Source organism: Lepisma saccharinum, chromosome 1, assembly GCF_977018435.1.
Source record: "Lepisma saccharinum chromosome 1, izLepSacc3.1, whole genome shotgun sequence".
Classification (NCBI taxonomy): domain Eukaryota; kingdom Metazoa; phylum Arthropoda; class Insecta; order Zygentoma; family Lepismatidae; genus Lepisma; species Lepisma saccharinum.
The window spans coordinates 50,350,619-50,422,707 of record NC_139229.1 but is presented as its reverse complement, the minus strand read 5'-3'; the positions used below and the strand labels follow the sequence as shown (position 1 = coordinate 50,422,707).

Below are 72,089 nucleotides of genomic sequence, written 5' to 3'. Positions count from 1 at the left end.
TAAAGTTCCTGATTAATATTTTATGCGTATTACAATAAGTATTCGTGTGCATAAATTTTCTTTGGTACACTTCGCAACATCTTATTTGACCGCCCTGAAAAATTTCAAAGTCCGAAATTCGTAAATTTGGCAGCATAGCGCTTCAATTTTTTTTCATTCTTTCGCATTCCATAAAGTAAAGATACCCTAAAGCAGTAATAAAATATATGAGTAAACAAAAAAATGTTAAGTAGAAATACGAATGTTGAAAATATTTCAAGATTCGTCGTTCTGAATTTGAAAATAGGAAAATGTATCTGCATTGTGAAACACTGAACAGGTTCTCATCCACCTGGAAAGAATTGCGGTCACATCTGAATGCAAGAAGGCAAATTTATGATGATTTTATGCGAAATGTTTAGTAAAGATACCTTACACAACACCAAACGATTCTGCAAAGTGTGTCTTTTCCTTGGTTCTTGGCGAAAAATGGTTCGAAACTCCGGTACAATGTTGCTTCAACTGAGATTAACGTGTTTTACTGAGCTTTCTCTTAGCAATCTTCTGGAGTGGTTGGTTAGATGACAGCACTTTTGTTTTTTAATGTTTTTGTCAAAATCGAAACATCGTAGGTTCAAATCCCACCCTTTCCTGATTATTTTTTTATTTTTATTTACCGAGTACGAAGTGCTGTAATAACGTAATATAATATTATATGATATTACTGTAAATATTTATGTGATGCATACTCAGTGGCGGTGATTGGGTTCCGAAACTGACGGCGCAACGTGCCAAATCTGGGGAGGGAGGGGCAAGGACAGTATACTTTCCCTTGGTAGATAAGGTTTAGCATAGTGCGGAGGCAACTGTCCCTCCACCCACCCCCCGAATCGTTGCCACTGTGCATGCCTCAAGTAATACTTCTATTAATGTTCCTAATCTTTCAGTGATTGGCAGGATTTTAGGAAATACTTTTCCTTTCATTCAGCTGTTATAAGTTAACACATATTAAGACCTTACATGTCAATTTCTGTATCCGGAAATGCTGGACATAAATCGCATAAATATCAACGGAAATATCCAAGAAACGTAGATAAGCATTCTCGTCCAAAGCCGTTTACTTCCCGAAAAAGATTTTGCAAGGAAGTATGTTTGAACCGATGACCTTCCATTCCATAAGCAAACGATCCCCCTACACCACACAGTTCACGTTATTTTATGCACTCGGTTCGGATCCCACTTTAAACTGTAGGTCCAGTCCCGATTAGCCTTACTATGCATAAAGTTGACTTAAACCACCAAATCAACCAATTCATCTCCTTTCAGAGTGGGCCTTCTATGATACTGTAGTCGGCCAGCATCCGAAAATACAGTTCTGCTTCGCGTATACCCGAGTGTAATTGCATTTTATATTGTGACTAATTTTACTTTAAAACTACAGATTAAAGCGATAATAGTGTCCAGAAAAAGAACCTCAAAGTAGATCTTCACACAAAGTATTTTAATCCTTTGCCAAACATTTCAGTTAAAAATAATATTATGCTTTTCCATTGACCGTATTTTCGATTCATGGTGAATTTGCTAAAAGGAATCTAAATATCTAAGTTTTACTAGTAAATGCATTTAAAATGCACGAAACATCAGGGGAGGAGAAAAATAAACCTCAAAAAATAAGTAAAAATGCAACAAAAACTATTAAAAATACTGACAAATAAACTAAAAGCCAAAAAAGGCCGAAAAATGAAAAAAAAAATGTAAAATAGAAAGTGTTTTCCGGCTCTAACTGAAGGGAAACGGACATGATATCAGGTTTAGCATTGTTTTTAAGGGTCAGAAAAAAAGTTGATTTATCCTCAACTTCCGGACCCTAATTAGTAATTATGACCATTGAAAAAGTTGGAGGTAGCTTACTTAAAATTTTCTTGCTGAGGGATCGTATCGTCCCATATCTCCACTTCATAATCAAGTTCATATTTCGAAAATGACTTGCAGTTTTCCACCACGAAAATATGTTTTTCATACTTTGAAGTTCGTTAGTATCATCTTTCGAGGTTTCCATTGTTTTAATTTCACACATATTTTATATTTCATACGTTCCTCTCTCTTCTCATACAGTCTTTGAAAAAAGCTGAAGTTTCTTGTCAAACGGGGTCTGGTTCAAATGACTCCTTTTCGCTCTCCTGTTCCTACTTTAAACAAACAACAAAATACTTCATAACTAAACGATTGCTTGTTCAAAACACGGAATTTTTACACAATTTACAAAATATGACAAAACGCCAATAGACATGTTCATCATTTTTCCCTTTCAGCGTTTCTCGATTTTATCTGAATTCGTTTTCTCATGAAAATTGCCATGAGGAAATTATAGACTTGATATTATGTGTGAATTGGTTTCTTCAAACTGGTAGCAAATTTTAACATGAGCTATCTGGAGAAGAGGTAGCGTGCTTGATTCTTACGAGGGAGGTCGTAGGTTCGATACTCCACCTAGGCATAATTTTTTCAGGAGTATATCGTTTGGTGTAAAGTTTATCCACCGTGCTAAGAAGTTAACATTGGTCTCTGTATTTCACGAGAGGGAAGGAAATAGTAAGAGAAAGTTATTTCGAGGAAGTCACATGCCACGTGGAATGCGCAGAATCAAGTTACATAGAGCTAAGTCTGTAATGGTGGTTTCGAATATTGCAAAGTTAGTGCGGAAAGTTTGTTATATCTGATACTCGTACTTTCTGTTCAAAGAAGACAAACATTTTAGCAGTGATCAGAACGCTACATTTTAAAAGTAGCTTCGCTACAGCTACAGCTACTCTTCCAAAATGTAGCTTCGCTACAGCTACAACTACATTTTCCAAGAAGTAGCTCGCTACGCTACTCCTGTTCGCTACTCGCTACTTCGCTACTTTTCCGCTACTTTTGCATAAAAGAAATTAACAACCACATGTATATTCCAAAGAAGACCCTAGTATGATAGTTGTACTTACTGGAAAATAGATTCTGTTATTTATTATCATGATTCCCGTCATTCGGTAATTTTGATAGCAGTGTTACTTCAGTTGCTTATTTTCAATATAGTGTTTCAGAATAACGTACCTATAATAACCCACAGCGCTACAGCCCTTTGAAGGGCCTTGGCTTACCTACCGACTGCTGGTCTCCCTCCCACACTGTTCCTCCGTCACCTGTGTTATAGCGTGGACGTACCTATGTAAGCGGCAGATCAATTCAAATTTGATATATGAGTAGTGCAATTACGGTGACACAAAATGAATGATTACAACCATACACAAATAAAATTTGGTAGAATTATTTACACTTATATATCAACATATTATCCTTGAGAATAAATATTCAGTTAAGTCACATAGAGGTTCGAAACCAGTCTCGATTTGCTTATCTGTGCATAAAGTGGACTCCAAATAAAAACTAGGAAAGATGCCTGGAGGATGGGATCCTCCTGCTCCTCCATTCCCCACGTTGCTCATCGTCTTTCATCATTCTTCCTCATTCTTACATTAGCCAAAAGTGGCAGAAAGCGACTCTAGATATGATTGATTGACTTCTTGTTTTAAGTCCACTTTATGCACAGTAAGGCTAATCGGGACTGGACCTACAGTATAAAGTGGGATCCGAACCACTATGTGTCTCCACCGGGTATCGAACCCGGGATCCCTTGTCTGTAGATAAGATAATTACTAAATAAAACATTGATCTTCATTGTCATGATTAGCAAAAGTATCAGAAAATCTAAAGGGAAATATATTGAGAAAACTGATGTGTAAATCCGAGAGTTCTGTTAACATACTGAGCCATTGATTGCTGGCCCTATTGCTATCATTCTAGTGGAAAATGGATCGCTCCTTTTTGCACTGCAAGTTGTGTTTTACACATAATTAATGACATTTTGCTGCCTCTTATACTAGGGATATCCAGAATATATATTCCGGGCTGACGCAAACGAGGAATTTTTTTTCCAGGGGTGCCACAAATGAGACATTTCCACAAAATCTCAAAAAAAGTAGCTGTTAGCTGATATATATTCATATACCTATGTCAGTTAGTTATCTGGATATTAGAATTATTAAGATACTTAAGATACTAATGAAATAAATTACGCGGATACCTATACCGCGATATCAAGATATTTATAATCTACATTATCCGTATTTCCATGTAATAGACTTTGTCTTTATGAACCTCCTGCAAAAGTAAGCATTATTGTCGATTTTTTTAATGCTGTTGCCACATTCAAAATTTACCTCAAAATGCTGAGAAGAAATGTAGCTGTAGCGAAATTTTCGCTACAACTACAGGAATTTTGTAGCTTCGCTACCGCTACAACTACAATTTTAAAAATGTAGCGCCGCTACAGCTACAGCTACAAATTTTGTAGCTAGCTACAGTAGCGCCGCTACAAGTAGCGCGCTACTTTCGACCACTGCATTTTATATACAAAGCAGTGAGGAATTAACGATCATTGAGGTTTTGAACTTTTGGTTTGTCACTCACTATATAAATACTTATGAGTAGTTTCTTATCGAATCGGCCTTCGTCGCAATAACAATTTATTTATGTTAATTAGCGATTTACTATTAGTTTTAGACGCATGGTAAGATGGTGGTGAGGGGATTGAGAACAGTCATTACGAAGGAGCGGACATAAAATTACCAACCTTAGCAATTTGAACTCATTAAACGCTCTCCTTCGTTACAGTACTGCACTACATCACTACTTAACATAACCGTGTATCTTTTTTTAGTGTATCAAAATCAAATAATCAATATTTTAGGTGACAGTGAAGAACAAACAATACATAACTTAAATAACATTACATTTTGCATCCTAAATACATATATGTGATTTGTGAATTAATCATGATGTGTGTGTTAACACAACATATGAACAATAACTAAAAAAGAAAAGTTTTAACTTTAAATCCTGGAAATCTCCAACTTCTAAGGGGAAATATGCGCAGAAGGGACGACCCCCAAGTGTGCTTCGGATTCATTTTTTAAATATTCTAATATCAACGGTATCTGTTCAGCGAACAAAAAAAATAAAAAAGAAAGAGGAGAGGGTGGGATTTGAACCCGCGACCTTTCACGCTTGATGAAAAATAAGGACAGCAGCACGTAACCGACTGCTCTACGTTAACTTAATGACGTTATACCCTTAAAAACATATTGACGTTTATGAAGACTCCCACCTTCCTGTGTTTCAATTACATTTTCTCGACATGTCGTGTAAAATATATGTTTTTGAGAATTGTTCGATATTATGCAAGGTATTGTAAATAAAATGTCGCATAAACTCCTCACAAATTTGCTTCTTTCTGCACAAACTTGATGGCAATTTCCTCCAGGTGGAGAAAAACTCTATTCAGTGTTTCAAACCCCCCAAATTTCAAGTCGAGCAAGCAGAATCGTAAATATCCTTCAAGGTTCTTTTTCCAATTTATTATTTCTGTTTGATTGTGTATTATAATAGCGGTTTATACTTTCTAAGTTCATGGAAAGTGTTTAATTGAAAACCTATCACCGCAGCGTTTCTCGTCTAGTGGAAGGACCTACTCAAAGTTGGCTACTCTCACTTGGAGCCGAAGTGCAATGTTGCTAAGTTTACGAATTCGGGACTTAGAATTCTTTCGGGGCGGTCAAATAAGATGTTGCGAAGTGTACTATCATTCAAGGCATGACCCCGTTATTTATTTCCACCAAACTCAGTCGAAAGTAAGGATTATATTGGTGATTATTAGGGCTAGGATTTTTATGACTTAGCATGGTTTTTTTTTGGTAAGGGTGATGTGTTCCCTAAATATATAGAAATTCATATTGTGAAGAAACTAATTGAATTAAGGTGCTTTTTAAATGCATATTTTGGCATATTTGGCAGTTTCTACGAGATAAAGCGTATTTTGATGGATTTTCGGTCATATTCAGCATATTTTCGCTTTTTCAAGAAATATACAGTCATTTTCCAAGTGGATTCGTTCTTACTCCCATGTTGACTCGTTTTTTTTGACTGCAGCAAAATCTTTTTAATTTTAATTGAAAATTTACAGAAAGTATTCATTGTGCATTTCAACTCATCAGGGCCCATAAAGTGAACCAAAAATAGTATGTATATATGTATGTATATATAGTATATATATGAAAATATTTCAGCATAAGTTAGATATTGATGTTTGAAACAGTCTAGTTATAAGGGCACGTTTTTCAAATTATAGTGCATATTTTGTAAAATTTTAGGTCATTTTTAGGTTATTTTGCATATTTTGGTGATTTTTAGGTCATAAAAATCCTAGCCCTAGTGATTATACAACAAATGAGCAACAAGCAAGTATATTTTCATTATTTAATTTTAGTACATGGTTGCTATGTCATTCGAGGGAGGGGGGGGGGCCTCCGACCCCTGGACCCCTCATACATACGTCCTTGTGTACAATGTACCCTTGTAGACACCCCGTTCCTGCGACAAAAATGTGTCAAAATTTAAGTCCACTCTACGCATAGATATGGCTAATAGAGACTGGACCTACAGTCTAACGTGAAGTCCGAACCACAAATAATGCAGTCAATGGAAACTGTAATCTATCCATTACAAGGCGGGAGCGGTAGCCACTACGCCGTCATATGGAACACTCGTAAAAAAAAAAAAAAAGTCTCATATGAAGTATACATAGTTAATCTCACCTGAATGACGATTGTATATCCCAACTTCAACTCCCGTTCCTATACACTAACATAAAGAATACACTGAGATATCCCTTCCATTGCACACTACACGCAATCACTTTGGAGAGTCAACTAACGATTTTTATCTCGACGCGCCAAATACACATCACAACGCAAACTCGAGGTGATAAAAAGAACTCTCTTGTTGCTAACACACCCACGCATTCACGTAAGGACCTTCGAAATGGCAGGAACTAACGTACATTTCCAAAGCCCAAGCTTGGAAGAGCACGCGCGGACGGAAGGGAAAGCAGAGCATTCTTTCATGCTCAAAGAATGTGCCAGAATCGTAGTTTTGCACCACGCTCCGGCTGCCTTAACCCACGAGCATGCTTTATCGGAGTCATTGGAAAAGTAAAAGGTGCCAAGTCGCCACAAAGATATTAACTGAAATGTGCATTCACTGGAAGAACAAAATTGTTTTCAATTTCTAATGCATCATTCCAGTGCAACGCTTGATTGCTTCGCTAACAGAAGTGGATTCTGCACTGATATACAGTGTATTAGCTTGTCAAGTGGTTGACTGGATCTCGCCACGGAAGTTTCCGGGTTCCAGTCCCGGCTGGGCATGGATGTTCTTTGTAAGGGCCCCTTCATCAATTCATCATTTACCCTCATCGTCGCAATTAGTCAAAAGTGGGAAAAAAAGTCAAATAAAAATAATGCAAGCAGTGGTATATTATATTTTACCCTGTTCAGCTATTTACCGGAGGAGCTTATTACCGGGTTCTGTTCCCGTTGGGAGATCAAAATTTCTGCGTTGATCCAGAATCGTGACGACGATTTAGAAGCTACCTGAAAAGAAGTAGCGGGATCCGATCTCGAAAGTCAGAAACCAGCGGCGATGGGACTGGATGCGCTGACCACGCGTCATCACAAAAGCCCCTTGTAGGCCTTTGCCCTTCGAGGGCTGTTGCGCTACGGAGTTTCATTTTAGTTTAGGGTTAATACATCCTGTTTTACCAGTATATGATTGTTTTGATATTTGACTGACCCTCAGAATATATTCCCGCTCTACCTCCCCAATTATTGTTTTCTTTTCTGACACCGTCACTGAATTGAAACCCGAAACTTCCGGTTCAAAAGGTGACATCGTGACTGAAGTTGAATACTAAAAGTACTAGAACTTTAAAAGGGAATCGGTGTGATACGACAATATTGTCTGTATAGAGCCACCAGACCAATGGAGGTACGTTTAGATATTTCAGATTAGCTTTCATAATTCTCCTTGACACTTGGCAGTACTGGGACGAGTTAACGGAAAACAAGCTTCCCGTTATATAGCCCACCACTGGTTCACGGGGTTCCTTGTACCGGTTCTCCCGATAAGACACAGCCGTCGTATTGGAAACAGCAGTCTCACTCATGGTCACTTGCTGCAAGGGTTGGACCCTTCGATGTGTCGTGCAAGTAATGTTTTAAATGCTATCATTGAATGTAACGACTTTACTGGTCTCAGACAAACTTTTAATTTACCCAATTGTTAATCTTCCATGTTGGGAGATGGTGAAAGTCTTTTAACAAATGTTTTCTTGCTTCCTGAAGAAGTTTTCAGACTAGCCTTCCCTTTTTAATGATTTTTTTGTCTTGTGCAGGTCTCTTTACAACCTTGCACTTGTAATCTTTGTCAAGGGGCTCCCTACACCCCTCATTTAACATTGGCCTCGTCTCGTTCGCTTCACTTTATGACTCCCTTTGTACTCACGCGTCTAGTTGGTCACAAAGTTCAAAACCGAGTCATCTAGTTCGTTGACTGAGTGTTGCGTAGTGTATTTGGTTGATTGAATTGATTGATTGAATTGTTGTTTTAATTTCACTTTATGCACAGAAAGGCTCATCGGGACTGGACCTACAGTTTAAAGTGAAATCCGAACCACTATGTGCCTCCACCGGGAATCGAACCCGGGACTCCTTAATTACAAGACGACGACGCTACAACCGCGCCATCGGAGAGGCCTAGTAGCGTATTTGGTGTCTTCATCGTTTGCACTACGTTCTGAAACGCTGTACAGTGTGGAGCATGATCACGTGGCAATGCACCAATGAAATGAACGATGAAAGCAGCATATAGGCTGAAGTTGAACACCGCTCTTCTTGCGTACAACGTTCACTCGGTTGAACGCCATTTCCTTGCATCAGCCTGACACTGGGATACACCTGCACTACACCTAGTAACAAAAAGTGGAGCGAACTGCTCCTACACTTCGAAGGGTGCTGCAAAATGGCCCTACGTGTCTACGTACCCAAAAATGTTAACTCATCATTCATTCATTCATGCTTTCATTAAACCTCCATTGTTAAGAAATCGGTGAAGCGTTCCGTCGTAGCCAACTCGACGTCCTTCAACCAGAGTACTTGACAAGTAACCCCGCAAGAGGACGCTCCTTCCTTGCTTATCGTGACCACAAAGAATGGCTAACACGTTCTGCTGTGTGAAGGCAAGTGATTTCTCCGTAGTTGATGGTCACTGACGTCACGCACCGATACGCTTCCATGCGGCTAGGAGGAAAAGTCCTTCGATTGCTTTTCCTCTCGTGCTTTCCTTGTTATAAGGAAAGGAGATAAAACAGCAATTTTCTAATTTCAAAGCTCATGATTTTAATGAATTGTATATCTACTAACGAAAGTACATGCAAAGTTCTTTCATTTTGAATCATCATTTGATGTAGGGCACTAACTAGTCCTATGCCGTGCATTGTATTGTGCTATCGCATCTGATAATCTTACACGTTTTCACTTGTAAGAGCATAATTTAGTAGTATCTGAGCCTACTTCGCTACTCTCTTTCGCCGTTTGGAGTGAGTAAGCGTATTCGCGTAGCTATAGAATCGATCACTTTATTGGATTATACAACCCAGCCATTTGCTTATGTTGAGAAAAGCAGTAATTTCCCTAGTCACATTTACACCAAGGGTGTTGCTGCTGACTGGACTACCTTTCCGGTGGACAAGTACTGCTCTAAGAGGCTAAGTTAGGGAGAGTTCTTTCAGAAACTTCTTTAAGTTAGACAAAAGAATTGAGACAAGAATATCCTACATGTTTCAGGAACTTCTTTAGGCTAAGCAAAATAATTGGGGCAAGAATATCCTATTTGTTTAGGAATTTTTACAGGCTAGACAAATGAATTGAGACAAGATCCTACTTCTTTAAGGAACTTATTTAGGCTAGACTGATTGATTGATTTAGTTTATTTTACTTCGCGTTTTGTGCCTCTTGGCTAATTTGCGAAGATGGGGATGAGTGATGAAATTGATGAATGGACATTCACAAACAACCAAGCCTGAGCGCGATTCGAACCCGTGGCCCTTGGCGTCGCAGCGCAATGTGCTAACCACTTTTTTTTTCAATAAAGGAATACCCACCCCTACACGGTGGTATTCATTCCCCTTCATTCACACTTTTCAACTTTTACAGTATTCTCAGTTTATCACGTTTGGACAAACACATATACTCATGCCTTACCATGGACTCCAACCCGAAACCCCTGGCGTTGCAGCGCGCTGTGCTAACCACTCCGCCACGGAGGTCGACACCAATCGGCCACAGGGTCTGGCATTTAGGCTAGACAAAATAATTTAGACAGCAAGGTTCTACATGTTTGAGGAACTTCATTAGACTAAGCTAAAGAATTGAGATAGGAATATCCTACTTGTTTCAGGAACTTCTTTATCCTAGACAAAAGAATTGAGACAAGAAGATCCTACTTGTTTCAGGAGCTCATTTAGGCTAGACAAAAGAATTGAGACGAGAAGATCCTACTTCTTTCAGGAACTTGTTAAAGCTAGGCAAAACAATTGACACAAGAAGATCCTACTTGTTTCAGGAACTTCTTTAGGCTGGACAAAATAATTTAGGCAAGAAGACCATATTTGTTTCAGGAACTTCTTTAGGCTCGACAAAATAATTTAGGCAAGAAGACCCTATTTGTTTCAGGAACTTCTTTAGGCTAGACAAAAGAATTGAGACAAGAAGATCCTACTTGTTTCTGGAACTTCTTTAGGCTAGAGAAAAGAATTGAGACAAGAAGATCCTACTTCTTTCAGGAACTTCTTTAGGCTAGAGAAAAGAATTGAGACAAGAAGATCCTACTTCTTTCAGGAACTTCTTTAGGCTAGAGAAAAGAATTGAAACAAGAAGATCCTACTTGTTTCTGGAACTTCTTTAGGCTAGAGAAAAGAATTGAGACAAGAAGATCCTACTTGTTTCAGGAACTTCTTTAGGCTAGAGAAAAGAATTGAGACAAGAAGATCCTACTTCTTTCAGGAAAAGAATTTCAAGAATTAACTAACTTTATAAAATAAATTTAGATTGTATACACTATATAACATGTACTTTTACAGCACTAGTTCACTTCAACAAATAATTTGTCATTGTGTGTTTTACTATTATATTATGTTATATTATTATTAAAAAATTGCCAAATTGATGTATAGATATATATATGTGCGATGTCAACATGTCTTTTGTAATGTACATGCACCAATGCCCCCAGGGGTATTATCGGTGTGAAAATTGCTCAATAAACTGTAATAAACTTCTTTAGGCTAGAGAAAAGAATTGAGACAAGAAGATCCTACTTCTTTCAGGAACTTCTTTAGGCTAGAGAAAAGAATTGAGACAAGAACATCCTACTTGTTTCAGGAGCTCATTTAGGCTAGACAAAAGAATTGACACAAGAAGATCTTACTTCTTTCAGGAACTTATTTAGGCTAAACAAAATAATTGAGACAAGAAGATCCTACTTCTTTCAGGAACTTGTTAAAGCTAGGTAAAAAAGTTGAAACAAGAAGAGCCTACTTGTTTCTGGAACTTCTTTAGACTAGAGACAAGAAGATCCTACTTGTTTCAGGAGCTCATTTAGGCTAGACAAAAGAATTGACACAAGAAAATCCTACTTCTTTCAGGAACTTATTTAGGCTAAACAAAAGAATTGAAACAAGAAGATCCTACTTCTTTCAGGAACTTCTTAAACCTAGGCAAAAAAATTGACACAAGAAGATCCTACTTGTTTCAGGAACTTATTTAGGCTCGACAAAATAATTTAGGCAAGAAAACCCTATTTTTTTCAGGAACTTCTTTAGGCTAGACAAAAGAATTGAAACAAGAATGTCCTACTTGTTTCAGGAACTTCTTTAGGCTAGAGAAAAGAATTGAGACAAGAAGATCCTACTTGTTTCAGGAGCTTATTTAGGCTAGACAAAAGAATTGAGACAAGAAGATCCTACTTCTTTCAGGAACTTATTTAGGCTAAACAAAAAATTGAGACAAGAAAATCCTACTTGTTTCAGGAACTTGTTAATCTAGGCAAAACAATTGACACAAGAAGATCCTACTTATTTCAGGAACTTCTTTAGGCTCGACAAAATAATTTAGGGAAGAAGACCCTATTTGTTTCAGGAACTTCTTTAGGCAAGACAAAACAATTTAGGCAAGAAAACCCTATTTGTTTCAGGAACTTCTTTAGGCTAGACAAAAGAATTGAAACAAGAATGTCCTACTTGTTTCAGGAACTTCTTTAGGCTAGAGAAAAGAATTGAGACAAGAACATCCTACTTGTTTCAGGAGCTCATTTAGGCTAGACAAAAAATTGAGACAAGAAGATCCTACTTCTTTCAGGAACATATTTAGGCTAAACAAAAGAATTGAGACAAGAAGATCCTACTTCTTTCAGGAACTTCTTAAACCTTGGCAAAAAAATTGACACAAGAAGATCCTACTTGTTTCTGGAAATTCTTTAGGCTAGAGGAAAGAATTGAGACAAGAACATCCTACTTGTTTCAGGAGCTAATTTAGGCTAGACAAAAGAATTGAGACAAGAAGATCCTACTTCTTTCAGGAACTTGTTAAAGCTAGGCAAAAAAATTGACACAAGAAGATCCTACTTGTTTCAGGAACTTCTTTAGGCTCGACAAATTAATTTAGGCGAGAAGACCCTATTTGTTTCAGGAACTTCTTTAGGCTCGACAAAATAATTTAGGCAAGAAGACCCTATTTGTTTCAGGAACTTATTTAGGCTAGACAAAAGAATTGAGACAAGAGGGCCCTACTTCTTTCAAGAACTTATTTAAGCCATACAAAAGAATTGAGACAAGAAGATCCTACTTGTTTCAGGAACTTCTTTAGGCTAGACAAAATAATTGAGACAAGAAATTGCTACTTGCTTCAGAAACTTCTTTAGGCTAGACAAAGAATTCAAGCAAGAAGACCTACTTGTTTCAGGAATTCTTTAGGCTAGACACAAGAAATGAAGCACGAAGATCCTTTTTGTTTTAGGCACTTTTTATTAGGCTAGAGAAAATACATCAGGCAAGAGGATTTGCTTGTTTCAGGAAATTTTTGAGCTTACTCATAAAGGTATTGAAAATTTGACTTCATCTTGGAAAGTATTAGTGGTATTGGCCATTCTAGGGAAAAGAAGAGGACATAGAACTTCTTTTCAGGAAATTTGAATTTGAAGTAACTCTTCGTTACTTGGCGCTCACGTGGTTGCAAAAATAGTATTTTTTTAAGCGTGCCATGCATTCTAGATTTCGAAGCTAATTGATAAAAGTTTAAACACGTTGAAATTCATGCATCTCTATATCTCTATAAGCGCACCGAAAAGGGGCGGGAGATTATGGCGTCAACCCCTCCTAAGTTTTTGAAAATAAAAAAAGGTTAATTATTTTATTCCGATCCATTTTCTCCGCCCATAATGGCATTCAAAATGCTTATTCAGCAACTGAACCCAATTTAAAAACTTTCAAGATAGATAAATTGGAATGTTCAGATCACAAAGCTTGTTTTAAATCAACTTTAGGCTCTGATAAGCTAACCCGCATTGGACCTGCAATTATTTTATATTTCTGTTTTTTTACGTCGCTTTTCTACCTCTTACGGCAATCACCACGATGAGGATGAATGATGAACTGGTGAAATTAATGATGAGGCAAACACAATGAACTTTTGAATAGGTTTCCAACCTGCGCGTTAACACGTTCGCTACCAATAACGCATTTATGCGTTATATGAGATTGTAGGTGTGTGCGTTGACGCACATGTGCATCATTCGTATTTCCTCCTTTGCGCGTCTCTCTTTGCACTGTTGAATCAAATTGCATTATAGTTCCTTTGGTTTCTTACTCACGTATCAAGGCATCGTTTGACAGCAAAGAAATTGTTTTATTTTTCTATTCTTGGTAACATTGTTAGTTTGAAACATTATAATTGTTATTTCGTGTACCAATAGAGATAGAGAATAGACACTGTTCTTTATTGTTCAGAATGTCCAGGAAAAGCAGGACTTTGCATTGAATCTTGTTTTGCTCACAAGCAAATGTATGGGAACTTTCGAAATTTATCATTGGAAGTTTACACGCAAAGCTACAAATGGAACATTGTTTTTATAAGTGATTCTGTCATGTAACATCAATATCTAAAATGTATTGCAATTTTAATATATTATAGCCTGACCCTGTGGCCGAGTGGTTAGCACATCGCGCTGCGACGCCAAGGGACCCGAGGTCGAATCCCGCTCGGGCTTGGTTGTTTGTGAATGTCCATTCATCAATTTCATAATTTCATCACTCATCCCCATCTTCGCAAATTAGCCAAGAGGCACAAAACGCGAAGTAATATAAACTAAATCAATCAATCAATTAATATATTATACTGCGTTATATAATAAATATGTATGTAGGATGTAATAATAATACTATTACATTGTAATGTAATAATTTGTCTTATTAGGGGGATAAAGAAAAATATAATAAATATTATGAAAATATCAAAACTGTGCAAAAGAAAATTTATCTATGTCAATAAACATTACGTATTTGTGAGTCGTGCGGCACAGAGTAACAAAAATTCATACTAATGCCGGCGACGCACATGTACGTGATTGTAAAATTTACATGCAAATTGCAAATTTACAATGTATTTTATGTAAATCAAGCCAATTTATGCTACAAATGAGCAAAATTACATAGCAGCATTAATCGAACCGGAAACACGTTAATTAATTACTGAAATGATAGCAAGAATACAACTAATATTATTCACACGGGAAGAGAACGAGAAAGTACTTGGTCTGGTTTCGTCTCTGTTCCGTTATTATTCCTTGGACTGAACTTCACTCAGTGTGCATTACATTACACAAAGCGACAAGAAAAAGAGCTTTATCATGTATGATCAACTCACCAAAATCAGAGCGTTGAGGTAATCACGACGTCAACATTTAGCTTGTAGAAAACATTGCATTATGACAGTTCTCACTTACAGTTGTGAGTGGAATGCAAGATAACACTCTTGTCTAAACCTGCAACCAAACTGACACAGTTTCAACAATCTTTAAGGGCACGACCTTGAAAACAAGATAGAGATAACGTCCCGACGTGACGTCAGATAGATAGTGAGGAGAAATTAATTCCGAGGAAAGTTATAATTTTGCTTATTGTATCCAATATATTATTATAGCAGTGTTTTACAAGGGTATCTGAACTCGATGATTAAAGAGGTATAATTTTCCTATTTTTGAAGTAATAGCCAATTGCACTAAAAAACACTCATTAATCAATACAAAAAGTACACGAAAGAATAAATTTCTAACAAACGTCTAGATGCATATATATTGGATATCCACTAAAATGAACTTGACTTTAATCGAGTTTCGCTAAAGACAATTTTATAAAGTTTCTTCCAAACAAAATCCTTAAATTATAATCTGACTATCATTCTGTTTTAAAATAGTGTTTCATTTTTTGTGGAATACAACAAATAATGTAATGTATAGCATAACGTATAAAATGTGTCATTTTCAACCTGCAGTTTGAGATTTTCTTTTCAGTTTGTGAGCAACAAATTAACAAAAATAAAAATCAATAAACATAAACAAGAATACCAAGAAATACATGGAAAGTCCACCAGTCATGTGAAGTAATAATGCAAGAAATTAATTAAAATTTGAGTCAAGTACACAAGGCATTGGTACGGAAGTTTCAATCAACGACGAACAAAAAAAAAAAAAAAAAAACAATTTAAACGCATAATTGTTTCATGTGAAGTGCATCAATTACATTTAATGAAATTCATTTTTGTGTGTGTAATCTTCCTTCTCTCTTCTTGCGCAGGTGTGTCGGCTTTTGTGGCGGAGTGGTTCATGCATCGCACTACAACATAAAGTCAACATGGTTCAAATCTTGAGCAAAGGAAAGGTTGTGTTTTCCGTTAACTTTTGTTTTACCTGTTCATTATTCAGTTCATGTTTACTTTGGCTTGGCATAAAAGCAACATAAAATAACGTAAATAGAAAAAAAATCTATGTATGGAGGATGGACGTGCATGCTTTGGGGCTCTCACAGGAGATCGAATCTGTGACCACTTTCATCAAGGGGATGATTTGATTGATTGAGTTGGTGTTTTAAGTCAACTTTATGCACAGTAAGAATTGGTGTTTTAAGTCAACTTTATGCACAGTAAGAATTGGTGTTTTAAGTCAACTTTATGCACAGTAAGAATTGGTGTTTTAAGTCAACTTTATGCATAGTAAGGCTAATCGGGACTAGATCTACAGTTTAAAGTGGGATCCGAACCACTAGATGCCTTCACCGGGTATCGAACCCCTTGATTACAAGGCGACTATTCAGCTACTGGTAGTCCACAGATAAAACATAAGATATTGAATTAAGTTACGTGAAGGACGGTTGTTTTCTTTCTTTTTTCACAGCGCCGCTAGCATAGCATCGTAACACTTCACTCTAACCAATACACCAGAACAAACTGAAAAAGGTTCAAAATCTGTTTTTATTTCTCTCCTTTTATTTCTTTCTTCATCTTGTACAGACACCGGCAATAAAATGGGATATCTAGATCCTGATATAATTGTTTCTCTGCAAGTGTGTTGCCTAACTCAACGGCGGTGGTAAAAGTTGCTATTGTGCGTCTGCTAACGACTTATCGCCGTAGAGTTAGGCAACACACTTAACGCCGTGCAGGGAAGCGAATATTTCAGTATCTGGGTGTACCATTTTCATTGCCGGTTATTGCACATGAGATATATGGGGAGGGAGGGAAGAGGAGAGAAAGGAAGAGAGAAGAACAGATAGAAGGGGTGAAGGGGAAATCAAGAGGAGAGGAGAGAAGAGAGAGAGAGAGAGAGAGAGTGACAGAGTGAGTGAACCGAAATCTCTCTCTCTCTCTTTCCATCATTTCGTCTTTTTACTTTCCTCCCCCTTCTCCTTATCAATCTAACATCTCTGTCTCTCTTTCTTTCTGTAACTTTTTCCTTTTTATTTTCAGCCTCGCCGATGGCGTAGTGGTAACGTCGTCACCTTATAATCAAAGGTTCCCGCGTTCGATTCCCGGTGGAGGCACATAGCCAGTGGTTCAGATACCACTTTAAACTGTAGGTCCAGTCCCTCTTCCTGTGTATAAAGTGGACTTAAAACAACAAATCAATCAATCTTTTTTTCTTTTCAGCTCTTTCACTCTTTCTGAGTCTTTCACCCCTTCCTTCTCTCCTCCCCTTCCCCTCTATCTCTCTGTGTGAGGTTCACAGCTATCAAGCGATATGCACAACGGCAATTCCATTCTGGCTCTGGCTCCCACTTAGCGAATTGGTGCCACTCGGTGTCTGCTATTGATTGGGTCGTCAAAAAGGGAGTGGCAGTCAATCACATAGCAAACGAGGCAAAATGACAAAGTTATTTTATCAGGTCCACGCAGAGACGAGCCAGACTTTCTCCAGCAGTCCCTAATTGCCTCTTCTCCTCTAGGAACGGAATCAATTCATCCGGCAGAGAGACGATTTGGATGCTACCCTGTCAATATATATACCGGCTGGTCCAAAAGTCCCGGAGCGGTCACATATCGTGAGAAATACACACCCTGGGGGTGGTGCGGGGGCAACTGTGAAATTTTAAATGGAAACCCCATTTTGTATTGTAGAATCGGAAAGAGGACTACATTCCGAGTCCAACGAGCTATCAACCATCCTCCTAGCTCAATTAGGAACAAAGATATTGCGATTTTAAAATTAAAAAAAAAAGAAAAAAAAAAAAAAAAAAAAAGGGGGACGTATCTCTGCCCCTAATTGAGATAGAGTGAAAGCGATTGCAGATTCGGAATCTGCACGTCAAGACCTTTCAATGGAGTATATGGAAGGGGGGGCTACGATCACATGCAGATTCCGAATCTGCAGAACCGGAAGTCTTGGTTGTGTGCTGTCGTTGAGAAGGTACGTATATATAGCAGGACGCGTCGTCCGCCTGCTCATGGTGATAGTACCACAGATAATCACGGATCTGTATATTTCCATCCTCAGTAACAAAGGGAGGTTGCTAAATGCATGTTTCTTTATCAATTTAGTGAATAAAAGAAATGTTCAATGTAGTTTAAGGAAGTACAGAGTAGTAACAATTTAATATTTGTTTTCACTTCAGACACGGATGCTCCCCTGAAAACATTCTCCGGCACAGAGGCCGGAAAGTCATGTAACACATACTATTTCCCAATATTACATCCGGATCTCCCCAAAGGCGTCGCTTTTAATCAAGGTGTCTCGGGTTCGAACCCGGTTGTGGCACATTGCTCGGTGGTTCTTAATCACCTTAAGCTGTAAGTCCAAACTTTGTCAATGTTACATCCTACCAATATAGAGGTGGACTAGTGTGCAACATAATAGTTCACATAGACACGTATTCAGGATTTTTCGGAGTAGAATGTAAAGCATCGTGAAAGAAATATAGACAGTGACGGGTCCAAAAAGAGCAGGGGCGAATGCCCCTCAGAAGAGAGGACAAATAAGGACAATAAATACATGCGCTTCCTGAGGGAGCAAGTTTTTTCCTCTCTTATCAATAACCATATTTGTATGAGGGTGATTGCATAAATCAGGGGTGTCCAACTTTTTCTTTTCTATACGGTGCAAGTAATTACTTCAGGCAATTGATCGTGGGCCATATTATATTATACTAACACAGAAGGTAATGACTCATATTAAAGTTAGATGTTTTGTAAGTAGGAAGGTGGGCCACATAAAAACACGTGGCAAACCGAGTGTGGCCCGCGGGCCTTAGTTTGGGTGACCCTGGTGTAAATAATGTGAAAATGACTACACAGAGAGTCTCGAATCATCTATTAAATGACTCCATGGACGCCATGGAAAGGTCGGGATGTCACTTGAAACTGTCCCCTCCCTCCTCGTTGAAAATATCGTTCTGGACCAAATATTACATATTTTGTGTTCATTTTTTTTTAATCGTCTCAATCTCTTCTATGTATTTCAATTTTCCTGTTTTTCCTCTCATTTAACTTGTTATTCTGATTATTGTTTTTTGCAGCTAGTCAATTTAATCTTTCTTACACACTGCTTTGTTCATTTTCTTTCTCTGATTTATCTTTTATCCGTCTTCTACTTCTTCTTTTTTTACATTTCTTCATATTTTTTCTTCAAATTCACATTAAATATTATTTTTTCAAATTCACATTACATATTATTTCTTCATATTCACATTACATATTATTTATTTACATGATAGTATATTATGTTTATTTTATTCTAGTATATTTATTTATTGCTACCCCCCCCCCCATCATTTCTCATTTTTGATACTTTCATGTCCTATGGCTGGATGTTATCGTACAAAGGCTTTTTGATTTGCTAGAAGTTTCTGAATGAAAGCTGGAACTACATCCCATTGATTATTCTTGGTAAAGGAAGATGCTACTGTTTCTTTTAATCACTTGAACTCTTCATGACTCAAAAAAGTGACGTCACAGGGCGTCAAAATTCCGAATTTTAGGACCCAATTTTAATGTTGACCTTCTCCTCTCCCCCTATTGAAAATTTGCTGCGAACACAAATCGATAAAACCTAAAAATAAACTTTCAGCAGAGGACAAGACGATAACATCTCTGAAGCCACATTCAAAAAAATACCATGCGAATTGTCCCTCAGCATGTTCGTGCACTATACTTGACCCAATAAGAGCTTTAAGACTTAAAAGAAACCTCAAAACAAGCTGTTGACAACTTTTGCACCACCATACATAAAAAACCATCACTTAAAAATACATAGAATGTAACAGAAAAATTGATGAAAATAGTAATGGACAATTTGCACGGTAATACTCATGGATTCAACTGTACTATGACCATATAAAAAATAACATCGAGATTACAAAAAATATAAGGAATGGGTCAACAAGACGTGGCGCGGAAATTTATACACTGGAAACCACATTCATGGTGTACATATAAAAATGAATTGTGGCTACGAATGAGAAATTATTGAGCATGACGAACGTAACCTTCCACGAATATTCATAGACACGAAACTAATTTCAGACTCCCATATGTCATGCTTTCGTATGAGTCCAAGCAGCCAAGTACATATTAATAGAAACGAAAAATGCGTTAAAAAAGATATAACACACGAAATATGCAACGAAAGGTACATTGTCCACATGCGTATAGAGCACAAGGAAATTAGGGACGTATTGATTAACTACCTTACATGGGTTGAGTGGGTAAGATAACTACACCCAACACACTTCATAATTTATAGTATTGCGTGACAGGTGGAATTCTTCTTTTTCTACTGACTATGAAGTTAAAGGTTACTGAAAAACTAACAGTCTAGCTGCACAACGAAGAGCAAACGCTATAGTGCTTTCGGGTTTTCAATCGCTGGCGAGAGGCAGGCCCTAGAAAGTGAGGGGGGACAGGGGGGCAATTCCCCTCCTCGAACTACGACATGTTGTAATGTGAACCTATAAAACCTACGGGGGAAAACATTGACGTTTTTTCAGATTTTCTGATAATTCGATTTTCAGCAATAAATTTTCAAATTTTCTGAGAACTCGATTTTCACAAATAAATTAAATATGGGGAGAGACAGGCTCCAGAAGTTTGCAGTCTGTACTATTTGGTAATTTTAGTTTTATAATTGTTGATGTAAGGCTTCCAGACGACCTGATATAGCCGGGACAATCGATTATTTTTAATCCCTGTTCCGACATTATTCGAACTGCGCTCGGGATGCGAAAATGTCCCGTTGTTTTCGGTTAACTCTCATTCAGATTTGTTCTTCATAATAAGAATCGCAATACGTATCATTTAATTGATAAATATATTAATTTCTAAGCATACATTATAATAGTGTTGCAGTAAAAGGGAATTAAAGGAAATTCGAAAACACTGTTAATTTGGGGAATACAGTAATATTCGAACACTTCTGAGAATTGAATGTAAACAATAAGCAACAAGCTGTATGCTGCGTGAAAGCCTTTTCTGATTGCTTGTCGGGTCAGGAAGGAGGGTCCTATCGGCGATATCATCCCATTTCGTTTAATCCCGTTTCGCCTAATGGCTTATCACCACCCGTCAATCAGGTCTGACAGCTGTCCGCCATTTGGGTTATCCCGTTTCGCCAAATCCTCTTTCTAGCCCAGTCAATGAAGGACAAAAAACGTCGAATGTCGGGAATAATTTCGAAAAAGCTGAATTTTGGCAGTTGTTAGAACACTGCTAGTAGTGCAAAATACCAAAAGTCCCGCCTCCCTCGAAAAAAAACGGAAGTTGATAGGTGCCACCGTTCTATATCAAATCAAAAATATTCAATATGACGGACTCTTTTCAAGATGGCGGCCGTCAGCACGCAGATGACGATTGGCTACACGACTGAGCATATCTTAAGTGGTATAACAATTAATTCTACCAAGTCTCTTGTTTTTATCAAAAAGTCAATCATTCCGAACTTAACCAGCGATCTGTGATAAAGATTCCATGGTACTATCCTCCATTTGGAGACACTTTTTATGGTGTATGTTTAACGAAAATACGTGAAAACGTATATCATTGTAAAGCTTATACAATAGGCTACAACTTTTATTGGAAACAATTTCTTGTCATTTTAATTTGTTCAAAAGTTACAAGGCAAAAACTTCAAAAAGTACAGAAAAAAATAACTTTTTAAATACTATTTTTTTTAATTTACGGCAAAATCATCAACATTATTGAAAACTTAAACAGAATATTTTTTGTAGCACATGTAATGAGGAGGGCCTCCCCGATGGCGCAGTTATTGCCTTGTAATGAAGGGGTCCCGGGTTCGAACCCGGTGGAGGCACATAGTGGTTCGGGTCCCACTTTAAACTGTAGGTCCAGTCCCGATTAGCCTTACTGTGCATAAAGTGAACTTAAAACACCAAATCAATCAATCAATATAATGAGGATTATGACTAAAAATAATATCACCTGCCTACGACCATTGGTTACGGAGAGATAGGTCGATACCGGAGAGTCTGCGAAATTGATGTTTGGGGGGTGCTGGGGGGGAAGCACCGCGAGGAGGGGCGGGGACTTTTGGGATTTTGCACTACTAGTATTTTTCTAACAACTGACAAAAATTCAGCTTTCACGGAATTATTCCCGACATGAAACCTTCATTGACGGCTATTTGCCTAATCGGGTTGCATGGGAAATTTTGACGGTCATATTGGAATCGTACTTATTAATAATATTTTTACTCTTAATTTAAATATTTCGTTTGGTGCAAGATTTGGTGTATAAATGAAGAGTACTAATATTCCGTGATGTAGCTACCGCAAGGTGACCAACGGGAACACTAAACAATTTGGAACATGTGCCGGTGCTAATTACGAACAGCCACATGAGCCATACTGTCAGCAATATGACAGACAATAACCTTAGTCGTATGCTAAGATTAAGATAAGGTTAGGTGATTATATTGTACCAGTAGCGTACGCAGGATTTCATCAAGGGGGGGTTATATCTAAAACTTTCTCCAAATTCACATTACCATTGTTTTATTATACTCATAATTAATTAATAATACTTATAATTAATTAGTTGAATTACTACTAATACTAATACTAATACCACTACTACTATTAAGTAGTAGAGATCTTCATACATATAGTATTTATGAAAGCAATAAAACGAAATTAATTTCTAGTAATTCGATTTTTAACAAATTCTAGAGCATTTTTTCTTTCTTACGAAATAATTGTCTATTCAACGAGATGAGACATTTTGAGTGTGAAGAAAATCCATAAAAACAAGAAAATATATTAAAATAAATTGAAATAATCAAAGTACGGAACTCATCCAAGAAGCTGCGGGGGTTTCGTCAGTAGGCCATCTGACAACCATGCGGGAGATCCGGATTCGATTCCCGGAATTGGTTGGAGATTTTCCGGCTTTGTCGCCGCATAAATATCCCCGATAATTCCTATCTGGATTGTCTCACTGTTGTTACCAACAAAACATTTTACAATAGTTAAGCTTATTGTCGTTTGAATTCAGAAATTCAAACGTGCCGCGGGAAGGCGGACTGGTGACTGAGTTATTCTTGTCGGCCTAGCCATTGTCTATACATTAGCCAAGTTCACCGAATCAAGAATTTTCTTTAGTTAATGCTCATGGTTCACACACAAAAATACATGATCATTGAACATTGTTGTAGCCGAGATACAAAACAACATTTTTGCTCTTTAAAATCATAGTTGCCCTTATATATTATTTTCAAGAATTCGTGTTTATTTTCAAGGCATTCATTCTTAAAGACGCGTGTTTGGAATGCTGTGCTTTTCTCCGTGCCGCATGCGAATAATAATTCAAATTATTATTATATTATTATTATTAGTAGTAGTAGTACTGCCGCAGGTCCTTGACTGATAAATTGGTCATTTTTATTTTTTCCACAGCTATTTTCATAATATTTCAAAAGCTCAAGGGGGGTTAAACCCCGTAACCCCCCTTGCGTACGCCACTGTATTGTACATTATTAACCTAACTTAACTTTAACCATGAATTAAGGATGAATATATATATTCTATATATACACTCTATATATATTATAAGCAACATATGAATCAATTGAGAAATGTATACAATTTCATCCTGCTGGCATGATAGTGGTACCGCCTCGCCGATGGCGCAGTGGTAGCGTTGTCGCCTTGTAATCAAGGGTTCCCGGGTTCGATTCTCGGAGGAGGCACATAGTGGTTCGGATACAATTTAAACTGTAGGCCCAGTCCCTATTAGCCTTCTGTGCATAAAGTGGACTTAAAACTACAATTCAATGCAACGATACTGCTACCATACCGTATTTTCGTTTTAAGTGTGTTTTACAACAGAAAAAAAAAGTCTGGCAACTATGAATTGTACCACCTGGGCAGTATGGTCGCGTCTGTATTTTGTGATAAAACAAGGATTATGCATCAAGTTTTATCATAATGTTCGTGCCAGCGACTCAATGGTTACCTAACCGAGTCTCTTAACAAGATTATTTTTTTTGCGTTTCCGGTATTCAACCACAATCCGTTGTTCTGTTCACGCTCCGTTTTCACGTGTTTCCAGCGTCATCTCCTTCCAATGTAGCAATATGGCTTCCTGCGTGACGTAACAAGTTTGTACTCTTCGTCAGCCCCTGCAGTACGAAGCTTTCACAGCCTTTTCGCCCGGTTAGTAAAGAATTCCTCCACATCCATTTCCTATTAAATTTGTTTACGTTCAGTTGACACACCCCACAGTTAAGTAGCCCCGAACGTGAAAAGCCTTTCCCTTGGTCAAATTAACCCGAAAAATGACATGCAAAAGGCTATCACCAATCAGTCTAGACAGTAAGATTTTCTTGAGTCTTCTTGTACTAATCTTTGTTTATTTTTTACCAGTAGTCATGGCCGTCCGGAAGGGGTGGGGGGAGGCCGCCCCCTGGAAAATGAAAGTCAACCAAAAATGATATATTTCACACATATAATTTCATTTCAGACACAGTAATATTAATTAATTATTGAAACAGAATTGCAGGACCATGAAAACTTCAAACTGAAACATTTTTTTTTTAGGAATTAACACTATTTCGAGGGTCACTATTTATATTTTGAGCCTAACAATGAAAAAACAGGAATTTGGCATTGAAAACTGCTTTATTGTTTTTCGAAGTATTATCCTTTATGGTCAATACACTTTTGCATTCGTTCGAACCATTTGTCAAAGCAGTTTTTCCAATCTTCTTGAGACACCTCCATAAAATGGTTTTTGAACGCATCAACGGCGTCTTCCGCCGACGGAAATCGTTGTCCAAGCAATTTATTCTTGACATTCGAGAACAAGAAGAAGTCATTGGGTGCCAAATCAGGACTGTACGGCGGATGACCTATCAATTCGATTTTTTTACTGTTCATAAAGTCGGTTGTTAGACGAGATGTGTGACAGCTGGCATTGTCTTGATGAAGAATGATCCGACGGCGTTTGTTTGTTTTCCGTATTTGACCGAAGACCTCTGGCAAACAAATTGTTGTGTACCATTCAGAGTTGACCGTTCTACGTTCCTCTAAAGGCACAGTTGCCACATGACCAGTTTTCCCGAAAAAACAGGCGACCATTTGTTTCGATGTGCTTCGAGCACGAACAACTTTTGTTGGATTGGGTTCATCTTGAAACACCCATACAGTCGACTGCTGTTTACGTTCCGGCTCATATGCATATATCCATGATTCGTCACCTGTTACAATCTTATATACGTCTTTTGAAGCACCACGATTGTATTTATTGAGCATCTGTTTGCACCAATTGACGCGAGCGTCTTTTTGAGTTTTTGTCAAATTGTGTGGGATCCAACGAGAACATACCTTTCTCACAGCTAAATGATCATGTAATATTTTATATATGCTGGTGGAACTAATGCCTATGGTTGCCTCAATCTCACAGTATGTCACATGACGATCTTGCAGTATTAGGTTTTGCACAGCATCAAAGTTTTCTTGAACAACAACTGATTTTCGACGACCTTCGCGAATCTCGTCGGTGAGCGAATGGCGGCCACGATTAAATTCGTTATACCAGCGTTTCACAGTGGCAAAGGATGGGGCTTCATCGCCAAATGTGGAAGTAAGTTGATCGATGCACTCTTGTCTTGATAATCCACGTCGAAAATCGTAAAAAATCATTGCACGAAAATGTTCACGAGTTAATTCCATTTTATTGTTGTCGCGCAATCTCCAAGGCAACATAAACAACACAAATCAAGTTATTTACAAAACATTTGAAGTACGTTATGGTCAATAATGCCAGACGATTCCGTGCAAACGTCAAATCGCGCCTAACTTCAATCAGTGTTGCCAAGGTTCAAAATATAAATAGTGACCCTCGTACAGTGGAATATGTGTCTTCTTTCCCCCTTGGAAAGAAATACTCCATTGCTTGCCCCTCCCTGAAAAATCCTGCGGACGTCCATGTCAGTAGTTACTGTGGATTTAACTCTAGCCTTAGGCAGGTTTTATCCAGAGTATTTTTTTCCAGTGGGGGTAGGGGCAAGCAAGACATATTCTCTCCCATGTTAGTGTTCACCTTACTTCAGTTTGAAGTTATCATGTTCCTGAAACGCTCCTCTAATAATTAACATAAATTACTATGTCTGAAATGAAATTATATGTGTAAAATATATAATTTTAGGTTGAAATTCAATTTCCAGGAGTTGGCCTTCCTCCGGTAAAGTCACCAGCAATAACAATGGGACACCTAGATCCTGAAGTAATGGATTCCCTGTAATGCGTTGTCTGTTGCGTTGCAAGGAAGCCAGTTCAGGATTTAGGCACAGATAAAGGTAACGCCCGGTGACGTCAGGCTTGACAGCTGTTGAAAATTAGCAGTGCCATCTCTTGTTCTGTTCGTTAGAATAAGTGGAAGCAAGATTGCTAGTAGTGCCTCTCAGCGCCTCTTAGCGGATTATTACAAAACTTCTTGTGAATGGGGATTCTCAGCAGGAGATCACTGCACCGGTTTTCTGCCTTCGTTCCAGATCTGCTTCTATACCTTTATCTGTGATCTAGGTGTCCCATTTTTGTTACTACCCCTACAAAAACAGAGAGAAATAACAGAAACAAGATGCAAAATAAATCTAATCTAATCAAATTATGAATTCGAGCGAGCGAGCAAGAGAGAAAGTTTTCGTAGTTTTTTTCGCATTTATCATGGGCCAGATTAATACAATGCATGGAATAAAATATTTCCGACAGAGCATGCATTAAAAACTCGTGAAACATGGATGTTGTGCGCGAATGATATTCTACGAGTAATAAATATTTTATATTGCTTTGTAATTTCTTTCTTGAAAACTCCCCACTTCGGAAAATCTAAAGTTACAACAAAATGTGATCCCAAATTCATAGATGATGATGTTAATTTTAGATATTTTTCGAAATTTATTAATCAACTTGGTAATCCGTCTGAGTGACATTTGTCTCTAGCACATACCGTCATGAAAACGTCAAACACGTATTTCCGAAATTTGACCACTTTCGATTTTTTTTTTTAAAAAAATTCTGTATACACTATTACACATGCCCGTAGCCAGAATTTTATTGCTCATCCTTTATCAGCTGCCGCCATCCAAAGGCGAAAAATGGGGGGGGGGGGGTAGAACCCCTGAAGATGAATTTCTCAGTATATTACAACTTATCACGCAAGATGTTTAATCCTGCTGAGGAAGCAAAATTAATTACCACCATACACTATTTAAATTAGATATTTGTAGAATTTCGGGGGGGAGGTTCAGCCCCGAGCCCTCCCCCATGGCTACGTGCCTGCTATTACATAAGTTATTACTTGGTATCTTCTAATCACATCATGAAAAAATCGTATACTTTGATTTTATTTGATGTTTGTTATTTAGCGTCGTTTTTCTGGTACTTTTGGCTAATCCCAACGATGAGAATGATATGATGAAGAGACACTCGCAAAGAACACTCACGCCCCGGGCTGGGATTCGATCCTGGGAGCCCTATGAAAAACTTATATGACACATGTTTTTAATAAATTAGTGAATACGTGTAGTCATGGACGCCCGGAAAAGCGGGAAGGGGGGCAAGGGGAGGCCACGAGCTCCCTGGAAAACAAAAGTTATCGAAAAAGTACATATTTCATACACATAATTTCATTTCAGTGACAGTAATATGTGATAATTATTGCAAGAGCGTTGCAGGAAAATGATAACTTCAAACTGAGCAATTTTTTTATACCTCTCTCGGCAAACATGCCTACACGCCGAACAGATAGCCTGGCGTCGCCACGCCACTGACTGGGGGGAGATCATGTCCCATCATGTTCTTGCCGGATACGCCACTGCTGCTAACGACTTTGATCTTCACAAATCAATTCATCGCGTAATCAGCATGAATGAGGAACACCAAGAAGACACTGTCATGTTTGTTTACACTACACCTCATTCACTCAAGGATTTTTAATGCAAAAATTCACTGTTTACTTACATTCAGTTTTCAAGCGAAGCTCCATGCTAGACATGACGTCGCTGTAGAACACAATGCACTCTGTTTCACTCAATTTTCGTTCGTAGCGATCGTGAAAGCAGCTGAAGAGCAACCAGCTGTTTCCTGCACGCATGGAATCTCACTCCTGCGCGCCACGCCTGCTTCCAGTGTTGCCAGACAATGTTCAACGAAATGTGGTTGTTAGGAGATAATTATAGATGGCAGCAGATATGTTCTATCCTTTCGTTTTCATTATCAGCAATTGTTCTTTGATTCAAATGAACATTTTGTGAGACATGAAAAGAACTTTAAGTATTAAGTAATTTGTCTTACGCTCTTACCCCGTGCTCCGTGCATTCGTTAAGTTGAAGTCCTGATTAGAACGCCAGTTTGGTATATTTGACACAGCTCGACAGGAAGTCGACTGGACGTGTATCTGGTTTCGAGCCAGTTTTCCTGAGAAGCTCTGTTGTCACTTTTACCTGCAGTGTTTAGACATAAGATAAAATACGTAATAAGAGTACAAGAAAGATATAGATAATATACAAAGTTGGTTGGTTGGTTGATTTGGTGTTTTTAAGTCCACTTTATGCACAGTAAGGCTAATTTGGACTGGACCTACAGTTTAAAGTAGGATCCGAACCACTATGTGCCTCCACCGGGTATTGAACCCGGGACCCATTGATTACAAGCCGACGACGCAACTACTGCACCATCGGGGAGGCCCATAATATAGGAAGTAATACAGAGAGAAAACATGAAACAAACTAAGAAACATGTAGGAAACAGATAAAATTAGAAAGGAAGCGAAAAATATAAATATAGATAGCTTCTTATTGGTCATGACCACCAAGGCAGAATCCAACTGAAAATATTTGGCCCACTATTGAGACCACCACAAAAATCTCTGGCTGCCTCACTTACGATATCTAGAGACATAATCCCTCACTTTAGGCCAAATATTCACAACAAAAAGAATGTCATATGCACATGGACACATTTAGTTAGTTTTACTTCGCATTTCTGCCACTTCTTGGCTAATCCCGAAAAGGATACTGGGTGATGATGCAACTGATGAAGGGGCACTCACGAAGAACACCCATGCCCAGGTCGGAATTCGAACCCGGAACATCTGGCGTCGCAGTGCAGTGTGCTAACCACTTCACCACGGTGGTTAGCAATATCATATACAGAGAAGGCGACTTGACAAGAAAGAAGGCATAGCCCTTCCCCATTATGGTCATGTACCATACGAAATACTTCCGTACTGTACTATCAAGAATGATGTCATGTCATGTGCACTGTTTTTGCCTCCATAGTAATTTTAATTCTATTATAAAAAACTTAAAACTACGTAGTCATTGTTATATCTTATATCTGAGAACATTTTTTATGTGAAGTAATAGAAGACTAAGAATTTGGAAAATAACTAAAAATCAGTGGCGGCGATTGGGTTCCAAAACCGGGGGCGCAAGGTGCCAAAACTGAAGGGCAAAGAGTATATTTTCCTTTGTAGATAAGGTTTAGCATAGTACGAGGGCAAAAGTGGGGGGAAGGCAACTACCCACTCCCCCTAATCGCCGACACTGCTAAAAATAATATTATTAATGCGCAACTCTTATTAATTTTCATTGAAATTACGAATTCTTTTACCTGAATTATAGGATGGAACCGCGCCCACCTGGACCCTTTTGCATTCTGAGGCATCACTAGTTACGTTTTTATAGTAAGAATATTTAAATTAGTTACTTCGATAAAATTGTTCTATTTTGAGCATAAGTCTTCCTTTCATTCCAAATTATCAGTATATGCTACAGTGTGGTTCAAAAGTCGCGCAACCCAAACTTTGAAAATTTATATCATGAAAACCGTAAGAGTTTTATTATAAAGCCTCATCCATTGAGATATTTTTCAATGCTTGCCATTATCAGTTTACTCAAAAAAAAAATTACATAAATTAACAACTGGTGGAAGGCAGTTTATTTCCGCCCCCCCCCCCAGAAATGCACTTTTAAGGGAGAAAGAAGTATAAGAAATTATGGAAGGGTCATAAATAGACGTCTGATGACTGATGCCATGTCAATCTGTCACTAGCGACAAATATTGCTCACATGCAGCATTTGATGGATTTATGACTGGCGACTATGTTGGTTGAGCGAAAAGTGCCATTTTAGGGACATATCTCCGTAGTTGGCAACATTAGCAGGTAGAAATTTTGTCAATAGACGCAAGCAACATGTGCCTAAATATATGCCATACATTTACGTGAAAAATCATGAATCATAATTTAGTAAAACACGCAATCTATACTTCACAATTGAATATAAACAAAACATTATAATTAACTAAACAGAATGCTTTCTCGTTTTTTTTTAAGTTCTAAGTCTCCTTGTTATGTAATACTTAAGAAAAAAGAAAACAACAACAACCCGGAAAAAAAATCGTCTCTACGACATTTCACCTACGCCTTGAAACCCTGACTCAAATATTTCATTATTAGTCATGCGGCCAGGAGGAAACCTCATGCAAGCGAAGGACGTGTTGCTTTCTGTCACTGACGTAATTTCCGAAAATACAGGGCGCTCTTCCTTCCTAGAAATTGTGGAACGTAAGTTTGGAGAAATATTGATCACAAAGTAACACACGTGTTCATCGAATCTGTTTGTTGTTCAACACTTCGAGAATCACTACACTGTGGTACTGATAGAACATAACTGGCGCTGTCGTCGAAATTTCAATGATAGAACGTGAGCGATCTACATTGCAATCAGGGGCATCCCCAGTGGCGTGCGAAGGGGTGCTTTGCCCCCTTAATTTTCTTCCGCACCCCCTTCAGAAGCCCTTTTTTCATAACCTATTTTCAGTCGAAAATACTGAAAGTTTTGAATAACCACAAAAAAGAAATGTTTATGACAACCAAAATTTTGTTTAAACAGGCGATAAACAAATATGATTATTCACCAGTACTAAATTCTCTTGAATTATCGTGCACATTGGCTTATGGGTATCAAGGAATTAATACAAAATTACAGAGTTTGGTAAATACTACTTTTTTTCGTGAAGTTAACAGAAAGCTTAACCATACGTTGTTCATTCAATCGAAAACACCTATAACCGTTAGAGTGTGTGTTGAACTATGACTTGTGCAAACCATATCGCCATACTGAGCGTAGAATATTAGGTATTGAAGAAAGACAAATATTATTGTATACAATAGGAATCAATTAATACTAACTTGAAAGGGAAGCCGCATTTACTTCCCGGTACAGTGGGATCCTTGAGTATTACCTTGCAAATTGTCCATCACCATGTACGTGCACTTTAATTGACCCAATAAGAGACTCAAGAATTAAAAGAGAGCTCAAAACAAGCTGTCGACAACTTCTTCACCAGCATACATCAAAATCCATCCCATAATAAAAACATAGGATGTAAGAGAAAAATTAATGAAAATAGTCATCGACGACAATTTGCACGGTAATATTCATGTATCCCACTGTACATGTCGTGGTGTTGAAAGCAAGAAAAAAGAAAGAAAATACTAGTAGTAATTACAGTTTTTTTTTGTTTTTTTTACATATTTTCAAAGAAGCCTACTGAACGTTCATTGGTATTTCATATAGTGGCTAAAGCATGGATGCATGTTTATTTATTTTTAACATCGCACCCTTTAAATTTAGTTCGGTCCCCCTCAGCAGAACTAGATCATGATGATTGATCCTGGCGCCGACGCTGATTGAATCCATCCTGTGGATTGCCAAAATGTGCAACATTCTTCAAATCATCGTCGACGCCTTAAGTCGGTCACACTACTACAGTCACGGACACTTGTGGGTTATAATGGCTTTACTTTCAATGGAATCGCAACATCGCAGAAGAGTCCGTGACTGTACAAGCAGTAGTTCAAATCGTTCATCATCTGTTTAGCTTGTCGGCTCTGTGCAATGCTTTGTGGGAACGAAATATACCGACATGTACAGTAACTAACAAGTATCGTGTGAGGCGAAAACTAGCAGATGAGCCAGTACCACACAACAACATACAACTGAAAAATCCTACAGGAAATCAAGCCTCGTTTGATTCAGGTATTATACATGTAGTCGCTCTTCCTATATAGCCTAAGAAAAAATTATTGATTGATTAGGTGTTTTAATCATTAAGGACAGATTATTCAGATTTACATCTCCGCATATCAGTACTGCTCAACACGGGTTTCTTCCAGGTAGCTCTTGCTTGATTAATCTTTCAGTTCTCCTTTCACATGCCACTAGGGCTATTTCCAAAAATTCCCAGCTAGATGTGATATACTTGGATATTTCAAAAGCCTTTGACAAAATAAACCATGCTCTTCTTATTCACAAATTACGAACTAGATTTAACATACATGGCAAATTTCTCTCCTTAATCCAGGATTATCTACACTCACGGACACAGCGTCTCACCCTTTCAGGCGCCTATTCTGATTTTCATCCTGTCTTGTCTGGGGTGCCACAAAGAGTCTTGGGCCCTCTCTTGTTCATCCTATACATGGACGATCTCCCTCAAAGACTTTCCTCACTTCCTGTCAAGATACTCATGTTTGCTGACGACTGTAAACTTTTCAAAGAAATCTCAACCACGCAAGATGCTGTGATTCTCCAGAATGCTCTTTCCGAACTTGTCACATGGTGTAAGCAGTGGAATCTACAACTTAACCCACAGAAATGTTCCTCCCTCACAGTCTCTTTAAAAAAGAACAAAATACATTCTCATTATGTTCTTGAAAACAATTATATTACTACAGTTGCGACCCAAAAAAGATCTAGGTGTTATCATAGATGAAAAACTGAACTTTAAGGAACACATCGCAGCTACAACTAAAAGTGCAATGCGCCTCTTAGGCCTCCTCTACAGATTCACTGAAATTAATACTCCAACTTCTCTTAGCCTGTTTTTCAAGTCATTCATTTCTCCGATTCTCGAATACTGTTCTCCAGTCTGGGCCATGGCTTCCAATACAAATCTTTCTAGCATGGATTCCGTCCTCAGCTTCTTTACCGCCATTGTTCGTCATAGAATTCCTTCTTTGCGGCATCTTCAGAAACCTGACATCCTGACTACTTTGAACATTCAGTTACTGCAGACCCGACGCGATATGGCCGATATGAATTTTTTCTATAAAATCATCAATGGGAAATTAAGATCTGAATTTCTTCTTACAGAATTCAACTTCAGAGTTCCCTCTCGATCGACCCGAAACACTGAATTGTTCCACAGCTCCACTGCTGGGCTTTCCCTTATACAGCGCGCTCTATTCCACAGGCTGCCCCAGTTCTACAATAAACTACCCACAAACATAGACATTTTTGCTCCTGAAAGCATTTTCCGATCTTCCCTAAAAATGAATATGTAAATCTTTGTTTGTTTCCTTGTTTATGCTTTATGTTTATATTTAACTTTTCTTGTTTTTACCTTAAACCATCTTGACTTGTTCTTGTTATTTGTTAGAGTTTTCAGTGTAAAATGGCCTTAAAAGTGCTGTATCTGAAACTTTGAATAAATAAATAAATAAATACGTCCACTTTATGCATAGTAAATCTAATCGGGACTGGACCTACAGTTTAAAGTGGGGTCCGTACCACTTTGTGCCTCCTGTCACCAGGGGTGCCCACCCCCTCGCAAGGCCAATGGCGCAATCCCCCCCAAATTATATTATTCGCGCTCTCCAACCATATAGTAATCCCAGTGCCGGATCTACAAAGATTGCCCCCCCCGCAAAATATTACCAAAGGCCCCCCTCTACCTACCTACCTACCTTTACACACACATATCAGCTTCCTTTATGGCGCAGTAGTAGGTAGCGTGGGTCCCGGGTTCGATACCCGGTGTAGGCACATAGTGGTTCGGATCCCACTTTAAACTGTAGGTCCAGTCCCGATTAGCAACACCAAATTAATCAATCAACACACACATATCATATATAATGTATGCGTGTGTGTATGATTATTGATCTCATGTTGACAAAGTCACATGAGAGTGATTCTAAAATCCCATTCCAAATACCCTTAACACCCCTATAAAAGGTAAAGGAGTTAGGCTGGGTACAATTGGTTATGATTGAAACAGGTTATGTTTAGAGGGGAACCACATTGTTGTGTTCCAGTCGGTCATCCGCCACATTGGTGGCCGTCACATAGAATTGAACTATTTTTTTTTAAAATGGGAAGAAGGTGATATCAGAGAGCGTGATCTGATATATATATATATGACACTGTTTTCTTACACCTGGAAAATGATGCATTTGTTACAATCATACAGTCGTAACTTTTTCCTGATTAAAGAAAGATAGGCTGAAAAAACCTTCACCACTGCATTTCTCGTGAAATTCTAGCCTGATTTGATTTTAGTCTGACTGCCACGCGGAAAACAAGGGGTGGGTGATCTTGGGTTGGAATTATTCCGACTTTGTCCCTGCATAATGCAGCTCTAGGACCCACCCAGTACCGGAAGGGGGAGGGGGGCTAAACGTGTTTTCCTGATCACATCACCTCCAAGATTACCGACATCGAAAATATGAGGGACCGACATACTCTAAATGTGCCTTCATGGCACGGTGCTACATGCACAGGAAACTTTACATTTACCTGTATAGGCGTATTGTATTCGCTTCTGTACTCCAGAGTTCCTACGTTTATTTTTTACATACGCATATACGAACCTGTATACCTGAATCATATACCCTGTACTATGCCAATGGCTGAGGGCCCCCTAAAGGCTTACTTGTCTCCGCCCCCCCCCCCCCCCCCCAACCTTCACCGCGGGTTTTTTCTGATTGTAGATCCAGCACTGAGTAATTCCCAGAAGTAAAGCTCAAGGCGATAATATAATACGGATCCTCTTTCAAAGAACTCACCCTCCCCTCCGTAATTTAATGGGGTGTCAATACTTTCTTAGGATCCCGAGATAGTTTTCCAGCTCCTCTTTTGGCACGTTCGGATTCGAAACATCGCTAAGTACAGTCTCCAAAATTTAATGTTCGAACTCTCTCTCCACTACAGAAATCCCTTGACAACCTAGAGTTGGATACTGTCCCCCCAACATTTAGTTCAGAATCGCCCCCCCCGGAACCCACGTGTAAAATAAGGCCTAATATTTTGGAGGTGGATATTTCTCCTACCCCCTCCCTTCGATTATACCCTTAAAAGCTTTCTATTCTTCATTTAAAGGATTGAATATGGTGCATTTAAGGTGTAAAAGTTTTACATATATTTTGGAAAAATATATAAATGTATAATTTTATATTATTTGATGGGAAAAATCCCCCCAAAAATCTCGATGGCGAAAAGTACAGATCACAACAGATGACACAGCGTCAACGCAACCCAGCCGACGGACCAGATCAGGTACAGTAATGACACTAGTAATTTAAGTATCAGTGTTTAGTTGTTTATTTCCGGCTCGTGACCCGGAATCGAAGCCGGGACCCGTTGATTGTAAGGCGACGATATCACTGCGCCATCGGATATCTAAGAAAAAATATTCTGCCTTAAGGTGAAGAGTGGTAGTTTCGTACCAGCTGTGTATTTATTTTAATATCGCCCGAATGGGCACTGCTACTTAAAAAGAATAAAGAAAAAAATGAAAATGGCGTGCACGAGAGCATGAATTCCCCCCCCCCCTTTGCTGCAAGTGGAACCGTATTTCAATGTTGATTTTAAGCTAGACACGATATTTGAAAAATATGATGAATAAAAATTTTCAGATTTCCATGTATTTTTTTATGGAGAATAAACGCATCGACTTCAAATTCAAGTTACAACTAATCAAATAGAAGTTTCGACTTTTCCGTCTGCGAATTACATCTTCAATCTGCCCTCTTTCCTTTGGTATCTTTAATATTCCCAAGAAAACAAATAAAATAATACTCCCATAAGAGTAATGCATTTCTCCTTGCTCCGTGGCGGAGTGGTTAGAACAGCGCGCTACGACGCGAGGGGTCCCGGGTTCGAATCCCTCCCCGGGCATGGGTTTTGTGAGTGTCCATTCATCAATTTCATCATATCACTCATCCACATTTTTGCAAATTAGTCAAAAGTGGCACAACAAGCGAAGTAAAATAAAGCAAATCAATCAATCAATCAATCAATTTATCCTTGCCTCCTACGGCCATCCTGGCAGCGTTGCCAAACCTGATGCACATAAAAGAGCTAAATTTCACCTTAAGGGCATGCGGAACAGTCTCCTCGGGGCTCTACCCACACTCATCCCCCATGGTAGTGTTGCCAACTTAGTTCTCTAGGAGCCAGCTGCCGCGGACGGAAGAACCATGGAACCTCCCTTAAGGTATAATTGCTCATTATGATATTTCGATAAGGGTGGTGAACGGAACTATGAACTTATGTAGTAATCTGTGCACTGTATTGATAGGGGCATGAACACCATGAGTTCGAAAATTCTGTAATAACAGAAAATTTCGAGCAATTAGGATTGTATAATTAGTTTTGCATTACTTTAAACGGTAACGGTTCCGATTATTTTATGATTTCGGTACTATTATAGTATAAGGGAAACACCTATAAATCATATTGGGTACTTGTTTACACATTTATTTATTTTTACAGAAGAAACTACTTACCGTAATAAGTTCCTGTAGCATTGTCGAACATCGGGAAGGTGTTTTGTGTGATGTGGGAATGTTTCATAGCTGAAATTCATGTTGTTCGTTGAAAATTAATTATCCGACGGAGAATAGCTAGCCCCACGAACCATTGGCGCGTGGATAGGTTAGTTCTGTTAGGTTAGGAAACATAGTTAAAATTTGGTGTCGTGTTAGTATCATGATTTAGAAATTGGAAATAATTGCGAGCCATTGACGCTAGCCCCACGAACCATTGGTGCGTGGTTAGGTTAGTTCTGTTAGGTTAGGAAACATAGTTCAAATTTCATCAAAACAACGTTGATACATCTTCAGGAATGTTCCGCGAAGCAGATACGTAAGTACGAATGTCAAAAATTGACGAAACGAAAAAATTAGAGGTGTCCGAAGGATAGTAAATTTTTACCGGTAATTATGCGATATCGCCCGAACTCCTCTCACTCGTTTATTTCATTAATTTTAGCATTGTTACTTACCTATTCTGCATTTCAGAAGATTCTTTAAGGTGAAGTTATGCCTTTTTTCATAAAATGGTGTCCACTTTTCATATTACGAGTCATTATTTGTCTTCCTTGTTCTGCTTGTGTAACAGACAATATGGCATGCACTCGTCATGGATCATCGCATGATGTGCTTGTGTTTTTGGGCATGAGTTTACAATACCGGACCACTCTCCAATTTCTATAAAATTTCGCCTACTTACTAATTTCAGTGTCCTGATGACGTATCTGTAGTTCATATTTGGCGGTCAGGTGTTAAAATTGTACGTTTACGTGTAGAACTTGTAAAATAACCTTGCGATCTACCACGGTGATTGTCCATACACAGCAATTCGGAACCATCTTTCTCTCGCAATTCCTTAATGGTCTCCCTTTACGCACAACAATCTTGCTGACAGACGAGGAATGCTTACGAGGTTAGGTTAGGCCTGTTAGGTTAGGTTCCATTAACATAAATACAAAGAAAAAATGTTTCAGCTAACAGAACTATACCTTGTCTTGCCTGTTGATTTCTTCATGTTGGGCAAATGGCGTCTTCCGTGGAGCTATTGTTCTTATGGTAGGGTTACGTTACATTAAGAAAACATACTTCATTTCGTTGTTTTTTCATTTTCCATACTTGACCGCCAATTATTACATGCAGATTCGTGATTAAGAGTTCACAAATAGTGAGGAGGCGAAATTTCATAGAAATTGGAGAGTGGTCCGGTATTGTAAACTCGTTCCTGTTTTTGTCTATTTGGAGTGGGTATGCAGTGTTTCAACCTTCTTAACCGAAAAATACCTACCTTCGTGTTCATTATGTCATCACAAACCATTGACGGATAGCCCCAAAAAAAACATTCACGATAGCCCCACAAACCACTGACGGATAGCCCCAAAAATTATTCTCGATAGCCCCATGAACTATTGACAGATAGCCCCCAAAACCATTCATGATAGCCCCACACACCATTGACGGATAGCCCCAAAAACCATTCACGATAGCCCCACGGACCATTTCCTGCAAGGTTAGGTTGGGTAAGCATAGTTAAAAAAGAAAGAAATTCTCATAAAAAAAGGCACGTTTGGAAACACTGGCGAGACCACGTGACTTTCGACGCTTGCGCCATTTTCAGGTACATAATGGAAGCAACGGCATAATGTTGTCGCTTTACAGAAAATTCAAGTTCCATACATAAAAAGTTATTATTTCTTGTTCTGCAGCATTCTATGCTGAAGTTTTCAGTTTCCGCAAAAGAAAATACCTCGAAGAACTTCGACAATGCTACAGAAACTGATTTCAATAAGTAGTTTCTCCTGTAAATTTGAAGAAATCCGTTTGGGAAATATCACATATTTACCAAAAGCCGATATAAGTGGATTTTTTTTTAGAGCTGTATCGCATTGTTTTACGAACAAAATTTTATATAAGCTTACCTGACCTAACTTTACTTTACCGGAAATGGTTTGTGGGGCTATCAGTGAATGGTTTGTGGGGCTAACCCGTGCATGGTTCCTAAGGTTACATGTGCATAATGTACTGATTAGAAGGCCAAAATTAGTTAATATACCAAATATTAACGAAATTGGAGATACTTTCTTGGTATGAATGAAGAATATGGAGAATGTCCATTCACAGGATAACCAACAGCTAGCTGACAAGTGAAAATACACTCGTGTCCAAAATTAAGGTGACAAATAAAAAATGCAAGAGAACAACAAAATGATGTATAGAACGGGGTTGTGGGTGATAGAGGAGACAGAAAACAATAAAGAAGAGAGAGGATGCACCAAAGGAACAGAAAAGAAAGAGCATTTAAGGAAAAAACCTGTATTACTGGATTGGGTACGAAACTCATACAAAGCAATACAACGATTTAATTCCATCCTATGCATTCTGGTGACCAGGCACTGCCTCTTAATAAGGAATATGGTTACCACGAACAGCAATACATGCCGCACAACGGTTTCCCATGCTGTTCATGAGGGTGTCAATAAGTTCCTGGGGCAAGGCATCCCATTCTTCCAAGAAACCACATCGAAGCTCGTTGAGGGTTCGTGGAGGGATAGGACGTGCTGCAAGCCACCTCCCCAATGCATCCCACACATGTTCGATCGGATTTAGGTCGGGTGAACGTGCGGGCAATGGAATCCGTCGAATATCCTCACCTTCCAGGAACTCATCCACAGGTTGAGCACGATGTGGACGGGCATTATCGTCCATGAACAAGAATTCTGGGCCAACAGCCCCTCGGAAAAGTCGCACTATTGGTTCCAGAATGTCATCCCTGTACCTCTGGGCAGTGAGTGTGCCGCGGTTTAGCACATACAGGGGCGTACGTTCACCACTCATTATCCCTCCCCAGACCATGATGCCACCACCGCGGTATTGGTCAACCTCATAGATGAGAGATCGATGAAAACGTGTCCCAGGCTCTTGCCATACACACATTCGCCACGAGTCACTGTGGAGACTCAAGTGCGATTCATCTGTGAAGAGCACAGATGACCACTGTTCTTGGGTCCATTGTCCGTGTTCGCGACACCACATGTATCGCTCGCGTCGGTGATAGGGGGTGAGGAGGATGCACACCACTGGTCGTTTTGCAAAGAGTCCTGCCGCATTGAGTCGTCTGTACACAGTTTGACGCGACATTGAGGCTCCAGTCGCAGCATACAGGTCCTGGGAGAGCTGAGTTGCAGTCCTGTTTCTAAAGGTACAAACTTACCTTTGTGTTGAGGCTATCCACTGACGTATTAACTGTAGTTTCTTGAAGAAATATTCCCAACTTATCAGAATTTTTTGTTGGATGTGCATGAAGTCACACTGATATATGTAAAGAAATATTGATCCCAACTGTATGTACAAGTCATTTACAATTTCACTGTTTACAAAATGTCACAGATGACGTGGCAGTCAAGTGGATTCACCAATCTCACAATTGAGAACCCCTTTCCACACAACGACAATGTGCTTCTTCGGGCTATGCACATGCCTTGTGGTTTTGGCACTAAAATACTCCAAGTCATGTGAGTTTTAATTACGAAGTGCTTTCCAAGAATGAGCAGGAAGGTTGGGATGTGGGGAGGGCAAAGAGAAAAAATGGTTACTGATTCTGTATGGAATGTGTGCAACGTTGATAAAGAATACTAACTTACACTGTACTGCATTTGAACTTACAGTATTCCGAATTTCGTACATGCAAATTAAAAAATGGCAATATTACAGCAAGACATCACAGTTGCCAGGCTGAAATTTTCAGTTGCCATGGCAACCAGGATTTTTTGAGCCCTGGTTTAAACCTGAATATTTGAAATTAGAAATAACATTGCTTATTCTTGTAACCTTTCGTAGGTCTTGACAGATAGACATTGAAGATATAACTGAGAATTTTGCAAGCAAAAATGGATCATTACCAAAAACTTACAGATGTAGATATATTCGAGTCATTTGAAAACTTGAAACAGGAGCTAGTGACAGAGCTTTTTGATTCATGTGAATCGAGTAAAAATGAAGCTGTTCATTCAAATGCAAGGTAAGTTGCCTGAAATTTTACAATGCAATTTTTTATGGTATCTATAGTGTATTCCATACATATATTTTATTGATTTATATTTTGAAAACTCTTAATTAATTATTCTAAAGTTCAGATGAGGACTATAAATAACAAGTTGTTATTGGGATAGTTTTCCCTGTGATATCACCTATTTCACTTTTTTATGAGAAATGTGTTAATGTTGTTTTTGTATGTATCTTTTTGGTTTGTCTGCCATTTATTAATTCCATACTATATGGTTTGAGTGCGCTAATAATAATTTGGGGGCATGCATGACATGATTGGGGGGGGGGGTGCAGGTGGAGGTTCTCCCCTTGCTCCCTTGAGCATTTTTCGAGAGTGGCGAAAGATTAGGTTCAGTCTCTTTCCTGCCTCACATACATGCTGATAGGCAATGCAGTGACCATACCCAGAGGAGGGCTGGCGGTTGATAGACGAGAAGGGAGAAAAGATGTGCCAATGTTTTCGACTGTCAACCATGGCACACATGATTTCGGCAGCAAGAGCGGGTGAGGTAAGGATGCGAGAGCTTGGCGAACAGAATATTCCATTAATTAAATTGTTCAAATTGCATGGCATGGGTATAATATAGGTAAGGAATCAGCTATATGAATTTAAGTTTGTTAGCATCAATTGGAATTGGAATCAAGTCAGACTTGATTTTAACTATCGCACTGAAAAATCATCGAAGTAAGCTCTTGATGTCTGACTGCCAAGCGACTTTTGCATAGACAACCCAAGTAACATTGAAATTCTGCAGCTTGTATATCATTCATGGGTATAAATCTCAGAACATTGAGAAATGGCCCCAACGAGAGATACGAGATGAACATTGTCGTATGTGACTTGAATTGGAGTAATGCTCAATTTCCTGGTATATTTGTTTATTTAAGGCTGCTCACAAATGAACCTCATGAACTTGCTTTATATGTGTACTCTTTCATTAGTGCAAGCACTGTGTCTAGAACATCATCAACACCCATGCACACCACTCTTCTCACACACGCTAAAAAGCCTGCAAAATAAGTTTTAACTTTCAAAGGAATGTCCCAAAAGCATTATCTGGAAAGCACGATATCTAAAACATGGGATATTTCACAGTACGAATGCATCTATTATTTACATGCATGATTTGTGCTAATAGACAATGAAGCAATTAGGAGAGAAATTAAGAGATAATTTGTTCTTCAGGTATTTAGGATATATTGAAATAGGAAATACACTGACAGGAGAAGAAAGTGTGCGTACTTATGTTGGTAGTTAGTGTACCGAGCTTTCGTCAGTGGGACCTGCGTTCGATCGCAACTAAAGGACAAAAAATTTCTTTATTTCCATTAGTTAAGAAATGTGTGATATTGATTTCCAATGATTTTGAGTAGAGCATAGACATGGAATATGATGTCCATTCATTGTAATAGGTCCTCTGTCCCAAGAGGACATAGATTCTCTAGTGGAGTGAAATATATCTTCTTGAGAGGTTCCATAGCTATGATTTTCACCTGCTGACTTTATTTACATTGTCTGTTTAAACCAACTCACGGAACATCATATATATGACCAAAAGAGACACAAAACGTGAACACATTCCCTCTGGTAGTGATAACATGAAGCATAACTCATGCAGAAGGTAGGTGTTTATTTTTGAGTATCCCTTCATCAGCTTTATCTAAACATCAATCATCCTCATCACAGTGCTTTGCCTAAGGAGGAACTAAAGTGACTAAAAGAAACAACATGCAGAAAATACAAGACAAATCTGAATTGTAGCTTTCCTGGCAACATGATTCGAAGAGGTGTTCTCGGGTTACCAGCCAGATTAAGTCGATGTTCCAAAGTTTCGAGCTTCATCATCAGGAAATATAGAAATGGAGTGGTACGTTAGGTCGTTCGCCGGCCTAACAGCTTGGCTACGAGAGGGGTTTAAACGTGAGAAGATGGAATAATTAATGCTCCTTTGTCCTTCACCTATTTTATTATGCAGAAGCCGAACAGGTAAGGGGATGATCACGCCTGAGTCAGATTTGAACTACTAAACACTGATACTTAAATTACTAGTGTCATCACTAGGGCCCGGGACTTCATGTTATAACATATTTTATGTTTGGCATCGGATCGAATACTGGGGTAAGATCTTTACATTTCTGATGAAAATCAGCCGAAATAGACAAACATGATAAGGCATATTTTGACCTATTTTACCAATTTTGCATTTTTACAACATATTTATTCAATTTTCTTGTAATAAGACATATTCTTGCATAATTTCGTAATTGTCTTGCACATAATCGGTTATTTTATAATTTATTCTTCGTACCTTTAGAGCAACGGATAGTTTGTATTGTCGATGGCAGGATAAGAAAATGGACAAAGAAATTAAAAGCAGATGTCGTATTTTCTTACTAACTTGTACAGAACAATAATACTTCCACTTTGTTTAGCGAGCTGCTAATTATGCTTTAGTTTCCACAATATTAATAGTAAATGAAACTTAGGATAATTGTAGTGAACCTCACTATATTTTCAGTATTTTTCCACTACATTCTTAGGCTAAAGGAATTCTGTCTTCATTTAATACCATGCCCCCCCCCCCCCCCCCCCCGTCGATCTTCCCTGGAAGATATACATCCTGTATGATGATAAATTTGAAAGTACTGTTGTGAATATTTTTGGCTTTACTGGAAATATTTCTGCATTTTTCTGACATATTTTTAATTTTTCATGACACATTTTCCCATTTTTATTACATAATTACATACATATTTTACAGTTTTATAGGGCATAAAGTCCCGGGCCTTAGTCATCACTGTACCTGATCTGGTCTGTCGGTGCCGTGTGGTCCGTTGATGGTGTGTAGTTTGGGCACTACCCAACCTTTGCACGGACACACTCCATGAGTCACACCACTTAGGCTACTAGCTTCCGACTCTTGTGACCACTAACTTCTGACGGTCCTGGCGACCTCTCGTCACCGGGGACTTGGCTGGTGTTTGCTGATTTAGCATTTAATGCCGGCTCGTGACATACCACCTCCCCCTGAAAAGAAATGGGATTGACCAGGGGACATAAATAACATATTAACAAAAGAGGTTATGATTTAAATATAGATTTAATATATATGTAGTAAAATGACCTTATCCATCAATAAATGAATGCACCTCATATATGTTGTGTCTCACCACAAACTGTGTCTATGAGTGAAAGTTGACGCATATTCAGATGTAACCACAGAATAGTAAGGTTTACGTACTGTCACATTAAGTTGCGCTGTATCACGGTGGATAATTTAGTACACAAAATTGAAGCGAAACGGAACAAAAAGAAAAAACACAAATATATCAATCTCACAACGAGCACTGATGTAAACACTGTGAAAGAAACTTGAAAAAAATATCACTGTTCACACTGAAAGAAAAATAAGTTAGGTATTCACCAATTTGTAAAGAAAAAAATGCACATTGACGTTGGAGACAAGATCATGCTGACGAAGAAAGTTCACTAACAAAGGAAAGTTCGGAATAATATTAATTTGATGTGGGTTTGTCTGCAACTCTGGATGGAATCTGGAGCAATGGCTGCATCTTATTTCTACTACAAGGTACATTAGTGATGACACAGCAATTTGTGATATATTATCAGTGTTTACTATGTAAAAATAAAGTTTGGGCGTAAATTGGACCATTGTTAATTAAGTCAGGATGTAAATAACAAGATTAGTTATTGAATTATGCACTCTATTTTAGCAGAACCAATAATTATAACTCATGGTTAAAAGGAATGGAAGTTTCTAATATGTAATAATACTTAATGTAAATAGATGGAAATGGCAATATTGCATGATGTCATAAAAATGGCAGAGTAGCAAGAAGAGGCTGGGAGTCGATTTGGAATTTCTGTCCAAATCGTGTGAGATGTGTGTCGTATCAGGAAAAAAATGTGTTTCTGTGTGAGAGTTTGGTCTGTTTTTAACGATGCAGTGCTCTCAGTTCACTTCATCGATAACTGTGACACATCTGCACGATAATAATTTAGAAGTTAACATACTGTCATATATTAGCAGTGTAGGGTGAAATATATGAATATTATGGGGCAGAGTTTGGACTCTGTCTTGTTATTGGCTCACTCCGGATCCTGGTGTTCACCTAGGTTGGAGCTTTCTTTTTATAGAGGAGTGGATTCCAGGCATGACAGCTTGAGTCCCATGTCCCTGTTGAGATTGGTGCTTTCCCGCGAATGCAATGGCTTAGTTTACTCGTTGGTCCCAGTAACCAGCACAGTTGGCTATTATTTTGATGTCAGCAAATATTACCCTGTATCCCTCTGTGATGCTGTGTTCTGCAAGCTCTGACTTTTCTGGTTGGAATAAGCTGATGTTGCGCTGATGTTCATTACATTGCTGTTCAATGGTGCATCCTGTTTGGCCTATATATGGTGTCCCACACTCACATGGTATATGGTATATTCCTGGAACCCAGAGCTCCAGCTTATCCTTGACTGAGCAGAGACTCTACACTGGTCTCCGTGTCTATATTCCCTGATGATGAGAGCAATATATGTGCTCGAAATGTTGGAAGCCAACATGGACTTAACCTGGCTAGTAACCCGAGAACACTTGTTCGAAGACAAATCTGCTGATACATTTTACTTCATTTCATTGGATTAACAAAAATCAACAGCAACAATAACAGACTTATAGGAAGATTTTGTTTATGATTGGTTGTTAGGCAGATAGACATGGGAAGAGAGATACAGAGATCAACGTGAAGATGTAAACACCAGACTAGAAAATATTTCAATGTAACATCTTTTACAGTAAAATCTGAATTATTGTCATTACAATACATTAACAACTGCTTCCGGTTGCCTTTTTTCCCCATAACAGAGAAATGCACATAACAGGACTTCCAGGAGTTCACTCTTCGAGCGCACTATTTAGCATAGCGCTAACCCACCATCCTCTCATTCAGAGCACAGTATTTAGCATAGCGCTAACCCGCCATCCTCTCATTCAGTAGTGGCCTCCCCCATGGCACAGTGGTAGCGTCGTCGCCTTGTAATCAAGGGTTCCCGGTGGAGGCACATAGTGGTTCGGATCCCACCTCAAACTGTAGGTCCAGTCCCGATGCCTTACTGTGCATAAAGTGAACTTAAAACACCAACTCAATCAATCTCATTCAGTAATGTACATCCTATCTGAGCTATGAGCCCACTATTTAGCATAGCGCTAACCCGCCCCTGCAGTTTATCACGCAGAGGTTCCTATACATACGGTGCTCACTCTCTGTGCATCTCTACGCATCCATCTGGCTCCGTAAAAAACAGTCTCAATCCCTTGGCCCATGTATCAGAGAGAACGGCAGGTGTCCGAGTCTTAGATTCCGAGAGAGCGTAACAAGTCAGAACCCGGTATATATACCTTCCACAAACTGGTCCGCCCCCAACCACTGGGGCAAAGGCCCTATTGTTACCTTTCAAACAGGATAGCCATTGAGGGAAGACAAAAAAATGACCTCCCCGGCTACCAGGCAGAAAGCAACCTAGGCACAAACAACTAAACTTTTATACATATAAATTTCCATTTTCCTGTTGTGTGTGTCAAAACCACGCAGCAGCACCTTAAATATTTTTAATAGTTTATTCATATTCTGAAATGAAATTAGAATTTTTGGAGATATTGGAATCACACAAATCATTTATATTGTTAATATACAGGGTTATTATAAATGATGGACCCATTTTCAAAACGTCATAGGTAGGGAAGTACAGATCCAAATTGAACAAGCTATATACCAATGGAAAGAGGAAGGTTCAAAGTTTCTGGCGGGCAGCGGCTGGCGGGCTGTGGTGGTTGCGGAAGCGGCCGGTAGAGTTCGCGAGAGGACCGTCTCTGTCAGTTGTGAGCGAGATGGCGACCTTGTAGCACAAGGTTTTCTGCGTGCTTGTTTGCCGTGCAGCCAATGGTGGACACATTGAACATTTATAACAGTTACAAACATTGTGGTAACAAACTTTGAACCTTCCTCTTTCCATTGGTATATAGCTTGTTCACTTTGGATTTGTACCTCAATAAATATGATGTTTTGAAAATGGGTCCATCATTTATAATAACCCTGTATTTGTTTGTCTGTGTGTGTTGGTGGTGAGAGGCAATAATATTTAATGTTGTAATAGAGAAAACATCTGCTTGTTCGCCTTGAAAGCCTAGAATTATATTTGAATTTTTTTCATGGTCCTAGAATGCCCACCGTGACAAGACATTTGGTGATCAGATTTCGAGGGCTTACTTCTGTGCTTTTTCATTAGGATCATTTCAACTCTAGTGCAACATATACCACATTTTGCAAGTTTCTGGTATCGTGAATAGGACACTAATATTTTTGTTAAAATAAAAACTACCTTCTGTCATACTATGTAGCCTCATTTACTTGAGAATTCATATTTATTACTAGGGAATGGATTTTAAGGTGCAAAGTTATGGTCGGGAGAGGGAAAAAAAGGTTCTGAAAATGTTTTCAAAAAGTTGCAAAAGAAAGGTGCTGATAAAGTGCCTTTATTCAGGTCTAAACCAGTTACATTAATATTCTTTCTTAAACACTGTAGCAAATAACATAATTAGTAATTACACAAAGTAACCAGTATTTAGGAAGTAAACGTGACATTTACTGGGTTTCAACTAACTTGTTACACTGGATTACACTCAACATTTCTATTTCTTACATGTGGAGAAACTCCACTCAACATCATCTGAAACCATTTTATAGCCCTCATTCTGTTCTGCGAGACAGTATTTTATGTAGCTCCTCAAGAAGAGTGAAAATCATTCATTTTTCTGGCCAATTTCTTAACAAAACATGAAAGAAAAGGTGCTGAAGCATCATAGAGGCAGTAAAAAGGGAATAAGGTGCAACAAAGTGTGTTCATTTTACTTGATTTCATGTCCTAAAATACATATCTCAAATGATTGGTATGAAAACAGCTATATTTTTGGAAAGTTGCAACACCTTAAAATCCGTTCCCTATTTATTACTACATATTTCATAGTATCTTGAGAGCAAAAATGTGTTGTCTTCTCTGTATTGCTAACCTTTATTTTAACAGTTATATTTTCATGTCTGATAATTATAGTGAAAATATATCATGCAGCCCCACAGGATTGGAATGTGAAAGGGAAGTTGATTTTACCACATCACAGAATATTTATACTGAAGAATGCAACTCTATATCAGAATTGCCAAAATACAGCTCTTCCTCAAAAGCAGATCTGAGCTATATGAAATCATCAATGCATGAATATGACATGAGTGAAGTGGACAACATTCGTGGAAATGTTGGTTGCGAGATATTTCCAGATTCAAAACATGATATAATCAGTAATATAGATACGGCAGGGCAATTCATCACCTGCAAGGATGAAGAACTCTCAAGTACTATGGATTTGAACAACCAACTAAAAGATAAAGCCAATACCAGGTAAGAAATCCATCTCATCCTTACAATGTAATAACCAGGTAACGGATTTATATATAAAACTGAAACCCGTTATATTTTGTATTATCTTTGCGCATCATGGCATGTAGACCCAAGAATTCAGTTTTTAATTTCCATATTTGTACATATATTAGATTTTGGCTCATATTTTACATATTTTTACATATTTCCATATTTCAGAACATTTAACAACATATACTCCATCCATATTCGCACATTAACTACACGTCCCCATGAATATCTTAAGAATAAGTGACAAATTTCGAAACAAAGTTAAACAAAAGTTTACAAGCTTTTTTATACCCTCAAATTACGTTAATTACATGTTTTCTGTCACCGGAACAATAATGTTATTGTTGTTTTCAATTTTACACCTCTCAACTCTTTGCTATGGTAAAACACTTGAAATTCCTTTTTATTTACAATTGTTGTCAACAATAGAGAATGAGGACTCAAGCATCAGCTTCTGGTTGTTACAAACGTTATTTTGGCAACATTGGAAGAGAGTCCCAAGTCGAGCAGCCCATTGCTAATCCCATCCTCACTATTAGTTGCATGCCCAACAACAGCACCAGAAGAAAGTATTTTGTGCCACTCGTATTAGATTGCCTCTGGTTTCTCTTCAAGACAAGTCACAGTAATACAATGCCGAGTGAAGTGCAATCAGTTGTTCTAAAACTCAAGAATGACATATGTAGTGTATTTTATTATTAAAAGGTAAATTTTTAAATTTTAAGTCATACTAACTCCATATTTTGTTGATAATATGTATTTTCTTATTTAGCACAATTTTACTACATGGGTCATTGCATGTCAAATCAGGCAGGAGTTGACCCGATTTTGATGATATTTGGTACACAGCTTTGCTTTGCTCCAAAATCGATACCTGTGAAAGGATTTTGCTGAAATATATTTATTTCGAATTATGTGAGGGTTGTTCAAAATGTCATTTTTGAACAACATGCACTTTTCAATTAAGTATATCTCGGGAACAAATGAAGATACAGAAGCGTTCTTGAGTTTGTTTTAAAGAGAAAGACTGTTGCATATTTTGAGATGATCAAATGTTGAAACTTAGTAAAATTTGAACACTGTTCAAATGTCCAAATTTCAAGTTTGAACAGCTCAAAACACCCCCCAATCGATTTGTCTCATTTTTGGATATTTTTAACTACTTCCTCTTCGTACTGAGAAAGATTTATCAAGGTGTTTTTTGATATAAGGGAGAAAAATGAAATTGAAATTTGTCCTGCATCAGCAATGAACTGAGCTGCAGCGTCCCTATGATCAGACTTTTCATTTGTGTCGTCATATTTTTAGCTGCGTTCGTGGGGATGAGATGTGGGCGTGTTGTGAAAACTTCTGTGTTAGCCAAAAAAATTAAGGGGGAAAAATGACGAATGTTGGGAATAATTCCGTAAAAAATTGATTTTGGTCAGTTGTTAGACCACTGTCAGAAGTTCAAAATCTCAAAAGTCCACTCCCTTCTCCCCTGTGCTTCCCTTCAAGCATCGGATTCACAGACTCTTAGTTACTGGCCTATATCTAAGCAGTTATTTTCTATTAAACTTTTGATCCTCATTATATGGACTGAAGAAAAGGTTATGTTTTGTTGTTCAATAATGCATAAAGATCTGTAGAATTTTATGTTTTGGTAATAAACGATACCCCTATAAGATTGGATCACATATAAAGATGAATTCAAAGGAATCCTTTTCCGGAGAGGGGCATCGTAACGATCTGTAGAATGCTTTATATGTAACGTACAACGAACTCTAAAATCCCAGATATTTAGCCATCACCTTTCAAATCAGGAAATTGCTAGAACCATCTAAGGAATGTCTTGTCAGACATTGCCGAGCTTCCTTGATCGCAATCGTTGCAAACAGGTGTAAACGATCGCAATCAAGGAAGAGTCTGCAGATAACTGAGTCAGCATTACTGAGTAAATTCGATTGGAATAAATGTCTGGGAGGAGAGAGAGTCAGTGGTCAGTTCTAAGTCAGTCAATCAAGGAGCAAGTATGAGAATTACGGAGAGAGACAAGAGGATACCTTGGAGAGACCGTGTCGAGGCTAGTTGCAAGTCAGACTCTTTGTACAGTCTCGAGCATAACCTCTCATCGCAGATATTCAGCTGTAGTGCAGAGACAGGTATACCCTTTTCAATAGGCCATGTTGATCCAGTCTTTGGGGATTTAAAACTCAAGAGTTGTGTCTTGCCACACGTATGTGTTTAGTCATTACCTCTTGCACCTTACCATCAGGTTTGCCAAGAACAGCGAGTATGCCACATCACCCATAGTACAATCCCACGTGGTGATAAATGCAGGTTCTAGCATGCAACGTGACATCATAATGCCTAGAGAATAATATGTGGCTGGAGATGCGGGATTTTCATTTATTTCAATTCGAAATAAATGAAAATTAAAGGATAGGCAATGATACGAATGTAAGTGGTTTTCACGTTATGTAAGAAATCATCTTTTATTAAAAGACTAGTCTTCCTGTACTTTTAGAATTTTCTCCATTGTAATTATGCAACAGAAAATTATTTGGAATATAAATTATAGCCTAATTTATAAGCGTTAAACTGATATAAGTTTTAATATATTTAATCAAAGAATCACCATAAGATATTTGTGCAGATAGAGGACTTCGTACCCACCATCTTGATCACTGTCCAGCAGCTAAGTCCCTAATGATTGACGAATTGTTACAATTTTTGATAAAATCGACAGACTTGGTAGTATAATTGTTATGCCATTTAAGGTATTTTCAGTCGAGGATCCAATCACTATGTGCTTGCTGATGCCACCCATGTTCAAAAGAGTCCGCCGTATTAGATACTTTTGGTTTGATATATCTCTGGAACGGTGACACCTATCAATGTCTGGTTTTCTCAGAAGTGCTCCAAATAGTATAAACTTTCACACTAAATCAATAAATCTATTTTAAAAAATAAACAATTGTTTTGTGAAAAACTCGTTTTTTAAAGCATTTTGTGAGAATAACTGCGTGTTGAAAGTTTTGTTGAAGGTTATCTTCTTACATTTTCAGTCATATAAATTAGAGCTCATTCCAACATCTCGAAATGAGGCCTCAAGCAATAAAATTTTGTATAATTGTCATTTGTCCAGCAACTTTATGAATATAAAAATAGTATTTTAAGTATTCAGTTCATCTAAAATGTAAATTAAAACTTCTAACAAACATTGCCCAATATTACAATATATATAATACTATCATTTGATTCGGGAATATTTTTAAGACTGCTAACCAGTAGTGGCGATTGGGTGCTGAACCTTGGGGGATGGACAGAAATGTTCACTCGAAGTCTTCACAAATCACAAAGACAAGCATCTCGTGAAAGTGGTTTAATGTGGCACACAATCAGAACAGTTCTAACAGCAGAGTTAAATTTTCGTCCATGGAAATCACATTATTGCCAGGGGTTATCAGCTGAAGACTTGAACATTTTCAACTGTCCTGGATTGTGAGGAGTGGTTGTGTGTCTTCATATCTGCTACAGAACCTGTATTCATGAGCCTTGAATGACAGTTCTTTATGGTCTTTCCATCTACCGAGGCACAAGGTCCTTGGACAGTTCGCCATCATCTCTGCACTCTCACCATACTTCATAGCGTGATGCCAGCTGAGCCCGTTCATGTGCGGTTAGACGATGAGCCATGGTCCGCCACTAATACCTGCAATGACATGAAACAATTATCATGTAAAAAATTGTACCATTGTAAAGAACAACATATCCAAATTTCATGCAAATCAAATAACAAATAAAAAAGTTATGCACAATTTACAATAGGGAGTTACTTCTCACCCACCCTGTATATCCTCTAGCGCGACACAAATGGAAAGTCTTATAATAGGGATGCTGCAGCTCAGTTCATTGCTGATGCAGGACAAATTTCAATTTCATTTTTCTCCCTTATATCAAAAAACATCTCGATAAAATTGTCTCAGTACGAAGAGGAAGGATGGTAGTTAAAAATATCCAAAAATGAGACAAATCGATTGGGGAGTATTTTGAGCTGTTCAAACTTGAAATTTGGACATTTGAACTGAGTGTTCAAATTTTATTTAGTTTCACCATTTGATCATCTCATAATATGATCTCAAAATGTCATCTCATAATGACATTTTGAACAGCCCTCATATAATTCGTAATAATCATATTTCAGCAAAATCCTTTCACAGGTATCAGTTTTGGAGCAAAGCAAAACTGTGTACCAAATATCATCAAAATCTGTGACTATGAGAGTCAACTGCTGACTGATTTGACATGGATGACCCACATATAAATCCATTCCGTGGTAATAAGTCTCAATAAACTTATTCAGAACTTTAATACCAGAGGGTATTCTAGAAGTCTTGGGTTGACAAAACCCAAAATAATATTAAGATCAAATTGAGGTGGTTTGTGCTGCAATTGGCAACTGAATATTTCTATTGTCTCTTATCTCCACTCAAAAATGTATCTCTTTGGTTACCCACAGATAATATACAGTATTGGCCAAATTATTGGACTCATTAGTTGAAAAAGTGAGACACACATAAAGTCACTTTATGTAGAGAAATTTGACATGTTTAATGTTTTGTGATACACATTGCATTGTTATACATACTGCAAGTACTGTCAGTACTTCGTGTGACCACCTTTGGATCTTTTCGAGTCCATTTTAATCACTGCTTCTGTACAATTCCTTTATTACTCTTATTTCTAAAGTTCAAACCACGTGGTTTATGAAATTACATGTTCCTCCGGAGATACAAATGAATTACACCCTTACAACAATCAGAATTAATATTATTTCCTTTGTTATAAACAAACAAATAGTATAAACAGCATGGTAAACAATGTACATATTGTTCCAGGCATTTATGCGAATGTACAAAGGATCGTGTTGCCACATATTCTTGGGACATCGTAAAATAAACTATTGTGGGAAACATGATTACATGGAAGCAGACAAACAGTTTAATCCCATAAAAAGTTATAACAATCGTCAAATATATTTAGTTAGAACACTTTCAAAACAAGGAAATGTGCTTCTTTTTTACAATGAGTCCAATAATTTGGCCAAAACCATAGTCAGTATTATGTATTGAATAAAATTCAGTGCTGTGTCTGATCCTTCACTTCAGCTTTTCACTGTTAAAGAGTGCTGTCACAGAATCTGCCATCACCCCTAGTGTGGTCTCTCTTTACATCCATTGGGTCTGCTAATATGATGCGGTGATAGATGGCAGGGAGAACTATATTCATATTGAATCTGAAAGATTCAATCCCTATTTATGTACTATATTCATCATTATAGTTATGAATAGGGTTCAGAAGTTGATGACAATTCTCTCAAATCTCTCTTTTTTTTTTAGCCTTGAAAACAATGCTAAAATTGATATCAGTCTGTTTCCCATAAAACGTTGTTTTTTGTTTGATTTTTTTTTTTTTTGCATTTTTCATGCTTTTACAACATTTTTCAGTATTTTTTGGCATTTTTCTTCATTTTTGAGTGTTATTTTTCTTCTCCCCTGTTGTTTTGTGCATTTTAATACATTTGCTAGCATAATTTATGTATTTAAATTTCCCGACTTGGTATTTTTTGCAAGTTCGCCATACGACCAATGGAAATGCACAAATTATTCATTTTATTTATATTTATTACTAGAGAACGGATTTTAAGGTGCAAAATTATGCTCGGAAATAGGGAAAGAAGGTTCTGTAAATGTTTTCAAAAAGGTGCTGATAAAGTGCCTTTATTCAGGTCTAAACCAGTTACATTAACATTCTTTCTTAAACACTGTAGCAAATAACATAATTAGTAATTACACAAAGTAACCAGTATTTAGGAAGTAAACGTGGCATTTACTGGGTTTCAACCAACTTGTTATACTGGATTATACTCAACATTTCTATGTTTTCGAATTTAAGTCGCTGACACTTTGAGCTCAGGAGATTTTTACATGTGGAGAATCTCCACTCAACATCACAAGAAACCATTTTGTAGCTCTCGTTCTGCTCTACAAAATGAGACTACAGTATTTTATGTAGCTGCTCAAGACGAGTGAAAATCATTTATTTTTCTGGCCAATTTTTTTTTAACAAACCTTAAAGAAAATTAAGGAGAACGGTGCTGAAGCATCAAAGCAGGGTAAAAAGGGAATGAGTGGCTAATCTCACAGAAAGGTGCAACCAAGTGTGTTCATTTTACTTGATTTCATGTCCTAAATTACATATCTCAAATGATTAGTATGAAAACAGCTATATTTTTGGAAAGGTGCTGCACCTTAAAATCCATTCCCTATTTATTACTACGTATTTCATAGTATCTTTAGAGCAAAAATGTGTTGTCTTCTCTGTATTGCTAACCTTTATTTTAACAGTTATATTATCATGTCTGATAATTTTATTTTAGTGAAAATATATCATGCAGCTCCACAGGATTGGAATGTGAAAGGGAAGTTGATTTTACCACATCACAGAATATTTATACTGAAGAATACAACTCTATATCAGAATTGCCAAAATACAGCTCTTCCTCAAAAGCAGATCTAAACTATAAGGAATCATCAATGCATGAGTATGACATATGTGAAGCGGACAACATTTGTGGAAATGTTGGTTGCGAGATATTTCCAGATTCAGAACCTGATGTAATTAGTAATATAGGTACGGCAGAACAATTTATCACCTGCAAGGATAAAGAACTCTCAAGTACTAAAACAGGAGAGAAAAACTTCACGAATCTGATAAATATGGATTTGAACAAACAACTAAAAGATAAAGCCAATACCAGGTAAGAAACCCATCTCTACCTTACAATGTAATAACCAGGTAACGGATATATATATGAAACTGAAACAATTTGTTTTTTGTATTATCTTTGCACATCATGGCATGCAGACCCAAAGAATTCAGTTTTTATCTTCCATATATTAGATTTTGGCTCATATTTTACATATTATTTCCATATTTCAGAACATTTCTCAACCTATACTCCATATTCGCATATTAACTATACATCCCCTTGAATATCTTGTGAATAGCTGACGAATTCCAAAGCGAAGTTAAACAAACAAAAGTTTACAACCTTTTTTATACCCTCGAATTACGTTAATTACAACTTTTCTGTCATCCGAACAATAATGTTATTGTCGTTGTTGTTTTCAGTTTTACATCTCTCAACTCTTTGCTATTGTAAAACACTTGAAATTCCTTTTTATTTACAATTGTCAACAATTGAGAATGAGGGCTCAAGCATCAGCTTCTGGTTGTTACAAACGTTATTTAGGCAACATTGGAAGAGCAAGTCGAGCAGCCCATTGCTAATCCCATCCTCACTATTAGTTGCATGCCCAACAACAGCGCTAGAAGAAAGTATTTTGTGCCACTCGTATTGGATTCACCTCTGGTTTATCTTCAAGATAGTCACGGTAATACAATGCCGAGTGAAGTGCAATCAGTTTATGTAGTGTCTTAATTATTAGAAGGTAAGCTTTTAAATTTTAAGTCCATACTAAATCCATATTTTGGTGAAAATAAATATGTATTTTCTTATTTAGCACAATTTTACTACATATAAATCCATTTAATAACTCTCAATAAACATTCAGAACTTTAATACCAGAGGGTGTTCTAGAAGTCTTAGATTGAGAAAACACAAAATAACATTGAGATCAAATTGAGGTGGTTTGTGCTGTAATTGGCAACTAAATATTTCTATTGTCTCTTATCAAACTGTTTGGTTGTCCACAGATAATATGCAGTATTGGCCAAATTATTGGACTCATTAGTTGAAAAAATTAAACACAGATAAACTTGCTCTATGTAGAGAAATTTGACAGATTTGATGTTTTGTGATACACATTGCATTGTTATACGCACTGTAAGTACTGTCTGTACTTCGTGTGACCACCTTTGGATCTTTTAGAGTCCATTTTAATCACTGCTTCTGTACAATTCCTTTATTACTCTTATTTCTAAAGTTCAAACCACGTGGTTTATGAAATTACATGTTTCTCCGGAGATACAAATAAAGAACATCCTTACACAATCAGAATTAATATTATTTCCTTTGTTATAAACAAACAAATAGTATAAACAGCATGGTAAACAATGTACGTATTGTTCCAGGCATTTATACGAATGTACAAAGAATCGTGTTGCCACATATTCTTGAGACATCGTAAAAGAAAAGATTGAAAGGAAACAAGATTATATTAAAGCAGACAAACAGTTTAATCTTATAAAAAGACATAACAATCGTCAAATTTATTTAGTTAGAACACTTTCAAAACAAGGAAATGTGCTTCTTTTTTACAATGAGTCCAATAATTTGGCCAAAACCATAGTTAGTATTATGTATTGAATAAAATTCAATACTGTGTCTGATCCTTCACTTCAGCTTTTCACCGTTAAGAGTGCTGTCACAGAATCTGCCATCAGCTTTAGTGTAACATCCATTGGATTTGGTTATAAGATACGGCGATAGATGACAGGGAGAACTGTATCTGTTATGAAACTGGAAGATTGAATCCCTATTTATTATATTCATCATCATAATTATGAATAGGGTTCAGAAGTTAATGACAAATCTCACAAATCTCTTTTTTTTTAGCCTTGAAAACAATGCTAAAATTTATATTAGTCAGTTTCCCATAAAATATTGTTTTTTGTTGGAATTCTTTTGTATTTTTCAGCCTTTTTAGGTCATTTTTCTTCATTTTTGAGGTTTTTTCTTCTCCCCTGTTGGTTTGTGGATTTTAAATACATTTGCTAGCATAATTTATGTATTTCAATTTCCTGATATGGTATTTTTTGCAAGTTCGCCATACGGTCATTGGAAATGCACAATATTATTTTTAACTGAAAGTTTGGCAGTGTATTAAAGAATTCATTGTGATACATTTTCCTCCAGCACTTGAACCGTCATATGGGGTTATTTCGGACACTTTTTACAAGTTTTTTGTTACTGTTCACTAATGACGTGGGAATTGTACATAATTTTATTGTATTCGGCTAGCTACATGTTTAAGGAGCATATTGAACATTGGAAAATATACAGAGTAATTCACTATATGGTGTAAAAATATGTTAAATTGTGTCCAAAGTTACCCCACTATGTGGGGTAATTTCAGACAGTTATTTGTTTCAGGAGTTTGTCCGAATTTATCCTGCGTATGAGGTTATTTCGGGACTCAAAATTGGAAAAAAAATATTATTCAGCACTTTTATTAAGGCTAAAATTTTTAATTTTGGGAATTTTATAAATCTTTAATATTTTTTTGTTTGTTTTAAAACTGATCTTACAAAAATGTACATAAGAACAAAACTATACATAAGAGCAAAATGATAATACAATACAAAGAGCAAAATGATAATGCAATACATTTCTGTGTAGTTTAGTCTATATAGGAACAGTTAGATAACATCTTCATCAAAAATGAAAACTCCTCGTTTTTCCTTTGGTGCTGGTAGAATATTGACTGTCTGGTCCTTTCTTACTGTGTCCTTGTCCTGAACTTTCGGAAACACAAACATTCTTCTACTTCCACTGTTTGATCGCAAGAATTTTACAGTCATGTCCCGTGCTCCTATGTCAACAGCAACGCCAACATACTGTCTTGTCTGGTTCCTGTTTCCGTGGTCATAATTGTAGTTCACTACAACAAAACTTTCTAAGTCAAGCACTGGTCCAGAAATTCCAGAATCTTCATTTATTTCTCTCTCTTGATTGTCTGCCTCAATTTGCACAGTGTCATATTCTTGCTGCTATTCTGTAACAACTGCTTCATTTTCTGCCTGGTTTCTGACAACAACTTGATTGTGAGTGAAGTGGCAACCAAGGAGACATTGCCCTGCAGAAATGTTCAATTTGCGACGGCGAACTGTTGTCCTCTTACCAGAGTCGTAGCTTGCTTCAGATAGTAAAGCTTCGAAACTGGACGACCAGGATGTTTCTTTTTCATTTTTACCAGACGTTTCTGAAAATCTTTTGAGACCCTCTGTGAGTCAAAAGGAATTAACCCAGTGCTGCGGAAGCCGCTCCTTATGATATCAGCGCTTGGTGCTTCGATGTTCTGTAAAGTTTCTTTCAGGAGGGCAGGAAAGGCATCTCTAGAGATAGGCCGACTTGTGGACATTTTCCAGGTTATCAGTACTTGTCTCCATGCTTTTTTAAGTGGCCGAAAATAGCACACACACATCTAACGGCTGAAGAATATGTGTGCTATTTGCTGGTAAAAAAATTAAAGAAATGTTGTGTTTTTCACATTCCTGGACCACTGATAAAAACACATGGCTGGACAAATTGTCTCCAATAATGACTTTATGTCCCTCCAGCTGTTTTAAATATGGCAGTGCTACTGTAAAGAACCAATCTTCAAAAATCGGAAGGTCAAACCACCCACTTTTGTTTCTGTTGTATCTCGTACCAGGCAGGCCACCTTCTTGCTATGTGTCCCATAAATGTTCGGCCTTGTACAAGACATATGGGGGAAGTAGCTTCCCATTGCCACAAACACACATCATGAGAGAAATACTAGTCTTAGAAGAGTCTATTACCCTCTCTACGTGTTTTATGCCCCTCTTAACAATCACGCGTTTCTTACCAGGGTCATCAATCAGACTCGTTTCGTCATAGTTGATGACATTTTCAGGTGGGATGTTCTCTAAGGCATGTTGTACATATTAAATAACTCTTGAACAGTCTCCGAACTGACCTCAGCACTAGCTCTCTTGATATTCTCAGACAAGCAAAAGGAAAGAACATAGTGTTTCTTCAAGAATGATCTTGCCCATTCGATGCCTGGCAGATTCTCATGAAATTGTTTCTCTTTTCTTCCCAACCTGTCCAGGTATCCTTTCACAATGTAACGTAAATCATTTGAAGTGAGAGGGTAACCCCACTGTGCTGCCTTTAAGATACAATGTATCAGCATTTCTTCTTCTTCAGGATCAAGAACAGATGGTGCTCCGATGGGTTTTGGGTTTGTTCGATTAACCTTATTTGAGGCCTTGCGGTATGTCAATTTGCCAGCTTTAATTGTTTTTACTGCCGCATCTACTTTATATTGTTCGTAGTTGCAGTGTATCTGTACTCCTAACTTTCTTTTATATGCACGCGGCATTGTCCGAAGTTACCACTGCGTATTACACACTTCGGGAAAACTGTATGCAGTGTGCATCCTTGAGTGTTGAATTCATCCAACTCTTCACACTCACTTTTAAAATAAACAGGACAAATACGAAAGAACAATCACCAACAGTCTGATTCGTTTGTTCAGCACGCAGACAAAGAAGTTTCTGCAATAATTCAACAAGCCAAAATGAAGCCGACAATAGAAACTGCTTTCAACGTGCGTTGTTTTTCACTAACAATGGAAACACGTGGAAGCCAGTGAGAACACTCATTTTACATCGAACAATGTGAGTGTGGTAATTCTAACTTCAAACCTTCAGGAATACCAACATAAAATGAAAAAATCATGCTGTTTATCCGAAATTACCTCGTTCGTCCGAAATAACCCCATCTGATGGTATTGTATTGTATTAGGTATTGAATTGCAATTCATCCCATGAACTAGTATACTTTGTACATCATATAAATCCATAAGAAAAAAAATAGTGAAATGATATCAATGACGAAACCATGAATGTACTCATTCTAAAGGTGAATAAAAGTATCTTATCTATCTATGTGCCTCTACTGGTTATCAAACCCACAACCACTTGATTACAAGGCGATGGTATTACCACTATGCCATTGGGAAGGTCCCACATAGGTAGTTGGAATCAAGCATATACATACTTTGTGTAAGCTTAAAAATAATAACCTATCTCTGTTTTTCAATTATGATATTTTCTTGTGATACATGCAACGTATTCATATATTCCTTTTCAGAAAGAAAGTATTAAGGGTAATGTTACCTAATTTAACTAGTACTTGTGGGAAATCATCAGGAAATCAATACAAGAAAACTTTAATCCAAGAGAAAATATTAAAAAGAATATTCGGCAAAGAAGCTATCATTGTATACAAATGCTATCATTGCAAGAAGAGCTTTGCTCGAAGACATGACTTGAAGAATCATTTGAAAATTCACAGTGAAACTCGTTGTTACGAATGCCCTCACTGCAAAAATAAATTTAATTCAAGACTTGACTTGAGAGCACATTTAAGAATTCACGAAGGGATTCGCCCATTTGAATGTCTTCAATGCAAGAAAAGATTTACTCATAAGGGACACTTGAGAAAACATTTAAGAATTCACGAAGGGATTCGCCCATTTGAATGTCTTCAATGCAAGAAAAGATTTACTTATAAGGGACACTTGACAATACATTTAAGAATTCACGAAGAGATTAGCCCATTTGAATGTCTTCAATGCAAGAAAAGATTTCCTCATAAGGGACACTTGATGCGACACTTGAGAATACACGAGCAATCTCGCTCATACGAGTGTCCTCAATGTAAGAAGAAGTTTACTCAAAATGGAAAATTGAACAAACATTTGATAATTCACCATAGAATTCTTCCATTCGAATGCCCTGTGTGCAAACAGAGATTTGCTCAAAATTCAAACTTAAATGAACATTTGAGAAGTCATGGTGAAATTCGTCCTTATGAATGTCCTCAATGTAAGAAGAAGTTTACTCAAAATGGAACATTGAAGAAACATTTGATAATGCACGATATAATTCCTCCATTCGAATGCCCTGTGTGCAAACAGAGATTTGTTCGAAATTCACACTTAGATGAACATTTGAGAAGTCACGGTAGGATTCGTCCTTACGAATGTGCTCAGTGTAAAAAGCTATTTTCCCGAAGCAGAAACTTGAAAAATCACTTGATGATCCATAAGAAATGTCGCCCATACAAGTGCCCTCAATGCAAGAAGGGATTTATTGAAAGTGAAACGTTGAATACACATTTGAAAATTCACCAAAGAATTCGTCCGTATGAAAGCCGTCAGTGCAAAGAGATACAAAAATTACTACAATTTGCAAAGGATTGAGAATTCGCGATGGAATTCTACCATATGAATGCCCTCATTGTAAAAAGAGATTAGCTGTAAATGGACACTTGAAATATCATTTGAGAATCCACGAGATGCATCACCCAATACAAGTGCCTTCAATGCAAGAAGAGATTTACTCAAGATGGAAACTAAAAAAGAAAATTCAGCAAAAAATTTGCCCACATGAAAACCACCACCTCAAAATTACATTTATCAAAGTAAAAGCTTGAAATTTCATTTGAGAATTCACAATGGAATTCGCCCATTCCAATGCCATTAATCCAAGAACCAATTTATGAGAGTGTACACTTAAAAAGAACATTTGAAAATTCACCCATACATGTGCTCTCAAATCAGAAAGAGAATTATGTAAAGTAGAAGCTAGAAAAATTGTTTTAGAATTCACGATACAATAGGCCTATACAAATGCCTTGAGTGTAAAAAGAATTGCCAAAAGTGAAAGCTTGAGAATTCAAGTTGGAATTCCGAATGAAGAATTGAAGAAACATTTGATAATTCACGATATAATTCATCCATTCGAATGCCCTGTGTGCAAAAAGAGATTTGCTCGAAATTCACACTTAGATGAACATTTGAGAAGTCGTGGAATTCGTTCATACGAATGTGCTTGGTGCAAGAAGAGATTTACTCTAAGTGGAAACTTGAAAAATCATTCGAGAATCCACAAGAAATATCACCCATACGAGTCAAGAAGAGATCTGCTGAAAATGAAAACATTTGAAAATTCGCCAATTTGAAAGCCCTTAATGCAAAAAGATAATTCCTAAAGTGAATGTTTCATAATTTATTTGAGAATTCACAATGGAATTCGTCCACACGAATGCCCTTAATGTAAGAAGTAATTAACTCAAAATGGTCACTAAAAGGAAACATGAAAAAGCAATAGAAACCAATGCTGCAAGCAAACGTCTTGCACACACCATGAACAGGTAGTGACAACAGTTGACTCACTCTCAGAGGCATTGCACATGTCGTGCACAGCAAAGTTAATGTCGAACTCTTTACGGACCGAAAGAGACATGTCGTTTGCCATCATGGTGTGAAATCATTGAAGACTATTGGGGAGAAAAGACCTTAATCTACAAACTCACCTCCACACATATTTATAACTTTATGCATATACATGTTATTAAATGTAAGAATAAATTACTAAATAATTAAAAATACATTATTGTTATTATTTAAATAAACAAAGAAATTCATTTGTTACTTTTACTCATAGCAGATATTTATAAGTAGGGTAAGCGGGGTGAATTGGGAGGTATGTTTTTAAAACAAAGCTGTGTAGACTCTGATACTTGTTTTAAAACTTTGGACACACTTTAATTTTTTTACCTCCTTATTAAAAAAATTAAAAAGTAATTTACAACCCAATTACCCCCATGGGGGTAATCTGGAGGTATACCTAGAACTCACAAGATACAGTTTGTGGACAAAAGGGTGTTAAAAAAGAAAGTAAAAACTACATTTTACACTGTTTTAATAGGAGAAAAAAATTTATTTTTTTAAAATTTCAAATATTTTAAAAAAACTTTGCAATTTTCTTAAAACTAAATAAAACAATATTGTCCCAGTATTCTAGGGCTTTGAAAAACCTACTGCTTACAGTTTATATATGTAGGTAAATGATAATACGTACAGTAAATTTTTGGGTACAACCTAGAATTTTTTACAGTATCTCAAAACTTTGAAAAACATGTAGGTAATTGGGAGGTAGTTTTCTCCCCTCCATAAACCCCCCTTTGAAGTGCATGTATGAAGATTTTAAAAAATGCTTCATACTCCTTGGAGTATATTTACTTGCTTTAAGGCTAAAAATCAAACAATTCCCACTTGACAAAAAATTAGTGTTACATTTAGTTACGGCAGGACAAACATAGTTTTTCACATTTAAAGTCAGAAAAGTGCAGTAGTCGCAACAATATGAGGGTGAATCAAATATGAACGAGCCTTGATTGGCTAAGCGTCGGAATGGGTAGCAGGGTGTGATTGGGCATGTGCGGCCGGTAGGTGAAGCTGTCGTAAGTCAGGAACCAGAACTGCCAGCGTGTCGCATGCTTCGTTTAGTAGCTCTCACGATGAGTGAGCAGTGTGTGCCAGTGTCTGTTGCGCAACGCATAATCATCAAGTTCCTCACCCAGGAAAACGTCAAACCGGCCGAAATTTACCGGAGACTGCAGGCCCAGTTTGGGAATGGTACCCTCTCATGGGCAAGAGTGAAGGTGTGGTGTAAGGAATTCCGGCAAGGCCGTGAACATGTTGCAAATCAAGTGCACCCCCATCGTCCTCGCACCAGTGTGACGATGACAACATGGCTCGTGTTCGTGAGCTTGTCGAACAGGATCGCCGAGTCACTGTGAAGCAAATTGCGGCCGAACTTGGTGTGAACTATGGAAGTGTCCAATCAATCATCACAAAGCACTTGGGCTTCCGCAAAATCACAGCTCGGTGGGTTCCCAAGCTGCTGAATGTTGCTCAAAAAGATGACCGAGTTCGCATTGGTCGCCAGCTTCACACTCGTTTTGACGTGGAAGGGGAATCGTTTTTTGCATCGCATCATTACCTGTGACGAGACATGGGTCCATCATTACACCCCAGCATCCAAGCGTGCCAGCATGGAGTGGAGGAGGAAAGGCGAAGGAAACCCCGTGAAGGCCAAAGTTCGATTCTGTGGGGAAGGTGTTGGCCATGGTGTTTTGGAACTGGAGGGGGATCCTACTGGTGGATTTCTTACACGAACGTCGGACCATCAACGCACCCTACTACTGTGGCCTCCTGGATCAAGTTAAGGTGCAGTATCGACACAAACGACGAGGCTGTCCCATCCGCGAGGTCTTGTTCCTCCACGACAATGCCAGACCCCATATAGCAGGTGTTACGCGGCAGAAACTGGTGGAAATGCACTGGGAACCGCTTCCACATCCACCGTACAGCCCACACCTTTCACCATGTGATTTTCACCTGTTCGGACCCCTCAAAGAAGCACTTGGGGGCGAGCGATTTGCTACCAACGATCAGGTGGAAACCTTTGTGCGCAACTGGTTGGCTACCCACCCAGCTTCATTCTACGAGAACGGCATCAAGAACCTACCACAACGTTGGGAAAAATGTATCACTAAGAGCGGAGACTATGTAGAAAAATAGGATGTGTCTGTTTCCTTCAATAAATTTTGTTTTTCCACACAAGGCTCGTTCATATTTGATTCACCCTCGTATTTTTTTACTTGCTAGAGAATTGAAGCAAAATGCTGAAAAAATACAATTAGTGCCCAATGAATAAAGCTATCATTCCATGTACTAGTTATTGTTTTATGACAATACAGGAAATTAATAAAAATAAAATAAAATGATACCACCCAGTTACCCCACTCACCGAATTTCCCCCGCTTACCCTACCAAACTAATTCCTTCACTAACTGGTTCAAGATGTCAATAAATTATTAAATAATTTAAGTGGTTTTATTATAAGTCTTTATTTAGTATTTATTTTATGTTAATATGAATCAATTCGATTTCATAGTTATTATTTTCGTGCCTTCTTATTTTACTTTTATTGTGCGTATTGATGTAAATCTGGAATGATCTCTTGACAGAGAGAGAGTTTGGGTGGGGGGGGGGGAGACCAGGCAACACTCAGAACCACATTACTTTCTGTATGTTTTCGATATTATTCTTACAAGTAGAGAGTCACTTACGGTGAAACAAGTTTCACAGTAATGCATATATTTTTCGAAAGTACTCATGTTAACTAAGGTACAGGCGAAGTATTAAGAGCAATGGGTCGGAGGTTAAGGAGAAAAGGGGTCTGAAAGTTAACATGGGAGTCTAAACCCTACTAAAACCCAGTGTATTCTTGTAGGTTCCCCTAGAATTTTGGGTGAAATAGATAAATGTAGCCTCCCTAAACTCAATGTAAATGATACCCATCTGCCCTTCTCCACTACTGTTAAGAATCTGGCTGTGATACTCGACCACCATCTCACCTGGACAGAGCACGTTAACTCAGTATCTAAAAGAGCTTTCAGTGCATTGCATTCACTCTATGAGCTCAAAAACTTCATCCCTGAACGCATAAAAATTAAACTGGTCCAGTCGCTTGTCTTTCCCATTGTTGACTATTGCGGCATTGTTTTTTTTTGGATGTCAATCACGAGCAAGCTAAATGACTGCAGTGAATTCAGAATGCCTGCATTCATATTCAGAGCAGACACCGTACTTTGCGAAGGTCGAGTGGCTTAAATTAAACTGCAAACATAATTTTCATAAGTTCATTTTACTGTACAAAATCCTCTAAACAAAAGACCCACAATATCTCTATAACTGATTTCAACTTCTGTCTCACTTTCACAGCCACAACACCAGATCGCGTGCTCTCCATTCCATTTCACAAATTCAAATTTTATGCAAATTCTTTTACTGTTACCTCAGCAGGCCTTTGGAACAAGTTGCCACCTGAAATTCATATCTCGTCCTCAATTGTGACATTCAAAAAACTGTTAAAATTACACATATTAAATAATGAAAACTAAATGTTTGACTTCCCAAATAAAGTGGCAGGTGCAGAGAATGATGAGATTTTTAGACGAAATGAATGTCCAACTACTGAACACAACCAATTCATTAGATTCCGGAACATGATTCGATTCATGTTCCACAAGTCTGGCTATTTGGATGATGAGCCCGGGACCTGGGTCTCACCTTATGACTTCTGGTTCGACTCGATAGGAACCGACAAGTGCTTCAAGTGCGACAAAACCACATTTGTAAAGTGTGCTCACTGTGAGACGAACATTTGTATGAGCCACGCACTGTTTTCTGAACTTCACATTGATTGTATCACTCTTTGAATCCAATTACCATGTTTTCTGCTTCCAAATAACAAATTACTTACGAATTTCATAAGAAAATGTGTTGTTATTTGATTGTGTTCAGTAGTTGGACATTCATTTCCTCTAAAAATCTCATCTCTATGTTTGGAGTGAAATACTAGTACTTAAGTGTCAGTTGGCGACGGATTTTAGGGTTTTCCCATAGACTTCCACGTTAACTTTGAGACCCCTTATCTCCTTAATCTCCAATCCCTAATACTTCACCTGTACCTTAGTTAAGATGACTACTTTCCAAAAATATATGCATTACTGGACAACTTGTTTCACCGTAAGTGACCCTTTACTTGTTAGTAAAGTATATTTGAAGTCAAAAGAAACTGTTTATCTTTTGTTTCTTTTGACAAAAACTTCCCCCCTCCTGCAGAACTTTTTGGTGGGGGATTTTTAAAGCCAAGATTGTTGGTTGGGGGGAATCTCCTCTGTTCCCTCCAAGATTTTGAACCCTGTGAACCATGCCACGTATCCAGAGGCTTTGCATGTATAGCAGCACATTGGCTGGTATGGTGGACACTGTGCAAATTAGGCTTTTTGCTTGTGGGGGGGTATGCCTATTTTTATATACAAGGTGGCACAAAATTCAGTTCACCTAAAGAGTCACAATCACGCTACATTTGTAGGTAGTAAGGAGTACACCATGTTCTTAACCATTCCCCACAAAGAAAAATCTCATGGCATCCCCAACCTATCAGTGGTCAGGAAATATCACTATCAGTGAACTCTTTCGAACATTATTGCCTCATTCCATCATTAGTTCCATGGTCAACTGACTTATGCACCACCCTGTATATTTCATCAGTCAGTAAACTAAACTATTAGCTTGCAGTTATAAGTACCTTAGAACATTGGTAACGCTGTTAAGCCTTGTTAATAAAACATTAAAATGCTGCCAAAGGCAAAATTTATTGTATAAGAAATATACACTAAAAACATAACGTTTCCACCCTCTAATTTAGTGTGAATATTTGACTGAACAAAACCCTGTTAGAGGGTGGAAACATTATGTTTTTAGTGTATATTTTTTTATACAATAAATGTTGCCTTGGTCAGCATTTTAATGCTTTACTTAGAACATTGGTTCTAACCTAGGTCATTAAATCTATGATATCATTTACACCAGTAGCGAAGCGTAGTCTTACGAAGGAGGCAAGCAATGTTTCAGTACAACAAAACATGTAGTACAACGACATGCCGAGGGGAAAGATTCAAGGTTTATAGCCTCATTTACCCAGTCGCTGGATTTGTCAAAATATCGTAATAAAGTGACTGTACTAAAAATAAACCATATGATCCGCAAACGTCACATTTACTTTTTAAAAAAATCCAGGTAACGTTATTCATATGATATTAAACGTTTTGCATATGCGAACTTTCCGCATACGACTAAAGGGAGACGGAATTTCTTACTTACTTATTAGTACCTTTATTTGTTCATTATTATTTAATATGGTCAAACGGTGACCAAACCGATTTAGATAAAAAAAAATGGGAATCATTTGTTTATTTTACGCTGCATGATGTAATTTAGTATTTTTGGGCACCCTTAAAACCGCATTGGAGTAACTTAAACACTAAATAAAAAGTTAAACACAAACAATAAAAAATTCATTTCAAAGCAAAGAAACACATGCATAGACGATGTACTCACCACAATAAATTTCAAACTTTTGGTGTTGGTCGACCCCCTTCCACGATTTTCATTTTAACACTTATCTCTCTCGAGCTAAACGAAGCAATTTTCAATTGCTCAATAATACACCCACACTTCACATCAACCGTTCCTAAATACGCGTTCATTCCGATAAATTCACAGCACAAAACACGAAGCAACAAACACTCACACTATCCCACGCGCTTTCCACAACTGCAAATACAAGCATCCACACAAGATCAAATTGAAAATCTCTGAAACAACAGAAAGTGATACCAACCTATTTCCTTAATTTTATCCGTCACAAAGGAAAGATATATCAGTTTGGAGATAAAAATTACGCGGAGGAATCAGAATCATTTCAGCAGAACGAGTATGTACATTAATATTTAAGTAATAAAGTGTCATTCAATGGCGTGCCCGGGGTGAAGGGGGGGGGGGGTGGATGGTAGACATAACCCCCTTTTGGCCCAGTATATCTAAGAAAAAACGTCAAAGGAAGGAAAAGATGACAAAATGTGGACCGTAAAAAGACCCTGGGAACACCACTTGCGTCATAATAATAGAACTTAAAACATATTCGGGCCTCCCCGATGGCGCAGTGGTAGTGTCGTCGCCTTGTAATCAAGGGGTTCTGGGTTCGATACCCGGTGGAGGCACAAGTGTTTCAGATCCCATTTTAAACTGTAGGTCCAGTCCCGATTAGCCTTACTGTGCATAAAGTGGACTTAAAACAACAAATCAATCAATCAATCATTAAAACATATTCTTGTGCTCATAAAATGCAGAATGTATACGATTTACTTCTATGCCATGTACAAATATCAGTAGATAGTTCTTTCTCAGATAGCTTTATTTTCACCCCAAGTTTTATTCAAAAGCAGTCAATTTATTGATTGTAAAATTTGTGAAAGAGCTCACTTGAATTACTGCGTAAATAATTTGGCAGTTGCAAACACTGGTAGTGGTCATCACTTCTGGCGTAATTTGAGCTGGACCGACCAGGAAGCAGGGTGCGGGACCAAGGTCCGTCCAATCTTCCCTCCCTCCCTGAGAAAACTCTTCACGGGGGTGCAGAAATTCCACTGCCCCAACTCCCAATGTCAACTTTTTTTACGCGTTTTATATTTCGCGAAATCTAAAATAATTTGTAATATAATATGATATATATGGAATTTAGAACAGTGATAATAACTTCTTTTAGTTATTTTATGACTAACAATTATTATTATATTTGCGATCTTGTTTACGTGTTCATGAAGACAAATATTCGTTACTAGTTTTTTGCTGGCAACGTACCCATAGATGAATCCTTCTGCTTTCGGTTGAACTCGGCTATTTTCGGGAATCACGCAAGCTCGGAAAGCACAGCTTTTTGTAGAAGCTTTGTGGACGGGTTCCACCAAAATTTCACGCTTCGCCATGTGACTCCTTCGGAGGCCTTATTTTCCCGCAGAACGGCTGCAAGCATTGAGGCTGGTGCTTGCTACAGAGCTGCTGGGGGAGTTTGCGGCCGCATTTTTTCGCGAAATCGAGTGCGATGGAAACTAAATACGGTTAGAACATTAAGTACATTAAATGATATTCGAATTATGCAAGCAGTGCTTGCATTGCTTGTACTATATCTTCGCCTCTGATTTACACATTAATTAGAAACACGTAGTATATTCACATTCTACGAAAACCCAAACTCATTAAACACAAGATTGAACTAATGACACCGAAAACTTTACCAAATATCTATTGGTATTTTCAAACTTAATGCCCATTCAATCGATCTACAAGCTTCTTGTGAAAACTTTAATACATGCAAAATGTCAGCACTATGACATGAAAACTTAAGTAAGAAAACAGCCTGCTAGAATGTGATGAAAAAACTGTTGTTTCGTTTCGGCTCTGTGAGGTTGTCCTTCTTTAGTCCTCCTTTCGGCAGGGAAACCTTTGATCACTGAACCATAAATTGTGTTTGTTGCTTAGTTAAGAAATTTTCTGTAAGAGGGATAAAAACATCCCTTGCAGGGATAAAAATAATTTTATTTTGCCAGGGATAAAATGTTATATGGGGGAGAAATCCCCAGCATATGTTAATTGGCCTGGTCAAAGCAAACTATTGTATGTGGCAACACCGCTGTTGTGTCCCCATGCTTTTTATCGGCAATTGTTCTCCCATTTAAATGCATGGGGAATTTGAAGCGGAACGTGCTGCTATTACATTAAATTGCAAGTTGAATTTCATCTTAACCTCAGAAATCATGTCTGAACATGATAGTTGAATAATCAGTGCTGTAAACATAAGATTTTTGCAAAGACAGTCGTTAACAACAGAAAAGATATCGGAACTCCAAAAAGCCTTAAAATTTGCACAGCACTTGTTTAAGTCACTTGCAATTTTCACAATTTAAGAGCTTTATTGTTGTGAATCCGGTAAAGAATAATACATAATAATCCCATGCAACTGTACTTTTATTTTTATAGTTGTTTTTAATAACTGACCTTTTTTTTTCACGTGATCATACTTTTCTACGTAGCTAGTAAATATGGTCCTGTGTTTTATATACACACATTTTTCGTCAAGAATAGTTATTACAAAAAATATTTTATCTTCTGTTTCATGTCTCACCTCTAGGGCTGTCTTATTTAGATAAATTATATTTTTAAAATTCTAAACAACAAAAGAAATAAATTGAGAAAAATACAAGGAAAACATACGTTAATATTAAATTATCGGATAGGGCATAATGTCTTAGTGTATAATAATAAATATCATGGACTCAAGCACTTAATACAGTTTGTGTTTATAATTTTGGGAGTTTCTTCGATTCCTACTCTCACCGTTGAATTACACATGCTCACAACCAGAAAAAAAAGTAATGTAAAATTTTTTTGTATTATCAACCCATGGAAGTTAGGGACGACCAAAATGACATCAAGTTTAGCACTCTTTGTGCATAAACATACTATATTTAGCCTGTTTTCGCAACCCTGCCATTGCACTTTAATACAGTAAAACCTGTCTATCCCGGAACATGATGGTTCCAAGCAAAATTTTCCTTAACAGTTTTCCTTCTTATACAGGGTTGACTTTAAATACAGTACAGAGCGCTGCAGGAAATAATGGAAAGATAGATTTACATTTCACATTACTTATAATGTAGAGTACTAATGCATGTACGTACATGAATAAAAATGCGATACAGTCACAATAAGCATAGCAGAGATTAAAATTATGGAAATACACAACATGTTGGTACACTTTTTACAGTATTGTAAGAACGAACAGTTGTACTTATGTATCTTTTCGAACCCGGGACCCCTGTCGTCGTAGCGCGATGTGCATAGAGGGGAAGAGAAAGATTGAAAGATGGAATAAGAGAGGTGAAGAAAGATTGAGATACAAGTGAAGAAAAAAAGAAAGAAACAAAGAGAGATAACAAGAAAAATAGAAAGATGACTAAAGAACAGAGGAGAAATAGACAAAGAAAGGTGGAGAAAGAGGGTAAGAGATGAAAGAATGAAATGGAATCGTAACAGCTATGAGTATTCTAGTGATATCGACAATGTTACCAATAAGCGAGTGGCAACAGAGGCGTGTTCCACTTACAGTATTACATTGTTTTCTTGCGAGTAAAAAAAATAAAGGAAGAAATTTCCGTGTTACTGAGAATAAAAACATCTCGTTGGTCTTTAAATGGTGTTCCGTTTCCGCGTTAAGGAGGTTTCCGCCTAAAGCAGGTCATTTTCAGCTATAAAATCAGTCCGTTCTGGGACCTTTTTTTCCGTACTTCCAGGTTTTCTTCTTATAGAGGTTCCGGGATATGCAGTTTTTACTGTATATTAATTCTTAACTTGTGGAGATTGTAATTTTCCAAAACTTAAGACTGGCTACATAATGTTAAAGGTTTACTAAACCCATTTTTATTATCGATTTAGACAAGAAATTCGTACCTTTCTTGAAAATAACGTTTGAATAGCCATCCCATAGTGCTCCAATGTAAAGCTTAGGGCAACCAAATGACAAACGAAATTACTTAGGGACACACCATGGGTGGCACCCTCACCGGAAAAGTTTGACAATGAACATATATATTGTATATATATAATATTGTATATGAAAGAAAGCAACTCCATAATGCAATGTCTATCATGCAGGTTGAGAACATGCTCAACATCACAATGTATATACTCTTCCAGGCATTGTGCAAACAGTTTATAATAACGAGAAACAAATACATCCAGAAGCTGGCAGTACTTTACATCTTTAGGTGGCATGATCATTGTTTGCACATGAACTTCTCTGTTGCTGAAGGCTTTAGTGGTCAAATTTGTCATGATTTGACACTTCCACGAATC

At 37.7% G+C, this 72,089-nt stretch overlaps 1 protein-coding gene and 1 pseudogene across 6 annotated transcripts in view; one reads left to right on the top strand and one right to left on the bottom strand.

Moving 5' to 3' along the window:
* LOC145994994 (ADP-ribosylarginine hydrolase CG2909 pseudogene) overlaps positions 1–28,106 on the bottom strand; it is a 37,489-nt pseudogene extending 9,383 nt beyond the window's left edge. The window contains exon 1 of one of the 3 annotated variants that reach the window (XR_014442407.1): positions 27,986–28,106. The product of XR_014442407.1 is annotated as an ADP-ribosylarginine hydrolase CG2909 pseudogene, transcript variant X1 (transcript). Of the gene's footprint in view, positions 1–6,671; positions 6,885–14,891; positions 15,013–27,985 lie in introns of those variants that run through there. The other 2 variants (XR_014442409.1, XR_014442408.1) reach the window with 2 other exon arrangements.
* Positions 28,107–36,237: 8,131 nt separating this feature from the next.
* LOC145994981 (uncharacterized) lies at positions 36,238–62,359 on the top strand. Of its 3 annotated transcripts, none has more exons than XM_083131519.1 (5): positions 36,238–36,307; positions 40,458–40,638; positions 47,782–48,126; positions 54,578–54,958; positions 60,065–62,359. In XM_083131519.1, the coding sequence occupies exons 2-5, from the start codon at positions 40,508–40,510 to the stop codon at positions 61,176–61,178; spliced, it is 1,971 nt and encodes a 656-aa protein (XP_082987645.1). In that variant the 5' UTR covers positions 36,238–36,307; positions 40,458–40,507; the 3' UTR covers positions 61,179–62,359. The 3 variants fall into 3 exon arrangements, with proteins under 3 accessions (XP_082987645.1, XP_082987641.1, XP_082987649.1); XM_083131515.1 differs by lacking the exon at positions 36,238–36,307 and adding an exon at positions 36,370–36,453; XM_083131523.1 differs by lacking the exon at positions 36,238–36,307 and adding an exon at positions 36,463–36,482.
* Positions 62,360–72,089: the final 9,730 nt, after the last annotated feature.

Coding starts and splice junctions, on each gene's coding strand:
- LOC145994981 (XM_083131519.1), top strand. CDS start 40,508: ATGGATCATTACCAAAAACTTACAGATGTAGATATATTCGAGTCATTT. Junction 40,639..47,781: donor GCTGTTCATTCAAATGCAAG/GTAAGTTGCCTG, acceptor TGATAATTATAG/TGAAAATATATCATGCAGCC. Junction 54,959..60,064: donor AAAGATAAAGCCAATACCAG/GTAAGAAACCCA, acceptor ATTCCTTTTCAG/AAAGAAAGTATTAAGGGTAA.